The 67469-nt window shown below is 46.1% G+C and overlaps 2 protein-coding genes and 3 long non-coding RNA genes across 22 annotated transcripts in view; 3 read left to right on the forward strand and 2 right to left on the reverse strand.

The window, feature by feature from the left end:
• Positions 1-19178: 19178 nt before the first annotated feature.
• cenpq (centromere protein Q) lies at positions 19179-53842 on the forward strand. Its single transcript, XM_052514766.1, is given in 11 exon segments — positions 19179-19335; positions 19653-19774; positions 19871-20040; positions 24320-24388; positions 32054-32180; positions 32350-32396; positions 33225-33258; positions 33260-33310; positions 36960-36990; positions 36993-37030; positions 52714-53842. Coding segments are annotated over 11 exon segments (975 nt in total). The 5' UTR covers positions 19179-19217; the 3' UTR covers positions 52882-53842.
• Positions 30192-31523, forward strand: LOC127927979 (uncharacterized). Of its 2 annotated transcripts, XR_008129802.1 has the most exons (4): positions 30192-30329; positions 30434-30576; positions 31202-31305; positions 31420-31523. It is a non-coding gene; the product is annotated as an uncharacterized LOC127927979 (long non-coding RNA). The 2 variants fall into 2 exon arrangements; XR_008129803.1 differs by lacking the exons at positions 31202-31305; positions 31420-31523 and adding an exon at positions 30747-30884 and having other exon boundaries at positions 30434-30641.
• Positions 30236-31906, reverse strand: LOC127927980 (uncharacterized). Of its 2 annotated transcripts, none has more exons than XR_008129805.1 (3): positions 31892-31906; positions 30698-31009; positions 30236-30384 (listed from the first exon to the last, which is right to left on the reverse strand). It is a non-coding gene; the product is annotated as an uncharacterized LOC127927980 (long non-coding RNA). The 2 variants fall into 2 exon arrangements; XR_008129804.1 differs by having other exon boundaries at positions 30698-31113.
• A 4501-nt stretch (positions 53843-58343) lies between the features above and the next one.
• LOC127927974 (uncharacterized) lies at positions 58344-60970 on the forward strand. Of its 16 annotated transcripts, none has more exons than XR_008129792.1 (5): positions 58882-58930; positions 58963-59224; positions 59270-59355; positions 59401-59661; positions 59883-60970. It is a non-coding gene; the product is annotated as an uncharacterized LOC127927974 (long non-coding RNA). The 16 variants fall into 16 exon arrangements; XR_008129796.1 differs by lacking the exon at positions 59270-59355 and adding an exon at positions 59226-59268 and having other exon boundaries at positions 58963-59093; positions 59357-59661; XR_008129789.1 differs by having other exon boundaries at positions 59270-59312; positions 59357-59661; positions 59883-60969.
• Positions 60970-67469, reverse strand: part of LOC127927973 (C5a anaphylatoxin chemotactic receptor 1) — a 9091-nt gene continuing 2591 nt past the window's right edge. The window contains exons 2-3 of the mRNA XM_052514755.1: positions 64921-65114; positions 60970-62447 (exon numbers count right to left, since the gene is read on the reverse strand). Coding sequence (XP_052370715.1) covers positions 61533-62447; positions 64921-65067 — 1062 coding nt within the window. The 5' untranslated portion in view covers positions 65068-65114 and the 3' untranslated portion in view covers positions 60970-61532. The remainder of the gene's footprint in view (positions 62448-64920; positions 65115-67469) is intronic.

Genomic DNA, 67469 nt, shown 5'->3' on the forward strand with positions numbered 1-67469 from the left:
ATCTAACCAGTATATTATATAGCTAAACCCCATCTAACCAGTATATTATATAACCAGTATATTATATAGCTAAACCCCATCTAACCAGTATATTATATAGCTAAACCCCATCTAACCAGTATATTATATAGCTAAACCCCATCTAACCAGTATATTATATAGCTAAACCCCATCTAACCAGTATATTATATAGCTAAACCCCATCTAACCAGTATATTATATAGCTAAACCCCATCTAACCAGTATATTATATAGCTAAACCCCATCTAACCAGTATATTATATAGCTAAACCCCATCTAACCAGTATATTATATCTAACCCCATCTAACCAGTATATTATATAGCTAAACCCCATCTAACCAGTATATTATATAGCTAAACCCCATCTAACCAGTATATTATATAGCTAAACCCCATCTAACCAGTATATTATATAGCTAAACCCCATCTAACCAGTATATTATATAGCTAAACCCCATCTAACCAGTATATTATATAGCTAAACCCCATCTAACCAGTATATTATATAGCTAAACCCCATCTAACCAGTATATTATATAGCTAAACCCCATCTAACCAGTATATTATATAGCTAAACCCCATCTAACCAGTAAACCCCATCTAACCAGTTATTATATAGCTAAACCCCATCTAACCAGTATATTATATAGCTAAACCCCATCTAACCAGTATATTATATAGCTAAACCCCATCTAACCAGTATATTATATAGCTAAACCCCATCTAACCAGTATATTATATAGCTAAAATCTAACCATCTAACCCCAGTATATTATATTATATAGCTAAACCCCATCTAACCAGTATATTATATAGCTAAACCCCATCTAACCAGTATATTATATAGCTAAACCCCATCTAACCAGTATATTATATAGCTAAACCCCATCTAACCAGTATATTATATAGCTAAACCCCATCTAACCAGTATATTATATAGCTAAACCCCATCTAACCAGTATATTATATAGCTAAACCCCATCTAACCAGTATATTATATAGCTAAACCCCATCTAACCAGTATATTATATAGCTAAACCCCATCTAACCAGTATATTATATAGCTAAACCCCATCTAACCAGTATATTATATAGCTAAACCCCATCTAACCAGTATATTATATTAAACCCCATCTAACCAGTATATTATATAGCTAAACCCCATCTAACCAGTATATTATATAGCTAAACCCCATCTAACCAGTATATTATATAGCTAAACCCCATCTAACCAGTATATTATATTATATAGCTAAACCCCATCTAACCAGTATATTATATAGCTAAACCCCATCTAACCAGTATATTATATAGCTAAACCCCATCTAACCAGTATATTATATAGCTAAACCCCATCTAACCAGTATATTATATAGCTAAACCCCATCTAACCAGTATATTATATAGCTAAACCCCATCTAACCAGTATATTATATAGCTTAACCCCATCTAACTAGTATATTATATAGCTAAACCCCATCTAACCAGTATATTATATAGCTAAACCCCATCTAACCAGTATTTTATATAGCTTAACCCATCTAACCATTATATTATATAGCTAAACCCATTCTAACCAGTATATTATATAGCTAAACCCCATCTAACCAGTATATTATATAGCTAAACCCCATCTAACCAGTATATTATATAGCTAAACCCCATCTAACCAGTATATTATATAGCTAAACCCCATCTAACCAGTATATTATATAGCTAAACCCCATCTAACCAGTATATTATATAGCTAAACCCCATCTAACCAGTATATTATATAGCTAAACCCCATCTAACCAGTATATTATATAGCTAAACCCCATCTAACCAGTATATTATATAGCTAAACCCCATCTAACCAGTATATTATATAGCTAAACCCCATCTAACCAGTATATTATATAGCTAAACCCCATCTAACCAGTATATTATATAGCTAAACCCCATCTAACCAGTATATTATATAGCTAAACCCCATCTAACCAGTATATTATATAGCTAAACCCCATCTAACCAGTATATTATATAGCTAAACCCCATCTAACCAGTATATTATATAGCTAAACCCCATCTAACCAGTATATTATATAGCTAAACCCCATCTAACCAGTATATTATATAGCTAAACCCCATCTAACCAGTATATTATATAGCTAAACCCCATCTAACCAGTATATTATATAGCTAAACCCCATCTAACCAGTATATTATATAGCTAAACCCCATCTAACCAGTATATTATATAGCTAAACCCCATCTAACCAGTATATTATATAGCTAAACCCCATCTAACCAGTATATTATATAGCTAAACCCCATCTAACCAGTATATTATATAGCTAAACCCCATCTAACCAGTATATTATATAGCTAAACCCCATCTAACCAGTATATTATATAGCTAAACCCCATCTAACCAGTATATTATATAGCTAAACCCCATCTAACCAGTATATTATATAGCTAAACCCCATCTAACCAGTATATTATATAGCTAAACCCCATCTAACCAGTATATTATATAGCTAAACCCCATCTAACCAGTATATTATATAGCTAAACCCCATCTAACCAGTATATTATATAGCTAAACCCCATCTAACCAGTAAACCCCATCTATTATATAGCTAAACCCCATCTAACCAGTATATTATATAGCTAAACCCCATCTAACCAGTATATTATATAGCTAAACCCCATCTAACCAGTATATTATATAGCTAAACCCCATCTAACCAGTATATTATATAGCTAAACCCCATCTAACCAGTATATTATATAGCTAAACCCCATCTAACCAGTATATTATATAGCTAAACCCCATCTAACCAGTATATTATATAGCTAAACCCCATCTAACCAGTATATTATATAGCTAAACCCCATCTAACCAGTATATTATATAGCTAAACCCCATCTAACCAGTATATTATATAGCTAAACCCCATCTAACCAGTATATTATATAGCTAAACCCCATCTAACCAGTATATTATATAGCTAAACCCCATCTAACCAGTATATTATATAGCTAAACCCCATCTAACCAGTATATTATATAGCTAAACCCCATCTAACCAGTATATTATATAGCTAAACCCCATCTAACCAGTATATTATATAGCTAAACCCCATCTAACCAGTATATTATATAGCTAAACCCCATCTAACCAGTATATTATATAGCTAAACCCCATCTAACCAGTATATTATATAGCTAAACCCCATCTAACCAGTATTTTATATAGCTAAACCCCATCTAACCAGTATATTATATAGCTAAACCCCATCTAACCAGTATATTATATAGCTAAACCCCATCTAACCAGTATATTATATAGCTAAACCCCATCTAACCAGTATATTATATAGCTAAACCCCATCTAACCAGTATATTATATAGCTAAACCCCATCTAACCAGTATATTATATAGCTAAACCCCATCTAACCAGTATATTATATAGCTAAACCCCATCTAACCAGTATATTATATAGCTAAACCCCATCTAACCAGTATATTATATAGCTAAACCCCATCTAACCAGTATATTATATAGCTAAACCCCATCTAACCAGCTAAACCCCATCTAACCAGTATATTATATAGCTAAACCCCATCTAACCAGTATATTATATAGCTAAACCCCATCTAACCAGTATATTATATAGCTAAACCCCATCTAACCAGTATATTATATAGCTAAACCCCATCTAACCAGTATATTATATAGCTAAACCCCATCTAACCAGTATATTATATAGCTAAACCCCATCTAACCAGTATATTATATAGCTAAACCCCATCTAACCAGTATATTATATAGCTAAACCCCATCTAACCAGTATATTATATAGCTAAACCCCATCTAACCAGTATATTATATAGCTAAACCCATCTAACCATTATATTATATAGCTAAACCCCATCTAACCAGTATATTATATAGCTAAACCCCATCTAACCAGTATATTATATAGCTAAACCCCATCTAACCAGTATATTATATAGCTAAACCCCATCTAACCAGTATATTATATAGCTAAACCCCATCTAACCAGTATATTATATAGCTAAACCCCATCTAACCAGTATATTATATAGCTAAACCCCATCTAACCAGTATATTATCTAACCATAGCTAAACCCCATCTAACCAGTATATTATATAGCTAAACCCCATCTAACCAGTATATTATATAGCTAAACCCCATCTAACCAGTATCTAACCAGTATATTATATAGCTAAACCCCATCTAACCAGTATATTATATAGCTAAACCCCATCTAACCAGTATATTATATAGCTAAACCCCATCTAACCAGTATATCTAACCAGTATATTATATAGCTAAACCCCATCTAACCAGTATATTATATAGCTAAACCCCATCTAACCAGTATATTATATAGCTAAACCCCATCTAACCAGTATATTATATAGCTAAACCCCATCTAACCAGTATATTATATAGCTAAACCCCATCTAACCAGTATATTATATAGCTAAACCCCATCTAACCAGTATATTATATAGCTAAACCCCATCTAACCAGTATATTATATAGCTAAACCCCATCTAACCAGTATATTATATAGCTAAACCCCATCTAACCAGTATATTATATAGCTAAACCCCATCTAACCAGTATATTATATAGCTAAACCCATTTAACCATTATATTATATAGCTAAACCCCATCTAACCAGTATATTATATAGCTAAACCCCATCTAACCAGTATATTATATAGCTAAACCCCATCTAACCAGTATATTATATAGCTAAACCCCATCTAACCAGTATATTATATAGCTAAACCCCATCTAACCAGTATATTATATAGCTAAACCCCATCTAACCAGTATATTATATAGCTAAACCCCATCTAACCAGTATATTATATAGCTAAACCCCATCTAACCAGTATATTATATAGCTAAACCCCATCTAACCAGTATATTATATAGCTAAACCCCATCTAACCAGTATATTATATAGCTAAACCCCATCTAACCAGTATATTATATAGCTAAACCCCATCTAACCAGTATATTATATAGCTAAACCCCATCTAACCAGTATATTATATAGCTAAACCCCATCTAACCAGTATATTATATAGCTAAACCCCATCTAACCAGTATATTATATAGCTAAACCCCATCTAACCAGTATATTATATAGCTAAACCCCATCTAACCAGTATATTATCTAACCAGTATATTATATAGCTAAACCCCATCTAACCAGTATATTATATAGCTAAACCCCATCTAACCAGTATATTATATAGCTAAACCCCATCTAACCAGTATATTATATAGCTAAACCCCATCTAACCAGTATATTATATAGCTAAACCCCATCTAACCAGTATATTATATAGCTAAACCCCATCTAACCAGTATATTATATAGCTAAACCCCATCTAACCAGTATATTATATAGCTAAACCCCATCTAACCAGTATATTATATAGCTAAACCCCATCTAACCAGTATATTATATAGCTAAACCCCATCTAACCAGTATATTATATAGCTAAACCCCATCTAACCAGTATATTATATAGCTAAACCCCATCTAACCAGTATATTATATAGCTAAACCCCATCTAACCAGTATATTATATAGCTAAACCCCATCTAACCAGTATATTATATAGCTAAACCCCATCTAACCAGTATATTATATAGCTAAACCCCATCTAACCAGTATATTATATAGCTAAACCCCATCTAACCAGTATATTATATAGCTAAACCCCATCTAACCAGTATATTATATAGCTAAACCCCATCTAACCAGTATATTATATAGCTAAACCCCATCTAACCAGTATATTATATAGCTAAACCCCATCTAACCAGTATATTATATAGCTAAACCCCATCTAACCAGTATATTATATAGCTAAACCCCATCTAACCAGTATATTATATAGCTAAACCCCATCTAACCAGTATATTATATAGCTAAACCCCATCTAACCAGTATATTATATAGCTAAACCCCATCTAACCAGTATATTATATAGCTAAACCCCATCTAACCAGTATATTATATAGCTAAACCCCATCTAACCAGTATATTATATAGCTAAACCCCATCTAACCAGTATATTATATAGCTAAACCCCATCTAACCAGTATATTATATAGCTAAACCCCATCTAACCAGTATATTATATAGCTAAACCCCATCTAACCAGTATATTATATAGCTAAACCCCATCTAACCAGTATATTATATAGCTAAACCCCATCTAACCAGTATATTATATAGCTAAACCCCATCTAACCAGTATATTATATAGCTAAACCCCATCTAACCAGTATATTATATAGCTAAACCCCATCTAACCAGTATATTATATAGCTAAACCCCATCTAACCAGTATATTATATAGCTAAACCCCATCTAACCAGTATATTATATAGCTAAACCCCATCTAACCAGTATATTATATAGCTAAACCCCATCTAACCAGTATATTATATAGCTAAACCCCATCTAACCAGTATATTATATAGCTAAACCCCATCTAACCAGTATATTATATAGCTAAACCCCATCTAACCAGTATATTATATAGCTAACCCCATCTAACCAGTATATTATATAGCTAAACCCCATCTAACCAGTATATTATATAGCTAAACCCCATCTAACCAGTATATTATATAGCTAAACCCCATCTAACCAGTATATTATATAGCTAAACCCCATCTAACCAGTATATTATATAGCTAAACCCCATCTAACCAGTATATTATATAGCTAAACCCCATCTAACCAGTATATTATATAGCTAAATATCTAACCAGTATATTATATAGCTAAACCCCATCTAACCAGTATATTATATAGCTAAACCCCATCTAACCAGTATATTATATAGCTAAACCCCATCTAACCAGTATATTATATAGCTAAACCCCATCTAACCAGTATATTATATAGCTAAACCCCATCTAACCAGTATTATATTATATAGCTAAACCCCATCTAACCAGTATATTATATTATATAGCTAAACCCCATCTAACCAGTATATTATATAGCTAAACCCCATCTAACCAGTATATTATATAGCTAAACCCCATCTAACCAGTATATTATATAAACCCCATCTAACCAGTATATTATATAGCTAAACCCCATCTAACCAGTATATTATATAGCTAAACCCCATCTAACCAGTATATTATATAGCTAAACCCCATCTAACCAGTATATTATATAGCTAAACCCCATCTAACCAGTATATTATATAGCTAAACCCCATCTAACCAGTATATTATATAGCTAAACCCCATCTAACCAGTATATTATATAGCTAAACCCCATCTAACCAGTATATTATATAGCTAAACCCCATCTAACCAGTATATTATATAGCTAAACCCCATCTAACCAGTATATTATATAGCTAAACCCCATCTAACCAGTATATTATATAGCTAAACCCCATCTAACCAGTATATTATATAGCTAAACCCCATCTAACCAGTATATTATATAGCTAAACCCCATCTAACCAGTATATTATATAGCTAAACCCCATCTAACCAGTATATTATATAGCTAAACCCCATCTAACCAGTATATTATATAGCTAAACCCCATCTAACCAGTATATTATATAGCTAAACCCCATCTAACCAGTATATTATATAGCTAAACCCCATCTAACCAGTATATTATATAGCTAAACCCCATCTAACCAGTATATTATATAGCTAAACCCCATCTAACCAGTATATTATATAGCTAAACCCCATCTAACCAGTATATTATATAGCTAAACCCCATCTAACCAGTATATTATATAGCTAAACCCCATCTAACCAGTATATTATATAGCTAAACCCCATCTAACCAGTATTTTATATAGCTAAACCCCATCTAACCAGTATATTATATAGCTAAACCCCATCTAACCAGTATATTATATAGCTAAACCCCATCTAACCAGTATATTATATAGCTAAACCCCATCTAACCAGTATATTATATAGCTAAACCCCATCTAACCAGTATATTATATAGCTAAACCCCATCTAACCAGTATATTATATAGCTAAACCCCATCTAACCAGTATATTATATAGCTAAACCCCATCTAACCAGTATATTATATAGCAGTATATTATATAGCTAAACCCCATCTAACCAGTATATTATATAGCTAAACCCTATCTAACCTGTATATTATATAGCTAAACCCCATCTAACCAGTATATTATATAGCTAAACCCCATCTAACCAGTATATTATATAGCTAAACCCCATCTAACCAGTATATTATATAGCTAAACCCCATCTAACCAGTATATTATATAGCTAAACCCCATCTAACCAGTATATTATATAGCTAAACCCCATCTAACCAGTATATTATATAGCTAAACCCCATCTAACCAGTATATTATATAGCTAAACCCCATCTAACCAGTATATTATATAGCTAAACCCCATCTAACCCGGTATATTATATAGCTTAACCCCATCTAACCAGTATATTATATAGCTAAACCCCATCTAACCAGTATATTATATAGCTAAATTATATAGCTAAACCCCATCTAACCAGTATATTATATAGCTAAACCCTATCTAACCTGTATATTATATAGCTAAACCCCATCTAACCAGTATATTATATAGCTAAACCCCATCTAACCAGTATATTATATAGCTAAACCCCATCTAACCAGTATATTATATAGCTAAACCCCATCTAACCAGTATATTATATAGCTAAACCCCATCTAACCAGTATATTATATAGCTAAACCCCATCTAACCAGTATATTATATAGCTAAACCCCATCTAACCAGTATATTATATAGCTAAACCCCATCTAACCAGTATATTATATAGCTAAACCCCATCTAACCAGTATATTATATAGCTAAACCCCATCTAACCAGTATATTATATAGCTAAACCCCATCTAACCAGTATATTATATAGCTAAACCCCATCTAACCAGTATATTATATAGCTAAACCCCATCTAACCAGTATATTATATAGCTAAACCCCATCTAACCAGTATATTATATAGCTAAACCCCATCTAACCAGTATATTATATAGCTAAACCCCATCTAACCAGTATATTATATAGCTTAAACCCCATCTAACCAGTATATTATATAGCTAAACAGTATATTATATAGCTAAACCCCATCTAACCAGTATATTATATAGCTAAACCCCATCTAACCAGTATATTATATAGCTAAACCCCATCTAACCAGTATATTATATAGCTAAACCCCATCTAACCAGTATATTATATAGCTAAACCCCATCTAACCAGTATATTATATAGCTAAACCCCATCTAACCAGTATATTATATAGCTAAACCCCATCTAACCAGTATATTATATAGCTAAACCCCATCTAACCAGTATATTATATAGCTAAACCCCATCTAACCAGTATATTATATAGCTAAACCCCATCTAACCAGTATATTATATAGCTAAACCCCATCTACCCAGTATATTATATAGCTAAACCCCATCTAACCAGTATATTATATAGCTAAACCCCATCTAACCAGTATATTATATAGCTAAACCCCATCTAACCAGTATATTATATAGCTAAACCCCATCTAACCAGTATATTATATAGCTAAACCCCATCTAACCAGTATATTATATAGCTAAACCCCATCTAACCAGTATATATATTATATAGCTAAACCCCATCTAACCAGTATATTATATAGCTAAACCCCATCTAACCAGTATATTATATAGCTAAACCCCATCTAACCAGTATATTATATAGCTAAACCCCATCTAACCAGTATATTATATAGCTAAACCCCATCTAACCAGTATATTATATAGCTAAACCCCATCTAACCAGTATATTATATAGCTAACCCCATCTAACCAGTATATTATATAGCTAAACCCCATCTAACCAGTATATTATATAGCTAAACCCCATCTAACCAGTATTTTATATAGCTAAACCCCATCTAATAGTATATTATATAGCTAAACCCCATCTAACCAGTATATTATATAGCTAAACCCCATCTAACCAGTATATTATATAGCTAACCCCATCTAACCAGTATATTATATAGCTAAACCCCATCTAACCAGTATATTATATAGCTAAACCCCATCTAACCAGTATATTATATAGCTAAACCCCATCTAACCAGTATATTATATAGCTAAACCCCATCTAACCAGTATATTATATAGCTAAACCCCATCTAACCAGTATATTATATAGCTAAACCCCATCTAACCAGTATATTATATAGCTAAACCCCATCTAACCAGTATATTATATAGCTAAACCCCATCTAACCAGTATATTATATAGCTAAACCCCATCTAACCAGTATATTATATAGCTAAACCCCATCTAACCAGTATATTATATAGCTAAACCCCATCTAACCAGTATATTATATAGCTAAACCCCATCTAACCAGTATATTATATAGCTAAACCCCATCTAACCAGTATATTATATAGCTAAACCCCATCTAACCAGTATATTATATAGCTAAACCCCATCTAACCAGTATATTATATAGCTAAACCCCATCTAACCAGTATATTATATAGCTAAACCCCATCTAACCAGTATATTATATAGCTAAACCCCATCTAACCAGTATATTATATAGCTAAACCCCATCTAACCAGTATATTATATAGCTAAACCCCATCTAACCAGTATATTATATAGCTAAACCCCATCTAACCAGTATATTATATAGCTAAACCCCATCTAACCAGTATATTATATAGCTAAACCCCATCTAACCAGTATATTATATAGCTAAACCCCATCTAACCAGTATATTATATAGCTAAACCCCATCTAACCAGTATATTATATAGCTAAACCCCATCTAACCAGTATATTATATAGCTAAACCCCATCTAACCAGTATATTATATAGCTAAACCCCATCTAACCAGTATATTATATAGCTAAACCCCATCTAACCAGTATATTATATAGCTAAACCCCATCTAACCAGTATATTATATAGCTAAACCCCATCTAACCAGTATATTATATAGCTAAACCCCATCTAACCAGTATATTATATAGCTAAACCCCATCTAACCAGTATATTATATAGCTAAACCCCATCTAACCAGTATATTATATAGCTAAACCCCATCTAACCAGTATATTATATAGCTAAACCCCATCTAACCAGTATATTATATAGCTAAACCCCATCTAACCAGTATTTTATATAGCTAAACCCCATCTAACCAGTATATTATATAGCTAAACCCCATCTAACCAGTATATTATATAGCTAAACCCCATCTAACCAGTATATTATATAGCTAAACCCCATCTAACCAGTATATTATATAGCTAAACCCCATCTAACCAGTATATTATATAGCTAAACCCCATCTAACCAGTATATTATATAGCTAAACCCCATCTAACCAGTATATTATATAGCTAAACCCCATCTAACCAGTATATTATATAGCTAAACCCCATCTAACCAGTATATTATATAGCTAAACCCCATCTAACCAGTATATTATATAGCTAAACCCCATCTAACCAGTATATTATATAGCTAAACCCCATCTAACCAGTATATTATATAGCTAAACCCCATCTAACCAGTATATTATATAGCTAAACCCCATCTAACCAGTATTTTATATAGCTTAACCCATCTAACCATTATATTATATAGCTAAACCCCATCTAACCAGTATATTATATAGCTAAACCCCATCTAACCAGTATATTATATAGCTAAACCCCATCTAACCAGTATATTATATAGCTAAACCCATTTAACCAGTATATTATATAGCTAAACCCCATCTAACCAGTATATTATATAGCTAAACCCCATCTAACCAGTATATTATATAGCTAAACCCCATCTAACCAGTATATTATATAGCTAAACCCCATCTAACCAGTATATTATATAGCTAAACCCCCCATCTAACCAGTATATTATATAGCTAAACCCCATCTAACCAGTATATTATATAGCTAAACCCCATCTAACCAGTATATTATATAGCTAAACCCCATCTAACCAGTATATTATATAGCTAAACCCCATCTAACCAGTATATTATATAGCTAAACCCCATCTAACCAGTATATTATATAGCTAAACCCCATCTAACCAGTATATTATATAGCTAAACCCCATCTAACCAGTATATTATATAGCTAAACCCCATCTAACCAGTATATTATATAGCTAAACCCCATCTAACCAGTATATTATATAGCTAAACCCCATCTAACCAGTATATTATATAGCTAAACCCCATCTAACCAGTATATTATATAGCTAAACCCCATCTAACCAGTATATTATATAGCTAAACCCCATCTAACCAGTATTTTATATAGCTAAACCCCATCTAACCAGTATATTATATAGCTAAACCCCATCTAACCAGTATATTATATAGCTAAACCCCATCTAACCAGTATATTATATAGCTAAACCCCATCTAACCAGTATATTATATAGCTAAACCCCATCTAACCAGTATATTATATAGCTAAACCCCATCTAACCAGTATATTATATAGCTAAACCCCATCTAACCAGTATATTATATAGCTAAACCCCATCTAAACCAGTATATTATATAGCTAAACCCCATCTAACCAGTATATTATATAGCTAAACCCCATCTAACCAGTATATTATATAGCTAAACCCCATCTAACCAGTATATTATATAGCTAAACCCCATCTAACCAGTATATTATATAGCTAAACCCCATCTAACCAGTATATTATATAGCTAAACCCCATCTAACCAGTATATTATATAGCTAAACCCCATCTAACCAGTATATTTATATAGCTAAACCCCTAACCAGTATATTATATAGCTAAACCCCATCTAACCAGTATATTATATAGCTAAACCCCATCTAACCAGTATATTATATAGCTAAACCCCATCTAACCAGTATATTATATAGCTAAACCCCATCTAACCAGTATATTATATAGCTAAACCCCATCTAACCAGTATATTATATAGCTAAACCCCATCTAACCAGTATATTATATAGCTAAACCCCATCTAACCTGTATATTATATAGCTAAACCCCATCTAACCAGTATATTATATAGCTAAACCCCATCTAACCAGTATATTATATAGCTAAACCCCATCTAACCAGTATATTATATAGCTAAACCCTAACCAGTATATTATCTAATATATTATATAGCTAAACCCCATCTAACCAGTATATTATATAGCTAAACCCCATCTAACCAGTATATTATATAGCTAAACCCCATCTAACCAGTATATTATATAGCTAAACCCCATCTAACCAGTATATTATATAGCTAAACCCCATCTAACCAGTATATTATATAGCTAAACCCCATCTAACCAGTATTTTATATAGCTAAACCCCATCTAACTAGTATATTATAAGCTAAACCCCATCTAACCAGTATATTATATAGCTAAACCCCATCTAACCAGTATATTATATAGCTTAACCCCATCTAACCAGTATATTATATATATCTAAAACCCCATCTAACCAGTATATTATATAGCTAAACCCCATCTAACCAGTATATTATATAGCTAAACCCCATCTAACCAGTATATTATATAGCTAAACCCCATCTAACCAGTATATTATAGCTACCCCATCTAACCAGTATATTATATAGCTAAACCCCATCTAACCAGTATATTATATAGCTAACCCCATCTAACCAGTATATTATATAGCTAAACCCCATCTAACCAGTATATTATATAGCTAAACCCCATCTAACCAGTATATTATATAGCTAAACCCCATCTAACCAGTATATTATATAGCTAAACCCCATCTAACCAGTATATTATATAGCTAAACCCCATCTAACCAGTATATTATATAGCTAAACCCCATCTAACCAGTATATTATATAGCTAAACCCCATCTAACCAGTATATTATATAGCTAAACCCCATCTAACCAGTATATTATATAGCTAAACCCCATCTAACCAGTATATTATATAGCTAAACCCCATCTAACCAGTATATTATATAGCTAAACCCCATCTAACCAGTATATTATATAGCTAAACCCCATCTAACCAGTATATTATATAGCTAAACCCCATCTAACCAGTATTTTATATAGCTAAACCACATCTAACCAGTATATTATATAGCTAAACCCCATTTAACCAGTATATTATATAGCTAAACCCCATCTAACCAGTATATTATATAGCTAACCAGTATATTATAACCCATCTAACCAGTATATTATATAGCTAAACCCCATCTAACCAGTATATTATATAGCTAAACCCCATCTAACCAGTATATTATATAGCTAAACCCCATCTAACCAGTATATTATATAGCTAAACCCCATCTAACCAGTATATTATATAGCTAAACCCCATCTAACCAGTATATTATATAGCTAAACCCCATCTAACCAGTATATTATATAGCTAAACCCCATCTAACCAGTATATTATATAGCTAAACCCCATCTAACCAGTATATTATATAAACCCCATCTAACCAGTATATTATATAGCTAAACCCCATCTAACCAGTATATTATATAGCTAAACCCCATCTAACCAGTATATTATATTATATAGCTAAACCCCATTATATTATATATCTAACCCCATCTAACCAGTATATTATATAGCTAAACCCCATCTAACCAGTATATTATATAGCTAAACCCCATCTAACTAAACCCCATCTAACCAGTATATTATATTATATAGCTAAACCCCATCTAACCAGTATATTATATAGCTAAACCCCATCTAACCAGTATATTATATAGCTAAACCCCATCTAACCAGTATATTATATAGCTAAACCCCATCTAACCAGTATATTATATAGCTAAACCCCATCTAACCAGTATATTATATAGCTAAACCCTATCTAACCAGTATATTATATAGCTAAACCCCATCTAACCAGTATATTATATAGCTAAACCCCATCTAACCAGTATATTATATAGCTAAACCCCATCTAACCAGTATATTATATAGCTAAACCGCATCTAACCAGTATATTATATAGCTAAACCCCATCTAACCAGTATATTATATAGCTAAACCCATCTAACCATTATATTATATAGCTAAACCCCATCTAACCAGTATATTATATAGCTAACCCCATCTAACCAGTATATTATATAGCTAAACCCCATCTAACCAGTATATTATATAGCTAAACCCCATCTAACCAGTATATTATATAGCTAAAACCCCATCTAACCAGTATATTATATAGCTAAACCCCATCTAACCAGTATATTATATAGCTAAACCCCATCTAACCAGTATATTATATAGCTAAACCCCATCTAACCAGTATATTATATAGCTAAACCCCATCTAACCAGTATATTATATAGCTAAACCCATTTAACCATTATATTATATAGCTAAACCCCATCTAACCAGTATATTATATAGCTAAACCCCATCTAACCAGTATATTATATAGCTAAACCCCATCTAACCAGTATATTATATAGCTAAACCCCATCTAACCAGTATATTATATAGCTAAACCCCATCTAACCAGTATATTATATAGCTAAACCCCATCTAACCAGTATATTATATAGCTAAACCCATCTAACCATTATATTATATAGCTAAACCCCATCTAACCAGTATATTATATAGCTAAACCCCATCTAACCAGTATTTTATATAGCTAAACCCCATCTAACCATTATATTATATAGCTAAACCCATTTAACCATTATATTATATAGCTAAACCCCATCTAACCAGTATATTATATATATCTAACCAGTATAAACCCCATCTAACCAGTATATTATATAGCTAAACCCCATCTAACCAGTATATTATATAGCTAAACCCCATCTAACCAGTATATTATATAGCTAAAACTAACCCAGCTAAACCCTATCTAACCAGTATATTATATAGCTAAACCCCATCTAACCAGTATATTATATAGCTAAACCCCATCTAACCAGTATATTATATAGCTAAACCCCATCTAACCAGTATATTATATAGCTAAACCCCATCTAACCAGTATATTATATAGCTAAACCCCATCTAACCAGTATATTATATAGCTTAACCCATCTAACCATTATATTATATAGCTAAACCCCATCTAACCAGTATATTATATAGCTAAACCCCATCTAACCAGTATATTATATAGCTAAACCCCATCTAACCAGTATATTATATAGCTAAACCCCATCTAACCAGTATATTATATAGCTAAACCAGTATATTATATTAAACCCCATCTAACCAGTATATTATATAGCTAAACCCCATCTAACCATTATATTATATAGCTAAACCCCATCTAAACAGTATATTATATAGCTAAACCCCATTTAACCAGTATATTATATAGCTAAACCCCATTTAACCAGTATATTATATAGCTAAACCCCATCTAACCAGTATATTATATAGCTTAACCCCATCTAACCAGTATATTATATAGCTAAACCCCATCTAACCAGTATATTATATAGCTAAACCCCATCTAACCAGTATATTATATAGCTAAACCCCATCTAACCAGTATATTATATAGCTAAACCCCATCTAACCAGTATATTATATAGCTAAACCCCATCTAACCAGTATATTATATAGCTAAACCCCATCTAACCAGTATATTATATAGCTTAACCCCATCTAACCAGTATATTATATAGCTAAAATCTAACCAGTATATTATATAGCTAAAATCTAACCAGTATATTATATAGCTAAACCCCATCTAACCAGTATATTATATAGCTAAACCCCATCTAACCAGTATATTATATTATATAGCTAAACCCCATCTAACCAGTATATTATATAGCTAAACCCCATCTAACCAGTATATTATATAGCTAAACCCCATCTAACCAGTATATTATATAGCTAAACCCCATCCCATCTAACCAGTATATTATATAGCTAAACCCATCTAACCAGTATATTATATAGCTAAACCCCATCTAACCAGTATATTATATAGCTAAACCCTATCTAACCAGTATATTATATAGCTAAACCCCATCTAACCAGTATATTATATAGCTAAACCCCATCTAACCAGTATATTATATAGCTAAACCCCATCTAACCAGTATATTATATAGCTAAACCCCATCTAACCAGTATATTATATAGCTAAACCCCATCTAACCAGTATATTATATAGCTAAACCCCATCTAACCAGTATATTATATAGCTAAACTCATTTAACCATTATATTATATAGCTAAACCCCATCTAACCAGTATATTATATAGCTAAACCCAATCTAACCAGTATTTTATATAGCTAAACCACATCTAACCAGTATATTATATAGCTTAACCCCATCTAACCAGTATATTATATAGCTAAACCCCATCTAACCAGTATATTATATAGCTAAACCCCATCTAACCAGTATATTATATAGCTAAACCCCATCTAACCAGTATATTATATAGCTAAACCCCATCTAACCAGTAGATTATATAGCTAAACCCCATCTAACCAGTATATTATATATATTATAAACCCCATCTAACCAGTATATTATATAGCTAAACCCCATCTAACCAGTATATTATATAGCTAAACCCCATCTAACCCGGTATATTATATAGCTAAACCCCATCTAACCAGTATATTATAATAATAATATATAATATATGCCATTTAGCAGACCCATTTACCAGTATATTATATAGCTAAACCCCATCTAACCAGTATATTATATAGCTAAACCCTATCTAACCTGTATATTATATAGCTAAACCCCATCTAACCAGTATATTATATAGCTAAACCCCATCTAACCAGTATATTATATAGCTAAACCCCATCTAACTAGTATATTATATAGCTAAACCCCATCTAACCAGTATATTATATAGCTAAACCCATTTAACCATTATATTATATGGCTAAACCCCATCTAACCATTATATTATATAGCTAAACCCCATCTAACCATTATATTATATAGCTAAACCCCATCTAACCAGTATATTATATAGCTAAACCCCATTTAACCAGTATATTATATAGCTAAACCCCATCTAACCAGTATATTATATAGCTAAACCCCATCTAACCAGTATATTATATAGCTAAACCCCATCTAACCAGTATATTATATAGCTAAACCCCATCTAACCAGTATATTATATAGCTAAACCCCATCTAACCAGTATATTATCTAACCAGTATATTATATAGCTAAACCCCATCTAACCAGTATATTATATAGCTAAACCCCATCTAACCAGTATATTATATAGCTAAACCCCATCTAACCAGTATATTATATAGCTAAACCCCATCTAACCAGTATATTATATAGCTAAACCCCATCTAACCAGTATATTATATAGCTAAACCCCATCTAACCAGTATATTATATAGCTAAACCCCATCTAACCAGTATATTATATAGCTAAACCCCATCTAACCTGTATATTATATAGCTAAACCCCATCTAACCAGTATATTATATAGCTAAACCCCATCTAACCAGTATATTATATAGCTAAACCCCATCTAACCAGTATATTATATAGCTAAACCCCATCTAACCAGTATATTATATAGCTTAACCCCATCTAACCAGTATATTATATAGCTAAACCCCATCTAACCAGTATATTATATAGCTAAACCCCATCTAACCAGTATATTATATAGCTAAACCCTATCTAACCTGTATATTATATAGCTAAACCCCATCTAACCAGTATATTATATAGCTAAACCCCATCTAACCAGTATATTATATAGCTAAACCCCATCTAAACAGTATATTATATAGCTAAACCCCATCTAACCTGTATATTATATAGCTAAACACCTATCATACTACTATGACTAACCCTGTAAAACAACACCTATCATACTACTATGACTGACCCTGTAAAACAACACCTATCATACTACTATGACTGACCCTGTAAAACAACACCTATCACACTACTATGACTGACCCTGTAAAACAACACCTATCATACTACTTACTATGACTGACCCTGTAAAACATGGAGAGGCCAGAGAGAGCCATACTTGTAAATTGTGCTCAGGAGAAGAACGCTGCCTAATACGTCCTTTTTGGCCACTAGAGGCCCCTATCATCCTCTATGAGGAGTGCCCTCATTGCCCTTTCCATCATGGCCGCCTGGAGTGGCCTGCTTGTCGCTCATAACGCATGCGCAATGAGTACAAACAAACGTTTGCAAGAAATTTACCGCGAAACTGGTAAGTCAAGTTACAAACGTTTGAAGTGTTTTAACTATTGTTATTCTCCGATATTGGACCTTAACTGCAACGAGAAATTGCACCTCTAAACTGTTCTTCTAAATCGCCTTGTGTATAAAATGTTTTTTATTTGTATTTAAAAAGGTATTTCGCTAGCTGCTGTTGACAAAACAAACTACATCCGTGTTTCGTGTAGGAGGTGCTCATGTTAGTGAGCTTTCAGATTGTATATCATTATGTATTTAGCGGCTATGTTATTTTCCCCCCCACACTTTTCCCGTGTATGCCTTGATTAGCTGTCTGTCTCTTTTTCCTAGTTAAAATTATGAAGCCTGTCCGGGGATCGGAACGCGCCTCCTCCAAGGCACCGAAAGGCAAGAAGACAGGCGAGAAGCCAAATAAACCCGGTATAAAGACACGTCAACGGAGAGTATCTCAGGTGAGAAAGTTCTGATGATTTAAACCTCTGAGAGGATACGGTTCTCCTTTTTGATTTTCATCACCTCATTCTGTCTGCGTGTACCCTCCTCTTCAGGAGGAGCCCCAGCCAGGAACCAGCAGCCAGATCCCTCAGCCAAAACCACAGAAGAAGAAGAAAGGTGGCACAGTTGCAAGTTCCAGGAAGCTGAAAGGTCAGGAGAAGTGGAAACCGCTGACCAAGGCCTCCATTACGGCTCTAGACAACATACTGGGACTGTCTATACTGTGAGTAACATCCTCCATTACGGCTCTAGACAACATACTGGGACTGTCTATACTGTGAGTAACATCCTCCATTACGGCTCTAGACAACATACTGGGACTGTCTATACTGTGAGTAACATCCTCCATTACGGCTCTAGACAACATACTGGGACTGTATACTGTGAGTAACATCCTCCATTACGGCTCTAGACAACATACTGGGACTGTATACTGTGAGTAACATCCTTCATTATGGTTCTTGACTGGGTCGGTCTATACTGTAACGTCCTCCATCATGGTTCTTGACTGGGTCGGTCTATACTGTACCATCCTCCATCATGGTTCTTGACTGGGCCGGTCTATACTGTAACGTCCTCCATCATGGTTCTTGACTGGGCCGGTCTATACTGTAACGTCCTCCATCATGGTTCTTGACTGGGCCGGTCTATACTGTAACATCCTCCATCATGGTTCTTGACTGGGCCGGTCTATACTGTAACGTCCTCCATCATGGTTCTTGACTGGGCCGGTCTATACTGTAACGTCCTCCATCATGGTTCTTGACTGGGCCGGTCTATACTGTAACATCCTCCATCATGGTTCTTGACTGGGCCGGTCTATACTGTAACGTCCTCCATCATGGTTCTTGACTGGGCGGTCTATACTGTAACATCCTCCATCATGGTTCTTGACTGGTCTATACTGTAACATCCTCCATCATGGTTCTTGACTGGGCCGGTCTATACTGTAACATCCTCCATCATGGTTCTTGACTGGGTCGGTCTATACTGTAACATCCTCCATCATGGTTCTTGACTGGGCCGGTCTATACTGTAACATCCTCCATCATGGTTCTTGACTGGGTCGGTCTATACTGTAACGCCCTCCATCATGGTTCTTGACTGGGCCGGTCTATACTGTAACATCCTCCATGGTTCTTGATGGTAACATCCTCCATCATGGTTCTTGACTGGGCCGGTCTATACTGTAACATCCTCCATCATGGTTCTTGACTGGGCCGGTCTATACTGTAACATCCTCCATCATGGTTCTTGACTGGGCCGGTCTATACTGTAACATCCTCCATCATGGTTCTTGACTGGGTCGGTCTATACTGTACCGTCCTCCATCATGGTTCTTGACTGGGCCGGTCTATACTGTAACATCCTCCATGGTTCTTGACTGGTCGGTCTATACTGTAACGTCCTCCATCATGGTTCTTGACTGGGCCGGTCTATACTGTAACATCCTCCACCATGGTTCTTGACTGGGCCGGTCTATACTGTAACATCCTCCATCATGGTTCTTGACTGGGCCGGTCTATACTGTAACATCCTCCATCATGGTTCTTGACTGGGCCGGTCTATACTGTAACGTCCTCCATCATGGTTCTTGACTGGGCCGGTCTATACTGTAACATCCTCCATCATGGTTCTTGACTGGGCCGGTCTATACTGTAACGTCCTCCATCATGGTTCTTGACTGGGCCGGTCTATACTGTAACATCCTCCATCATGGTTCTTGACTGGGCCGGTCTATACTGTACCGTCCTCCATCATGGTTCTTGACTGGGCCGGTCTATACTGTAACATCCTCCATGGTTCTTGACTGGGCCGGTCTATACTGTAATATCCTCCATCATGGTTCTTGACTGGGCCGGTCTATACTGTACCGTCCTCCATCATGGTTCTTGACTGGGCCGGTCTATACTGTAACATCCTCCATGGTTCTTGACTGGGTCGGTCTATACTGTAACATCCTCCATCATGGTTCTTGACTGGGTCGGTCTATACTGTAACATCCTCCATGGTTCTTGACTGGGCCGGTCTATACTGTAACATCCTCCATCATGGTTCTTGACTGGGCCGGTCTATACTGTAACATCCTCCATCATGGTTCTTGACTGGGTCGGTCTATACTGTAACATCCTCCATGGTTTAGACTGGGCCGGTCTATACTGTAACGTCCTCCATTATGGTTCTTGACTGGGCCGGTCTATACTGTAACGTCCTCCATCATGGTTCTTGACTGGGCCGGTCTATACTGTAACGTCCTCCATCATGGTTCTTGACTGGGCCGGTCTATACTGTAACATCCTCCATGGTTTAGACTGGGCCGGTCTATACTGTAACATCCTCCATGGTTTAGACTGGGCCGGTCTATACTGTAACGTCCTCCATTATGGTTCTTGACTGGGCCAGTCTATACTGTAACGTCCTCCATCATGGTTCTTGACTGGGCCGGTCTATACTGTAACGTCCTCCATCATGGTTCTTGACTGGGCCGGTCTATACTGTAACATCCTCCATGGTTTAGACTGGGCCGGTCTATACTGTAACGTCCTCATTATGGTTCTTGACTGGGCCGGTCTATACTGTAACATCCTCCATGGTTCTTGACTGGGTCGGTCTATACTGTAACATCCTCTATCATGGTTCTTGACTGGGCCGGTCTATACTGTAACGTCCTCCATCCTGGTTCTTGACTGGGCCGGTCTATACTGTAACATCCTCCATCATGGAGAACGGTCTATACTGTAACATCCTCCATCCTGGTTCTTGACTGGGCCGGTCTATACTGTACCGTCCTCCATCATGGTTCTTGACTGGGCCGGTCTATACTGTAACATCCTCCATCATGGTTCTTGACTGGGTCGGTCTATACTGTACCGTCCTCCATCATGGTTCTTGACTGGGCCGGTCTATACTGTAACGTCCTCCATCATGGTTCTTGACTGGGTCGGTCTATACTGTAACATCCTCCATGGTTCTTGACTGGGCCGGTCTATACTGTAACATCCTCCATCATGGTTCTTGACTGGGCCGGTCTATACTGTAACGTCCTCCATCATGGTTCTTGACTGGGCCGGTCTATACTGTAACGTCCTCCATCATGGTTCTTGACTGGGCCGGTCTATACTGTAACGTCCTCCATCATGGTTCTTGACTGGGCCGGTCTATACTGTAACGTCCTCCATCATGGTTCTTGACTGTCTATACTCTATACTTCACAGGAAGTCGACTGTGAATCTCAGCCACTGTTCATCTGTCTAGGAGAACAGAGGCTCTGTAATGACCCATCTGTCTAGGAGAACAGAGGCCCTGTAATGACCCATCTGTCTAGGAGAACAGAGGCTCTGTAATGACCCATCTGTCTAGGAGAACAGAGGCCCTGTAATGGCCCATCTGTCTAGGAGAACAGAGGCCCTGTAATGACCCCTGTCCCATCTGTCTAGGAGAACAGAGGCCCTGTAATGACCCATCTGTCTAGGAGAACAGAGGCCCTGTAATGGCCCATCTGTCTAGGAGAACAGAGGCCCTGTAATGGCCCATCTGTCTAGGAGAACAGAGGCCCTGTAATGACCCATCTGTCTAGGAGAACAGAGGCCCTGTAATGGCCCATCTGTCTAGGAGAACAGAGGCCCTGTAATGGCCCATCTGTCTAGGAGAACAGAGGCCCTGTAATGGCCCATCTGTCTAGGAGAACAGAGGCCCTGTAATGACCCATCTGTCTAGGAGAACAGAGGCCCTGTAATGACCCATCTGTCTAGGAGAACAGAGGCCCTGTAATGGCCCATCTGTCTAGGAGAACAGAGGCCCTGTAATGACCCATCTGTCTAGGAGAACAGAGGCCCTGTAATGACCCATCTGTCTAGGAGAACAGAGGCCCTGTAATGACCCATCTGTCTAGGAGAACAGAGGCCCTGTAATGACCCATCTGTCTAGGAGAACAGAGGCCCTGTAATGACCCATCTGTCTAGGAGAACAGAGGCCCTGTAATGACCCATCTGTCTAGGAGAACAGAGGCCCTGTAATGACCCATCTGTCTAGGAGAACAGAGGCCCTGTAATGACCCATCTGTCTAGGAGAACAGAGGCCCTGTAATGACCCATCTGTCTAGGAGAACAGAGGCCCTGTAATGACCCATCTGTCTAGGAGAACAGAGGCCCTGTAATGACCCATCTGTCTAGGAGAACAGAGGCCCTGTAATGACCCATCTGTCTAGGAGAACAGAGGCCCTGTAATGGCCCATCTGTCTAGGAGAACAGAGGCCCTGTAATGACCCATCTGTCTAGGAGAACAGAGGCCCTGTAATGACCCCTGACCCATCTGTCTAGGAGAACAGAGGCCCTGTAATGACCCCTGACCCCCTGGTGAACTGACTCTTTAATATCCCTGGTTTAAGGGTTGTTGTTACTAACTGATTCATGTGTAACCCTCTCTCTGTTTCTCCCTCCGTCCTTCCTCTCTCCTTGTCTCCCTCCCTCCGTCCTTCCTCTCTCCTTTCCTCGCTCCCTCAGGTCTGTTCTGGCCGGAAGACGGACGAACAAAGAGGAATTGCAGAAACATCTGAACATTGTGAAAAACAGGTGAGAAGATCAGTACTCGGTGTAGGACTGGGGACAGTGGACCTGCTATGATCAGTGTCGCCGAGCCCTGTGCTGTGGGACAAGCCCCTCAATAGATGCACTTATGTCACCCAAAATACTGGATTATTTTCATATACAGGACCAGTCAAAAGTTTGGACACACCACCTTCCAGAGTTTCTTTATGTGTACTAGTTTATCTTTATTTTTACTATTTTCAACATTGTAGAATAATAGTGAAGACATCAACACTATGAAATAACACATATGGAGTCATGTAGTAACCAGAAAAGTATTAAACAAATCAAAATCGATTTTATATTTGAGATTCTTCCACGTAGCCACCCTTTGCCTTGATGACAGCTTTGCAACACTCTTGGCCTTCTCTCAACCAGCTTCACCTGGAATGCTTTTCCAACAGCCTTGAAGGAGTTCCCACATATGCTGAGCACTTGTTGGCTGCTTTTATTTCACTCTGAGGTCCAACTCATTCCAAACCATCTCAATTGGGTCGAGGTCAGGGGATTGTGGAAACCAGGTCATCTAATGCAGCACTCCATCACTCTACTTCTTGGTCAAATAGTCCTTTACACAGCCTGGAGGTGTTTTAGGTCATTGTCCTGTTGAGAAACGAATGGAAGTCCCACTAAGCGCAAACCAGATGGGATGGCGTATCGCTGCAGTATGCTGTGGTAGCCATGCTAGTTAAGTATGACTTGAATTCTAAATAAATCACAGACAGTGTCACCAGCAAAGCACCATCAAACCTCCTCCTCCATGCTTCACGGTGGGAACCACACATGTGGAGATCATCCGTTCACCCCCACACCATAACACCTCCTCCTCCGTGCTTCACGGTGGGAAACACACATGTGGAGATCATCCGTTCACCCCCACACCATAACACCTCCTCCTCCATGCTTCACGGTGGGAACCACACATGCGGAGATCATCTGTTCACCATCACACCTCCCCCTCCATGCTTCACGGTGGGAAACACACATGCGGAGATCATCCGTTCACCCCCCACAACATAACACCTCCTCCTCCATGCTTCACGGTGGGAAACACACATGCGGAGATCATCCGTTCACCTCCACACCATAACACCTCCTCCTCCATGCTTCACGGTGGGAAACACATGCAGAGATCATCCGTTCACCCCCACAACATAACACCTCCTCCTCCATGCTTCACGGTGGGAAACACACATGCGGAGATCATCCGTTCACCCCCACACCATAACACCTCCTCCTCCATGCTTCACGGTGGGAAACACACATGCGGAGATCATCCGTTCACCTCCACACCATAACACCTCCTCCTCCATGCTTCACGGTGGGAAACACACATGCGGAGATCATCCGTTCACCCCCACACCATAACACCTCCTCCTCCATGCTTCACGGTGGGAAACACACATGCGGAGATCATCCGTTCACCCCCTCACCATAACACCTCCTCCTCCATGCTTCACGGTGGGAAACACACATGCAGAGATCATCCGTTCACCTCCACACCATAACACCTCCTCCTCCATGCTTCACGGTGGGGAAACACATGTGGAGATCATCCGTTCACGCCCACAACATAACACCTCCTCCTCCATGCTTCACGGTGGGAAACACACATGCGGAGATCATCCGTTCACCCCCACACCATAACACCTCCTCCATGCTTCACGGTGGGAAACACACATGCTGAGATCATCCGTTCACCCCCACACCATAACACCTCCTCCTCCATGCTTCACGGTGGGAAACACACATGTGGAGTTCATCCGTTCACCCCCACACCATAACACCTCCTCCTCCATGCTTCACGGTGGGAAACACACATGCTGAGATCATCCGTTCACCCCCACACCATAACACCTCCATGCTTCACGGTGGGAACCACGCATGCGGAGATCATCCGTTCACCTACTCTGCGTCTCACAAAGACACGAACGGTTGGAACCAAAAATCTCTTAATTTGGACTCATCAGATCAAAGGACAGATTTTTCATCGGTCTTATATATGCCATTTAGCAGACGCTTTTATCCAAAGCGACTTACAGTCATGTGTACATACATTCTACGTATGGGTGGTCCCGGGAATCGAACCCACTACCCTGGCGTTACAAGCGCCATGCTCTACCAACTGAGCTACAGAAGGACCAATGGACCTTATGTCCATTGCTCGTGTTTCTTGGCCCAAGCAAGTCTCTTCTTATCGGTGTCCTTTAGTAGTGGTTTCTGTGCAGCAACAGTCTTCTCTGAACAAATAGTTTTATTTGTCACATGCGCTGAATACAACAGGTGTATGCACCAATTTGTAAGTCGCTCTGGATAAGAGCGTCTGCTAAATGACTTAAATGTAAATGTAATGTAAATGTGTAGTAGACCTCACAGTGAAATGTTTACTTACAAGCCGTTAACCAACAACAGTTCAAGAAGTAGTTAAGAAAATATTTACTAAATGAAAAAAGTAACACAAGAAAATTACAACAATTAACGAGGCTATATACAGGGAGTACCGGTACACGTTGGTCGGCGTGCTGGGGTACAGGCTGGTCGGCGTGCTGGGGTACAGGCTGGTCGGCGTGCTGGGGTACAGGCTGGTCGGTGTGCTGGGGTACAGGCTGGTCGGCGTGCTGGGGTACAGGCTGGTCGGCGTGCTGGGGTACGGGCTGGTCGGTGTGCTGGGGTACGGGCTGGTCGGCGTGCTGGGGTACACGGGCTGGTCGGTGTGCGGGGGGACAGGCTGGTCGGTGTGCTAGGTACAGGCTGGTCGGTGTGCTGGGGTACGGGCTGGTCGGCATGCTGGGGTACACAGGCTGGTCGGTGTGCTGGGGTACACAGGCTGGTCGGTGTGCTGGGGTACGGGCTGGTCGGTGTGCTGGGGTACACAGGCTGGTCGGTGTGCTGGGGTACACAGGCTGGTCGGTGTGCTGGGGTACGGGCTGGTCGGTGTGCGTGGGTACAGGCTTGTCGGTGTGCTGGGGTACAGGCTGGTCGGCGTGCTGGGGTACAGGCTGGTCGGCGTGCTGGGGTACAGGCTGGTCGGTGTGCTGGGGTACAGGCTGGTCGGTGTGCTGGGGTACAGGCTGGTCGGTGTGCTGGGGTACACGGGCTGGTCGGTGTGCTGGGGTACGGGCTGGTCTGTGTGCTGGGGTACACAGGCTGGTCGGTGTGCTGGGGTACACAGGCTGGTCGGCGTGCTGGGGTACACGGGCTGGTCGGTGTGCTGGGGTACAGGCTGGTCGGCGTGCTGGGGTACACAGGCTGGTCGACGTGCTGGGGTACACAGGCTGGTCGGCGTGCTGGGGTACACAGGCTGGTCGGCGTGCTGGGGTACACAGGCTGGTCGGCGTGCGGGGGTACGGGCTGGTCGGTGTGCTGGGGTACGGGCTGGTCGGTGTGCTGGGGTACGGGCTGGTCGGTGTGCTGGGGTACGGGCTGGTCGGTGTGCTGGGGTACGGGCTGGTCGGTGTGCTGGGGTACGGGCTGGTCGGTGTGCTGGGGTACACAGGCTGGTCGGTGTGCTGGGGTACACAGGCTGGTCGGTGTGCTGGGGTACACAGGCTGGTCGGTGTGCTGGGGTACGGGCTGGTCGGTGTGCTGGGGTACGGGCTGGTCGGTGTGCTGGGGTACGGGATGGTCGGTGTGCTGGGGTACACAGGCTGGTCGGCGTGCTGGGGTACAGGCTGGTGGCGTGCTGTAGCACGGGCTGGTCGGGCGTGCTGGGGTACACGGGCTGGTCGGCGTGCTGGGGTACACGGGCTGGTCGGCGTGCTGGGGTACACGGGCTGGTCGGCGTGCTGGGGTACACGGGCTGGTCGGGCGTGCTGGGGTACACGGGCTGGTCGGCGTGCTGGGGTACACGGGCTGGTCGGCGTGCTGGGGTACACGGGCTGGTCGGCGTGCTGGGGTACACGGGCTGGTCGGCGTGCTGGGGTACACGGGCTGGTCGGTGTGCTGGGGTACACGGGCTGGTCGGTGTGCTGGGGTACACGGGCTGGTCGGTGTGCTGGGGTACACGGGCTGGTCGGTGTGCTGGGGTACGGGCTGGTCTGTGTGCTGGGGTACACAGGCTGGTCGGTGTGCTGGGGTACACAGGCTGGTCGGCGTGCTGGGGTACACGGGCTGGTCGGTGTGCTGGGGTACAGGCTGGTCGGCGTGCTGGGGTACACAGGCTGGTTACGTGCTGGGGTACACAGGCTGGTCGGCGTGCTGGGGTACACAGGCTGGTCGGCGTGCTGGGGTACACAGGCTGGTCAGGCTGTGCGGGGGTACGGGCTGGTCGGCGTGTGGGGTACGGGCTGGTCGGTGTGCTGGGGTAACGGGCTGGTCGGTGTGCTGGGGTACGGGCTGGTCGGTGTGCTTAATGGGCTGGTCGGTGTGCTGGGGTACACCGGGCTGGTCGGTGTGCTGTTCACGGGCTGGTTGGTGTGCTGGGGCACCTGGGGTACACAGGCCGGGTGCTGGGGTGGGGGCTGGTCGGTGTGCTCGGGCTGGTCTGTTGACGGGATGGGGGCGTCTGGTACACAGGCTGGTCGGGCGTGCTACAGGCTGGTCGGCGTGCTGGGGTAACGGGCTGGGCGTGCTGTTGGGTACACAGGCTGGTCGGGCGTGCTGGGGTACACGGGCTGGTCGGCGTGCTGGGTTAACGGGGCTGGTCGGCGTGCTGGGGTACACGGGCTGGTCGGCGTGCTGGGGCACGGGCTGGTCGGGCGTGCTGGGGTACACGGGCTGGTCGGGCGTGCTGTACACGGGCTGGTCGGCGTGCTGGGGTCACGGGCTGGTCGGCGTGCTGGGGTACGGGCTGGTGTGCTGGGGCCACGGGCTGTCGGCGTGCTGGGGTAACCTGGTCGGCGTGCTGGGGTACACAGGCTGGTCGGCGTGCTGGGGTACACAGGCTGGTCGGTGTGCTGGGGTACACAGGCTCCTGGTGTGCTGGGGTCTGGGCTGGTCGGTGTGCTGGGGTACGGGCTGGTCGGTGTGCTGGGGTACGGGATGGTCGGTGTGCTGGGGTACACGGGCCCGTGCTGGGGTACACGGGCTGGTCGGCGCGTTAAGGGTACACGGGCTGGTCGGCGCGCTGGGGTACACGGGCTGGTCGGGCGCGCTGGGGTACACGGGCTGGTCGGTAATGGGGTACGGGCTGGTCGGTGCGCTGGGGTACATGGGTGCGCTGGGGTACACGGGCTGGTCGGTGCGCTGGGGTACACGGGCTGGTCGGTGCGCTGGGGTACACGGGCTGGTCGGTGCGCTGGGGTACACGGGCTGGTCGGTGCGCTGGGGTACACGGGCTGGTTAATGGGGGACAGGCTGGTCGGTGTGCTGGGGTACACGGGCTGGTCGGTGTGCTGGGGTACACGGGCTGGTCGGGTGTGCGGGGGACGGGCTGGTCGGTGTGCCGGGCTGGTCGGTGTGCTGGGGTACGGGCTGGTCGGTGTGCTGGGGTACGGGCTGGGCGGTGTGCTGGGGTACGGGCTGGTCGGTGCGCAGGGGCGACAGGCTGGTCCCTGCTGGGGTACAGGCTGGTCGGTGTGCTGGGGTACAGGCTGGTCGGTGTGCTGGGGTACAGGCTGGTCGGTGTGCTGGGGTACAGGCTGGTCGGTGTGCTGGGGTACAGGCCCTCTGTTCAGTCCTGTTGATGTTAATGGGGGCCTGTTCAGTCCTGTTGATGTTAATGCTGGCACCTCACGGCCAGGTCTGTGACCTCCTCCCTGTTGAGGATCTGCGTGGCAGGTAGCCTAGTGGTTAGAGGGTTGGGCCAGTAACCAAGAGGTTGTTGTCCTGGCACCTCACGGCCAGGTCTGTGACCTCCTCCCTGTTGAGGATCAGCGTGGCAGGTAGCCTAGTGGTTAGAGGGTTGGGCCAGTAACCAAGAGGTTGTTGTCCTGGCACCTCACGGCCAGGTCTGTGACCTCCTCCCTGTTGAGGATCAGCGTGGCAGGTAGCCTAGTGGTTAGAGGGTTGGGCCAGTAACCAAGAGGTTGTTGTCCTGGCACCTCACTGCCAGGTCTGTGACCTCCTCCCTGTTGAGGATCTGCGTGGCAGGTAGCCTAGTGGTTAGAGGGTTGGGCCAGTAACCAAGAGGTTGTTGTCCTGGCACCTCACGGCCAGGTCTGTGACCTCCTCCCTGTTGAGGATCAGCGTGGCAGGTAGCCTAGTGGTTAGAGGGTTGGGCCAGTAACCAAGAGGTTGTTGTCCTGGCACCTCACGGCCAGGTCTGTGACCTCCTCCCTGTTGACGATCAGCGTGGCAGGTAGCCTAGTGGTTAGAGGGTTGGGCCAGTAACCAAGAGGTTTGTTGTCCTGGCACCTCACGGCCAGGTCTGTGACCTCCTCCCTGTTGAGGATCAGCGTGGCAGGTAGCCTAGTGGTTAGAGGGTTGGGCCAGTAACCAAGAGGTTGTTGTCCTGGCACCTCACGGCCAGGTCTGTGACCTCCTCCCTGTTGAGGATCAGCGTGGCAGGTAGCCTAGTGGTTAGAGGGTTGGGCCAGTAACCAAGAGGTTGTTGTCCTGGCACCTCACGGCCAGGTCTGTGACCTCCTCCCTGTTGAGGATCAGCGTGGCAGGTAGCCTAGTGGTTAGAGGGTTGGGCCAGTAACCGAGAGGTTGTTGTCCTGGCACCTCACGGCCAGGTCTGTGACCTCCTCCCTGTTGAGGATCAGCGTGGCAGGTAGCCTAGTGGTTAGAGGGTTGGGCCAGTAACCGAGAGGTTGTTGTCCTGGCACCTCACGGCCAGGTCTGTGACCTCCTCCCTGTTGAGGATCTGCGTGGCAGGTAGCCTAGTGGATAGAGGGTTGGGCCAGTAACCAAGAGGTTGTTGTCCTGGCACCTCACGGCCAGGTCTGTGACCTCCTCCCTGTTGAGGATCAGCGTGGCAGGTAGCCTAGTGGTTAGAGGGTTGGGCCAGTAACCAAGAGGTTGTTGTCCTGGCACCTCACGGCTAGGTCTGTGACCTCCTCCCTGTTGAGGATCTGCGTGGCAGGTAGCCTGGAAGGAGTGTGTGGTTAGAGGGTTGGGCCAGTAACCAAGAGGTTGTTGTCCTGGCACCTCACGGCCAGGTCTGTGACCTCCTCCCTGTTGAGGATCAGCGTGGCAGGTAGCCTAGTGGTTAGAGGGTTGGGCCAGTAACCAAGAGTTGTTGTTGTCCTGGCAAACACGGCCAGGTCTGTGACCTCCTCCTGTTGAGGATCAGCGTGGCAGGTAGCCTAGTGGTTAGGGTGTGTGTGTGTGGTTATCTCGTCTGATGTTGCTCTTGTGTCAGGCTCAGCTGGGTGCTGTGGTGCTCTCTAGAACAGCTGACTCCCTGGAGCACCACTGTTTTAACCTCAGACAACTACTGTGTAAGCCAGACCTGGGTACAAATACTACTTCAAATATCTCATAGGTGTTCTGTATGGCTTTCCCACAGCTTGGTGTTGTGTATGGCCTTTCCCACAGCTGTGTGTTCTGTAGGAGATGGTTGGGCCAGTAAGAGAGGTTGTTGTCCTGATGTTGTCCTGGCACCTCACGGCCAGGTCTGTGACCTCCTCCCTGTTGAGGACCAGCGTGGCAGGTGGGGTACTTGGTCCTCTGAATACTTTCTGAATGCTCTGTGTATGTATATGTGTTGAGCCTACTGCAAGATGTCTTTCTTGGCTAACCACGCTGACTGTATTCTGGTTCCAGGTTCCTGTCTAAACTGGCTCAACTGTCAGTCCCAATTCAGAAACAGGAAATGAGTCATTCTTCCCGTCAACACCAGGAAGAGACTAGGAAGTCAGCCGTTGGCAAGAAGATCCTCAACAAGCTGGTGGTGAGACACTGGAAGGGGTGTGTGTGTGTGTGTGTGTGTGTGTGTGTGTGTGTGTGTGTGTGTGTGTGTTCTGTGTGCTGTGTGTGCTGTGTGTGTGGCTCTCTGGGTGTGAACAGCTAGAGGTGTGTGTGTGTGGTTATCTTGTCTGATGTTGCTCCTGTGTGTCCAGGCTCAGCTGGGTGCTGTGGTGGGCTCTCTAGAACAGCTAGAGAAGGAGTGTGTGTGTGGTTATCTCGTCTGATGTTGCTCCTGTGTGTCCAGGCGCAGCTGGGTGCTGTGGTGGGCTCTCTAGAACAGCTGGAGAAGGAGTGTGTGTGTGGTTATCTCGTCTGATGTTGCTCCTGTGTGTCCAGGCTCAGCTGGGTGCTGTGGTGGGCTCTCTAGAACAGCTAGAGAAGGAGTGTGTGTGTGGTTATCTCGTCTGATGTTGCTCCTGTGTGTCCAGGCTCAGCTGGGTGCTGTGGTGGGCTCTCTAGAACAGCTAGAGAAGGAGTGTGTGTGTGGTTATCTCGTCTGATGTTGCTCCTGTGTGTCCAGGCTCAGCTGGGTGCTGTGGTGGGCTCTCTAGAACAGCTAGAGAAGGAGTGTGTGTGTGTGGTTATCTCGTCTGATGTTGCTCCTGTGTGTCCAGGCTCAGCTGGGTGCTGTGGTGGGCTCTCTAGAACAGCTAGAGAAGGCACCAGTCCAGGCTTTCAGCTGGGTGCTGTGGCCTTTCCCACAACTTTCCCACAGCTGTGTGTGGTTATCTTGCCTGATGTTGCTCCCACAGCTGGGTCCTGTGTGTGGGCCTTTCCCACAGGCTCAGCTGGGTGCTGTGGTGGGCTCTCTAGAACAGCTGGGTCGTTCTGAGAAGGAGTAGGTGTGTGTGGTTATCTTTCGTCTGATGTTGCTCCTGTGTGTCCAGGCTCAGCTGGGTGCTGTGGTGGGCTCTCTAGAACAGCTAGAGAAGGAGCTGTGTGTGTGGTTATCTCGTCTGATGTTGCTGGCCTGTGTGTCCAGGCTCAGCTGGGTGCTGTGGTGGGCTCTCTAGAACAGCTGGAGAAGGAGAGAGACTTTCCTGGAGCACCACTGTTTTAACAGCTGGGTCTCAGACAACACAGCTGGAGCAGCAGGAGGAGAGTAACCAGCAGGTAAGCCAGACCTGGGTACAAATACTACTTCAAATATCTCATAGCTGGGTCGTTCTGTATGGCTTTCCCACAGCTTGGTCGTTCTGTAGGCCTTTCCCACAGCTGGGTCGTTCTGTAGGGCCTCTTCCCACAGCTGGGTCGTTCTGTAGGCCTTTCCCACAGCTGGGTCGTTCTGTAGGCCTTTCCCAGCTGGGTCGTTCTAGGCCTTTCCCACAGCTTTCCCACAGCTGGGTCGTTCTGTAGGCCTTTCCCACAGCTGGGTCGTTCTGTAGGCCTTTCCCACAGCTGGGTCGTTCTGTAGGCCTTTCCCACAGCTGGGCCTTTCCCACAGCTGGGTCGTTCTGCCTTTCCCACAGGCCTTTCCCACAGCTGGGTCGTTCTGTAGGCCTTTCCCACAGCTGGGTCGTTCTGTAGGCCTTTCCCACAGCTGGGTCGTTCTGTAGGCCTTTCCCACAGCTGGGTCGTTCTGTAGGCCTTTCCCACAGCTGGGTCGTTCTGTAGGCCTTTCCCACAGCTGGGCCTTTCCACAGCTGGGCCGTTCTGTAGGCCTTTCCCACAGCTGGGTCGTTCTGTAGGCCTTTCCCACAGCTGGGTCGTTCTGTGGCCTTTCCCACAGCTGGGTCGTTCTGTAGGCCTTTCCCACAGCTGGGTCGTTCTGTAGGCCTTTCCCACAGCTGGGTCGTTCTGTAGGCCTTTCCCACAGCTGGGTCGTTCTGTAGGCCTTTCCCACAGCTGGGTCGTTCTGTAGGCCTTTCCCACAGCTGGGTCGTTCTGTAGGCCTTTCCCACAGCAGTTCTGGCCTTTCCCACAGCTGGGCCGTTCTGTAGGCCTTTCCCACAGCTGGGTCGTTCTGCCTTTCCCACAGGCCTTTCCCACAGCTGGGTCGTTCTGTAGGCCTTTCCCACAGCTGGGTCGTTCTGTAGGCCTTTCCCACAGCCGTTTTCCCACAGCTGGGCCTTTCCCACAGCGTTCTGTATGGCCTTTCCCACAGCTGGGTCGTTCTGTAGGCCTTTCCCACCACAGCTGGGTCGTTCTGTAGGCCTTTCCCACAGCAGCTGGCCTTTCCCACAGCTGGGTCGTTCTAGGCCTTTCCCACAGGCCTTTCCCACAGCTGGGTCGTTCTGTATGGCCTTTCCACACAGCTGGGTCGTTCTGTAGGCCTTTCCCACAGCTGGGTCGTTCTGTAGGCCTTTCCCACAGCTGGGTCGTTCTGTAGGCCTTTCCACACAGCTTTGGGCCGTTCTGGCCTTTCCACAGCTGGGAACAGGTTCCTTTCCCACAGCTGGGTTCTGTCTGGCCTTTCTGGGCCGTTCTGTAGGCCTTTCCCCAGCAGCTGGGCCTTTCCCACAGCTGGGTCGTTCTGTAGGGAACAGGCCTTTCCCACAGCAGGCCTGGGTCGTTCTGTATGGCCTTTCCCACAGCAGGCCTTTCCACAGCTGGGTCGTTCTGTAGGCCTTTCCCACAGCTGGGCCGTTCTGTAGGCCTTTCCCACAGCTGGTCTCGTTCTGTAGGCCTTTCCCACAGCTGGGTCAGGTTCTGTAGGCCTTTCCCACAGCTGGGCCGTTCAGGCCCTTCCACAGGCCTTTCCCACAGCTGGGTCGTTCTGTAGGCCTTTCCCACAGCTGGGGGTAGGCCTTTCCCACAGCTGGGTCGTTCTGTAGGCCTTTCCCACAGCTGGGTCGTTCTGTAGCCTTTCCCACAGCCTTTGTAGGCCCCACAGCTGGGTCGTTCTGTAGGCCTTTCCCACAGCACGTAATCTGTAGGGCCTGGGTCCTCCTCCGCAGCTCTGGTAGGCCTTCAGCTATATAGGAACAGCCTGGTCTTCAGGCCTTTCCCACAGCTGGAACAGGCCCTGGTCTGAGCTCCCACAGCTCGTTCAGAACAGGTTCTGTTCCCACTGTATAGGAACAGGCTCCCTCCACATTCAGAAGGTTTTGTAATTGGTTTTGTAAGAAGGACTAGAAAATAGGAACAAGCCCATATTTGGGTCATAGCATTTGGGTATCTGGTCAAATAGCATAGGCCTGGTCTAATACACTATATAGGGTCATTGTTGGTTCTTTACACATTGAACAGGCCCTGTCAATATTTAGGGAACAGGGCCGGTCTAATACAGCTCTGGAACAGGCCCTGGTCTAATACACTATATAGGGAACAGGCCCTGGTCTAATACACTATATAGGGAACAGGCCCCGGTCTAATCTAATACAGGCCCTGGTCTAATACAGGGAACAGGCCCTGGTCTAATACACTATATAGGGAACAGGCCCTGGTCTAATACACTATATAGGGAACAGGCCCTGGTCTAATACACTATACTATATAGGGAACAGGCCCTGGTCTAATACACTATAGGGAACAGGTCCCTGGTCTAATACACTATATAGGGAACAGGCCCTGGTCTAATACACTATATAGGAACAGGTCTAATACACTATATAGGGAACCCTGGTCTAATACACTATATAGGGAACAGGCCCTGGTCTAATACACTATATAGGGAACAGGCCCTGGTCTAATACACTATATAGGGAACAGGCCCCGGTCTAATACACTATATAGGGAACAGGCCCCGGTCTAATACACTATATAGGGAACAGGCCCTGGTCTAATACACTATATAGGGAACAGGCCCCGGTCTAATACACTATATAGGGAACAGGCCCTGGTCTAATACACTATATAGGGAACAGGCCCTGGTCTAATACACTATATAGGGAACAGGCCCTGGTCTAATACACTATATAGGGAACAGGCCCCGGTCTAATACACTATATAGGGAACAGGCCCTGGTCTAATACACTATAGGGAACAGGCCCTGGTCTAATACACTATATAGGGAACAGGCCCTGGTCTAATACACTATAGGGAACAGGCCCTGGTCTAATACACTATATAGGGAACAGGCCCTGGTCTAATACACTATATAGGGAACAGGCCCTGGTCTAATACACTATATAGGGAACAGGCCCTGGTCTAATACACTATATAGGGAACAGGCCCTGGTCAAAGGTCATTTCAGTCTTCTGTTTGTGCTTCTGTTTATTTCTCCTTCTTCTGGTCCCTCATCTCCTCCCCCTACTCAGGCCCTCTCCTCCCCCTACACTCAGGCCCTCTCCTCCTAGGGAACAGGCCCTCCTCCCTCCTCTTCAGGCCCTCCAGTTAATCAGAACAACTCCCCTGTACCCTCCCCCGAGTTCTACAACACACACGGTCTACACTAGGGAACAGGCCCTCTACACACCCCCTAGGGAACACTGGTCACACTATATCACACACACCTAGGGAACAGGCCCCTAACACACAGGCCTGGTCTAATACACATATAGGGAACATCTACACATATAGGGAACAGGCCCTGGTCAAAGGTCATTTCAGTCTTCTGTTTGTGCTTCTGTTTATTTCTCCTTCTTCCCCTCATCTCCTCCCCCTACTCTCTCATCTCCTCCCCCTCCTCTTCTCCCTCTACTCTCTCTCCTCTCCTCCCCCTACTCTCTCACTACTCTCTCATCTCCTCCCCCCCTCCTCTTCTCCCTCTACTCTCACCCTCCTCCCCCCTACTCTCTCCTCCCCCTACCTCTCCTCCCCCTACTCTCCCCCTCCTCCCCCTCTTCTCTCTCCCCCCCTCCTCTTCTCCATGTTGTTTCAGATCCTCCAGTTGTCAGAACAAGGAGTCCTACGTCTCCCCCTGTACCTCAGCGCAAAGACGGACCCTTACAGGTCAGCGAGCAAGCACACAACACACACACACACACACACACACACACACCACACCCCCACACACACACCCACCCCCACACACACACCCACCCACACCACCACACACACCCACCCCCACACACACACACACACACACCCACACACACATACCCCCACACACACACACACATACACACACACACACACACACACACACACACACACACACACACACACACACACACACACACACACACACACACACACACACACACACACACACACAAGGTTTCCATGCATGTTGGTAACCATGAACAGTTCTAGTGAAGCTTCAGGTTTTCATAGCTGTGGTTTTATTGCAGCTGTGATCTGAGTTCTGTGGAAGAGGAAGTGGCCAGACACGACATTCTGCTGACTCTTTCAGGGAAGATTGTTTTCCATTTAAGAGCTCTCAGAATAACCTGGAGGTGTAACCTGGAGTGTAACCTCTCAGAATAACCTGGAGGTGTAACCTGGAGTGTAACCTCTCAGAATAACCTGGAGGTGTAACCTGGAGTGTAACCTCTCAGAATAACCTGGAGGTGTAACCTGGAGTGTAACCTCTCAGAATAACCTGGAGGTGTAACCTGGAGTGTAACCTCTCAGAATAACCTGGAGGTGTAACCTCTCAGAATAACCTGGAGGTGTAACCTGGAGGTGTAACCTCTCAGAATAACCTGGAGGTGTAACCTGGAGGTGTAACCTCTCAGAATAACCTGGAGGTGTAACCTGGAGGTGTAACCTGGAGGTGTAACCTCTCAGAATAACCTGGAGGTCTTTGACAGAAACACGACCGGTTAAGTTTGGGGTCACTTAAAAATGTCCTTGTTTTTGAAAGCAAAGCACTTTGCCCCTCCATTAAAATAACATCAAGTTGATCAGAAATACAGTGTAGACATTGTTAATGTTGTAAATGACTATTGTAGCTGGAAGCGGCTGATTTTTAATGGAATATCTACATAGGAGTATAGAGGCCCATTATCAGCAACCATCACTCCTGTGTTCCAATGGCACGTTGTGTTAGCTAATCCAAGTTGATCATTAGAAAACCCTTTTGCAATTATGTTAGCACAGCTGAAATCTCTTGTTCTGATAAAATAATCAATAAAACTGGCCTTCTTTAGACTAGTTGAGTATCTGGAGCATCAGCATTTGTGGGTTCGATTACAGGCTCAAAATGGCCAGAAACAAAGAACTTTCTTCTGAAACTCGTCAATCTATTCTTGTTCTGAGAAATGAAGACTTTTCCATGCGAGAAATTGCCAAGAAACTGAAGATCTCCGACAACGCTGTGTACTACTCCCTTCACAGAACAGCACAAACTGGCTCTAACCAGAATAGAAAGAGGAGTGGGAGGCCCCGGTGCACAGCTGAGCAAGAGGACAAGTACATAAGAGTGTCTAGTTTGAGAAACAGACACCTCACAAGTCCTCAACTGGCAGCTTCATTAAATAGTACCCGCAAAACACTAGTCACAACGTCAACAGTGAAGAGGCGACTCCTGGATGCTGTCCTTCTAGACAGAGTTCCTCTGTCCAGTCTCAACGTCAACAGTGAAGAGGAGACACTGGATGCTGGAACTCTGCCTAGGCAGAGTTCCTCTGTCCAGTCTCAACATCAACAGTGAAGAGGCGACTGGACCGGGATGCTGGCCTTCTAGGCAGAGTTCCTCTTCCAGTCTCAACGTTCAACAGTGAAGAGGCGACTCTGGGATGCTGGCCTTCTAGGCAGAGTTCCTCTTCCAGTTCAACGTTGAGACAGTGAAGAGGCGACTCGGGATGCTGGCCTTCTAGGCAGAGTTCCTCTGTCCAGTCTCAACGTCAGACAGTGAAGAGGCGACTCGGGATGCTGGCCTTCTAGGCCAGAGTTCCTCTGTCCAGTCTCAACGTCAACAGTGAAGACTGGACCGGGATGCTGGCCTTCTAGGCAGAGTTCCTCTGTCCAGTCTCAACGTGAACAGTGAAGAGGCTCTGCCGGGATGCTGGCCTTCTAGGCAGAGTTCCTCTTCAGTCTCAACGTCAACAGTGAAGAGGAGACTCCTGGATGCTGTCCTTCTAGAGTTGCAAAGAAAAGCCATTTCTCAGACTGGCCAATAAAAAGAAAAGATTAAGATGGGAAAATAACACAGACACTGGACAGAGGAACTCTGCCTAGAAGGACAGCATCCAGGAGTCTCCTCTTCACTGTTGACGTTGAGACTGGACAGAGGAACTCTGCCTAGAAGGCCAGCATCCCGGAGTCACCTCTTCACTGTTGATGTTGAGACTGGACAGAGGAACTCTGCCTAGAAGGCCAGCATCCAGGAGTCTCCTCTTCACTGTTGACGTTGAGACTGGACAGAGGAACTCTGCCTAGAAGGCCAGCATCCAGGAGTCTCCTCTTCACTGTTGACGTTGAGACTGGACAGAGGAACTCTGCCTAGAAGGCCAGCATCCAGGAGTCTCCTCTTCAGTGAGACTGGACAGAGGAACTCTTCACTGTCGCCTCTTCATGTTGAGACTGGACAGAGGAACTCTGCCTAGAAGGCCAGCATCCAGGAGTCTCTCTTCACTGTTGAGACTGGACACATCCAGGAGTCTCCTCTTCACTGTTGACGTTGAGACTGGACAGAGGAACTCTGCCTAGAAGGCCAGCATCCCGGAGTCACCTCTTCACTGTTGATGTTGAGACTGGACAGAGGAACTCTGCCTAGAAGGCCAGCATCCCTGGAGTCACCTCTTCACTGTTGATGTTGAGACTGGACAGAGGAACTCTGCCTGGAAGGCCAGCATCCCGGAGTCGCCTCTTCACTGTTGACGCTGAGACTGGACAGAGGAACTCTGCCTGGAAGGCCAGCATCCAGGAGTCTCCTCTTCACTGTTGACGTTGAGACTGGACAGAGGAACTCTGCCTAGAAGGCCAGCATCCCGGAGTCACCTCTTCACTGTTGATGTTGAGACTGGACAGAGGAACTCTGCCTGGAAGGCCAGCATCCAGGAGTCTCCTCTTCACTGTTGACGTTGAGACTGGACAGAGGAACTCTGCCTAGAAGGCCAGCATCCCGGAGTCACCTCTTCACTGTTGATGTTGAGACTGGACAGAGGAACTCTGCCTAGAAGGGCAGCATCCAGGGGTCTCCTCTTCACTGTTGATGTTGAGACTGGACAGAGGAACTCTGCCTGGAAGGCCAGCATCCAGGGGTCTCCTCTTCACTGTTGATGTTGAGACTGGACAGAGGAACTCTGCCTGGAAGGCCAGCATCCAGGAGTCTCCTCTTCACTGTTGACGTTGAGACTGGACAGAGGAACTCTGCCTAGAAGGCCAGCATCCAGGGGTCTCCTCTTCACTGTTGATGTTGAGACTGGACAGAGGAACTCTGCCTGGAAGGCCAGCATCCAGGAGTCTCCTCTTCACTGTTGACGTTGAGACTGGACAGAGGAACTCTGCCTAGAAGGCCAGCATCCCGGAGTCACCTCTTCACTGTTGATGTTGAGACTGGACAGAGGAACTCTGCCTAGAAGGCCAGCATCCAGGGTCTCCTCTTCACTGTTGATGTTGAGACTGGACAGAGGAACTCTGCCTGGAAGGCCAGCATCCAGGGTCTCCTCTTCACTGTTGATGTTGAGACTGGACAGAGGAACTCTGCCTGGAAGGCCAGCATCCAGGAGTCTCCTCTTCACTGTTGACGTTGAGACTGGACAGAGGAACTCTGCCTAGAAGGCCAGCATCCAGGAGTCTCCTCTTCACTGTTGACGTTGAGACTGGACAGAGGAACTCTGTCTAGAAGGCCAGCATCCCGGAGTCTCCTCTTCACTGTTGACGTTGAGACTGGACAGAGGAACTCTGCCTAGAAGGCCAGCATCCAGGAGTCGCCTCTTCACTGTTGACGTTGAGACTGGACAGAGGAACTCTGCCTGGAAGGCCAGCATCCAGGGGTCTCCTCTTCACTGTTGACGTTGAGACTGGACAGAGGAACTCTGCCTAGAAGGCCAGCATCCCGGAGTCGCCTCTTCACTGTTGACGTTGAGACTGGACAGAGGAACTCTGCCTAGAAGGACAGCATCCAGGAGTCTCCTCTTCACTGTTGACGTTGAGACTGGACAGAGGAACTCTGCCTAGAAGACCAGCATCCAGGAGTCTCCTCTTCACTGTTGACGTTGAGACTGGACAGAGGAACTCTGCCTAGAAGACCAGCATCCAGGAGTCTCCTCTTCACTGTTGACGTTGAGACTGGACAGAGGAACTCTGCCTAGAAGGCCAGCATCCCGGAGTCTCCTCTTCACTGTTGATGTTGAGACTGGACAGAGGAACTCTGCCTAGAAGGCCAGCATCCAGGGGTCTCCTCTTCACTGTTGATGTTGAGACTGGACAGAGGAACTCTGCCTGGAAGGCCAGCATCCAGGGTCTCCTCTTCACTGTTGATGTTGAGACTGGACAGAGGAACTCTGCCTGGAAGGCCAGCATCCAGGAGTCTCCTCTTCACTGTTGACGTTGAGACTGGACAGAGGAACTCTGCCTAGAAGGCCAGCATCCAGGGTCTCCTCTTCACTGTTGATGTTGAGACTGGACAGAGGAACTCTGCCTGGAAGGCCAGCATCCAGGAGTCTCCTCTTCACTGTTGACGTTGAGACTGGACAGAGGAACTCTGCCTAGAAGGCCAGCATCCCGGAGTCACCTCTTCACTGTTGATGTTGAGACTGGACAGAGGAACTCTGCCTAGAAGGCCAGCATCCAGGGGTCTCCTCTTCACTGTTGATGTTGAGACTGGACAGAGGAACTCTGCCTAGAAGGCCAGCATCCAGGGTCTCCTCTTCACTGTTGATGTTGAGACTGGACAGAGGAACTCTGCCTGGAAGGCCAGCATCCAGGAGTCTCCTCTTCACTGTTGACGTTGAGACTGGACAGAGGAACTCTGCCTAGAAGGCCAGCATCCAGGAGTCTCCTCTTCACTGTTGACGTTGAGACTGGACAGAGGAACTCTGTCTAGAAGGCCAGCATCCCGGAGTCTCCTCTTCACTGTTGACGTTGAGACTGGACAGAGGAACTCTGCCTAGAAGGCCAGCATCCAGGAGTCTCGCCTCTTCACTGTTGACGTTGAGACTGGACAGAGGAACTCTGCCTGGAAGGCCAGCATCCAGGGTCTCCTCTTCACTGTTGACGTTGAGACTGGACAGAGGAACTCTGCCTAGAAGGCCAGCATCCCGGAGTCGCCTCTTCACTGTTGACGTTGAGACTGGACAGAGGAACTCTGCCTAGAAGGACAGCATCCAGGAGTCTCCTCTTCACTGTTGACGTTGAGACTGGACAGAGGAACTCTGCCTAGAAGACCAGCATCCAGGAGTCTCCTCTTCACTGTTGACGTTGAGACTGGACAGAGGAACTCTGCCTAGAAGACCAGCATCCAGGAGTCTCCTCTTCACTGTTGACGTTGAGACTGGACAGAGGAACTCTGCCTAGAAGGCCAGCATCCAGGAGTCTCCTCTTCACTGTTGACGTTGAGACTGGACAGAGGAACTCTGCCTAGAAGACCAGCATCCAGGAGTCTCCTCTTCACTGTTGACGTTGAGACTGGACAGAGGAACTCTGCCTAGAAGACCAGCATCCAGGAGTCTCCTCTTCACTGTTGACGTTGAGACTGGACAGAGGAACTCTGCCTAGAAGGCCAGCATCCAGGGTCTCCTCTTCACTGTTGACGTTGAGACTGGACAGAGGAACTCTGCCTAGAAGGCCAGCATCCAGGAGTCTCCTCTTCACTGTTGACGTTGAGACTGGACAGAGGAACTCTGCCTGGAAGGCCAGCATCCAGGGTCTCCTCTTCACTGTTGACGTTGAGACTGGACAGAGGAACTCTGCCTGGAAGGCCAGCATCCAGGGTCTCCTCTTCACTGTTGACGTTGAGACTGGACAGAGGAACTCTGCCTAGAAGGCCAGCATCCCGGAGTCGCCTCTTCACTGTTGACGTTGAGACTGGACAGAGAAACTCTGTCTAGAAGGACAGCATCCCGGAGTCGCCTCTTCACTGTTGACTTTGAGACTGGACAGAGAAACTCTGTCTAGAAGGACAGCATCCAGGAGTCTCCTCTTCACTGTTGACGTTGAGACTGGACAGAGGAACTCTGCCTAGAAGGCCAGCATCCAGGAGTCTCCTCTTCACTGTTGACGTTGAGACTGGACAGAGGAACTCTGCCTAGAAGGCCAGCATCCAGGGGTCTCCTCTTCACTGTTGATGTTGAGACTGGACAGAGGAACTCTGCCTAGAAGACCAGCATCCAGGAGTCTCCTCTTCACTGTTGACGTTGAGACTGGACAGAGGAACTCTGCCTAGAAGGCCAGCATCCAGGAGTCTCCTCTTCACTGTTGACGTTGAGACTGGACAGAGGAACTCTGTCTAGAAGGCCAGCATCCCGGAGTCTCCTCTTCACTGTTGACGTTGAGACTGGACAGAGGAACTCTGCCTAGAAGGCCAGCATCCAGGAGTCGCCTCTTCACTGTTGACGTTGAGACTGGACAGAGGAACTCTGCCTGGAAGGCCAGCATCCAGGGGTCTCCTCTTCACTGTTGACGTTGAGACTGGACAGAGGAACTCTGCCTAGAAGGCCAGCATCCCGGAGTCGCCTCTTCACTGTTGACGTTGAGACTGGACAGAGGAACTCTGCCTAGAAGGACAGCATCCAGGAGTCTCCTCTTCACTGTTGACGTTGAGACTGGACAGAGGAACTCTGCCTAGAAGGCCAGCATCCAGGGGTCTCCTCTTCACTGTTGATGTTGAGACTGGACAGAGGAACTCTGCCTGGAAGGCCAGCATCCAGGAGTCTCCTCTTCACTGTTGACGTTGAGACTGGACAGAGGAACTCTGCCTAGAAGGCCAGCATCCAGGAGTCTCCTCTTCACTGTTGACGTTGAGACTGGACAGAGGAACTCTGCCTAGAAGGCCAGCATCCCGGAGTCTCCTCTTCACTGTTGACGTTGAGACTGGACAGAGGAACTCTGCCTAGAAGGCCAGCATCCAGGAGTCGCCTCTTCACTGTTGACGTTGAGACTGGACAGAGGAACTCTGCCTGGAAGGCCAGCATCCAGGGTCTCCTCTTCACTGTTGACGTTGAGACTGGACAGAGAGGAACTCTGCCTAGAAGGCCAGCATCCCGGAGTCGCCTCTTCACTGTTGACGTTGAGACTGGACAGAGGAACTCTGCCTAGAAGGACAGCATCCAGGAGTCTCCTCTTCACTGTTGACGTTGAGACTGGACAGAGGAACTCTGCCTAGAAGACCAGCATCCAGGAGTCTCCTCTTCACTGTTGACGTTGAGACTGGACAGAGGAACTCTGCCTAGAAGACCAGCATCCAGGAGTCTCCTCTTCACTGTTGACGTTGAGACTGGACAGAGGAACTCTGCCTAGAAGGCCAGCATCCAGGAGTCTCCTCTTCACTGTTGACGTTGAGACTGGACAGAGGAACTCTGCCTAGAAGACCAGCATCCAGGAGTCTCCTCTTCACTGTTGACGTTGAGACTGGACAGAGGAACTCTGCCTAGAAGACCAGCATCCAGGAGTCTCCTCTTCACTGTTGACGTTGAGACTGGACAGAGGAACTCTGCCTAGAAGGCCAGCATCCAGGGGTCTCCTCTTCACTGTTGACGTTGAGACTGGACAGAGGAACTCTGCCTAGAAGGCCAGCATCCAGGAGTCGCCTCTTCACTGTTGACGTTGAGACTGGACAGAGGAACTCTGCCTGGAAGGCCAGCATCCAGGGGTCTCCTCTTCACTGTTGACGTTGAGACTGGACAGAGGAACTCTGCCTGGAAGGCCAGCATCCAGGGGTCTCCTCTTCACTGTTGACGTTGAGACTGGACAGAGGAACTCTGCCTAGAAGGCCAGCATCCCGGAGTCGCCTCTTCACTGTTGACGTTGAGACTGGACAGAGAAACTCTGCCTAGAAGGACAGCATCCCGGAGTCTCCTTCTTCACTGTTGACTGTTGAGACTGGACAGAGAAACTCTGTCTAGAAGGACAGCATCCAGGAGTCTCCTCTTCACTGTTGACGTTGAGACTGGACTGAGGAACTCTGCCTAGAAGGCCAGCATCCAGGAGTCTCCTCTTCACTGTTGACGTTGAGACTGGACAGAGGAACTCTGCCTAGAAGGCCAGCATCCAGGGGTCTCCTCTTCACTGTTGATGTTGAGACTGGACAGAGGAACTCTGCCTGGAAGGCCAGCATCCAGGAGTCTCCTCTTCACTGTTGACGTTGAGACTGGACAGAGGAACTCTGCCTAGAAGGCCAGCATCCAGGAGTCTCCTCTTCACTGTTGACGTTGAGACTGGACAGAGGAACTCTGCCTAGAAGGCCAGCATCCAGGAGTCTCCTCTTCACTGTTGACGTTGAGACTGGACAGAGGAACTCTGCCTAGAAGGCCAGCATCCAGGAGTCGCCTCTTCACTGTTGACGTTGAGACTGGACAGAGGAACTCTGCCTGGAAGGCCAGCATCCAGGGGTCTCCTCTTCACTGTTGACGTTGAGACTGGACAGAGGAACTCTGCCTAGAAGGCCAGCATCCCGGAGTCGCCTCTTCACTGTTGACGTTGAGACTGGACAGAGGAACTCTGCCTAGAAGGACAGCATCCAGGAGTCTCCTCTTCACTGTTGACGTTGAGACTGGACAGAGGAACTCTGCCTAGAAGACCAGCATCCAGGAGTCTCCTCTTCACTGTTGACGTTGAGACTGGACAGAGGAACTCTGCCTAGAAGACCAGCATCCAGGAGTCTCCTCTTCACTGTTGACGTTGAGACTGGACAGAGGAACTCTGCCTAGAAGGCCAGCATCCAGGAGTCTCCTCTTCACTGTTGACGTTGAGACTGGACAGAGGAACTCTGCCTAGAAGACCAGCATCCAGGAGTCTCCTCTTCACTGTTGACGTTGAGACTGGACAGAGGAACTCTGCCTAGAAGGCCAGCATCCAGGAGTCTCCTCTTCACTGTTGACGTTGAGACTGGACAGAGGAACTCTGTCTAGAAGGCCAGCATCCCGGAGTCTCCTCTTCACTGTTGACGTTGAGACTGGACAGAGGAACTCTGCCTAGAAGGCCAGCATCCAGGAGTCGCCTCTTCACTGTTGACGTTGAGACTGGACAGAGGAACTCTGCCTGGAAGGCCAGCATCCAGGGGTCTCCTCTTCACTGTTGACGTTGAGACTGGACAGAGGAACTCTGCCTAGAAGGCCAGCATCCCGGAGTCGCCTCTTCACTGTTGACGTTGAGACTGGACAGAGGAACTCTGCCTAGAAGGACAGCATCCAGGAGTCTCCTCTTCACTGTTGACGTTGAGACTGGACAGAGGAACTCTGCCTAGAAGACCAGCATCCAGGAGTCTCCTCTTCACTGTTGACGTTGAGACTGGACAGAGGAACTCTGCCTAGAAGACCAGCATCCAGGAGTCTCCTCTTCACTGTTGACGTTGAGACTGGACAGAGGAACTCTGCCTAGAAGGCCAGCATCCAGGAGTCTCCTCTTCACTGTTGACGTTGAGACTGGACAGAGGAACTCTGCCTAGAAGACCAGCATCCAGGAGTCTCCTCTTCACTGTTGACGTTGAGACTGGACAGAGGAACTCTGCCTAGAAGACCAGCATCCAGGAGTCTCCTCTTCACTGTTGACGTTGAGACTGGACAGAGGAACTCTGCCTAGAAGGCCAGCATCCAGGGTCTCCTCTTCACTGTTGACGTTGAGACTGGACAGAGGAACTCTGCCTAGAAGGCCAGCATCCAGGAGTCGCCTCTTCACTGTTGACGTTGAGACTGGACAGAGGAACTCTGCCTGGAAGGCCAGCATCCAGGGGTCTCCTCTTCACTGTTGACGTTGAGACTGGACAGAGGAACTCTGCCTGGAAGGCCAGCATCCAGGGGTCTCCTCTTCACTGTTGACGTTGAGACTGGACAGAGGAACTCTGCCTAGAAGGCCAGCATCCCGGAGTCGCCTCTTCACTGTTGACGTTGAGACTGGACAGAGAAACTCTGTCTAGAAGGACAGCATCCCGGAGTCGCCTCTTCACTGTTGACGTTGAGACTGGACAGAGAAACTCTGTCTAGAAGGACAGCATCCAGGAGTCTCCTCTTCACTGTTGACGTTGAGACTGGACTGAGGAACTCTGCCTAGAAGGCCAGCATCCAGGAGTCTCCTCTTCACTGTTGACGTTGAGACTGGACAGAGGAACTCTGCCTAGAAGGCCAGCATCCAGGGGTCTCCTCTTCACTGTTGATGTTGAGACTGGACAGAGGAACTCTGCCTGGAAGGCCAGCATCCAGGAGTCTCCTCTTCACTGTTGACGTTGAGACTGGACAGAGGAACTCTGCCTAGAAGGCCAGCATCCAGGAGTCTCCTCTTCACTGTTGACGTTGAGACTGGACAGAGGAACTCTGTCTAGAAGGCCAGCATCCCGGAGTCTCCTCTTCACTGTTGACGTTGAGACTGGACAGAGGAACTCTGCCTAGAAGGCCAGCATCCAGGAGTCTCCTCTTCACTGTTGACGTTGAGACTGGACAGAGGAACTCTGCCTGGAAGGCCAGCATCCAGGGGTCTCCTCTTCACTGTTGACGTTGAGACTGGACAGAGGAACTCTGCCTAGAAGGCCAGCATCCCGGAGTCGCCTCTTCACTGTTGACGTTGAGACTGGACAGAGGAACTCTGCCTAGAAGGACAGCATCCAGGAGTCTCCTCTTCACTGTTGACGTTGAGACTGGACAGAGGAACTCTGCCTAGAAGACCAGCATCCAGGAGTCTCCTCTTCACTGTTGACGTTGAGACTGGACAGAGGAACTCTGCCTAGAAGACCAGCATCCAGGAGTCTCCTCTTCACTGTTGACGTTGAGACTGGACAGAGGAACTCTGCCTAGAAGGCCAGCATCCAGGAGTCTCCTCTTCACTGTTGACGTTGAGACTGGACAGAGGAACTCTGCCTAGAAGACCAGCATCCAGGAGTCTCCTCTTCACTGTTGACGTTGAGACTGGACAGAGGAACTCTGCCTAGAAGACCAGCATCCAGGAGTCTCCTCTTCACTGTTGACGTTGAGACTGGACAGAGGAACTCTGCCTAGAAGGCCAGCATCCAGGGGTCTCCTCTTCACTGTTGACGTTGAGACTGGACAGAGGAACTCTGCCTAGAAGGCCAGCATCCAGGAGTCGCCTCTTCACTGTTGACGTTGAGACTGGACAGAGGAACTCTGCCTGGAAGGCCAGCATCCAGGGGTCTCCTCTTCACTGTTGGCGTTGAGACTGGACAGAGGAACTCTGCCTGGAAGGCCAGCATCCAGGGTCTCCTCTTCACTGTTGACGTTGAGACTGGACAGAGGAACTCTGCCTAGAAGGCCAGCATCCCGGAGTCGCCTCTTCACTGTTGACGTTGAGACTGGACAGAGAAACTCTGTCTAGAAGGACAGCATCCCGGAGTCGCCTCTTCACTGTTGACGTTGAGACTGGACAGAGGAACTCTGCCTAGAAGGCCAGCATCCAGGAGTCTCCTCTTCACTGTTGACGTTGAGACTGGACAGAGGAACTCTGCCTAGAAGGCCAGCATCCCGGAGTCTCCTCTTCACTGTTGACGTTGAGACTGGACAGAGGAACTCTGCCTAGAAGGCCAGCATCCCGGAGTCTCCTCTTCACTGTTGACGTTGAGACTGGACAGAGGAACTCTGCCTAGAAGGCCAGCATCCAGGAGTCTCCTCTTCACTGTTGACGTTGAGACTGGACAGAGGAACTCTGCCTAGAAGGCCAGCATCCAGGAGTCTCCTCTTCACTGTTGACGTTGAGACTGGACAGAGGAACTCTGCCTGGAAGGCCAGCATCCAGGGGTCTCCTGTTCACTGTTGACGTTGAGACTGGACAGAGGAACTCTGCCTAGAAGGCCAGCATCCAGGAGTCTCCTCTTCACTGTTGACGTTGAGACTGGACAGAGGAACTCTGCCTAGAAGGCCAGCATCCCGGAGTCTCCTCTTCACTGTTGACGTTGAGACTGGACAGAGGAACTCTGCCTAGAAGGCCAGCATCCCGGAGTCGCCTCTTCACTGTTGACGTTGAGACTGGACAGAGGAACTCTGCCTAGAAGGCCAGCATCCAGGAGTCTCCTCTTCACTGTTGACGTTGAGACTGGACAGAGGAACTCTGCCTAGAAGGCCAGCATCCAGGAGTCGCCTCTTCACTGTTGACGTTGAGACTGGACAGAGGAACTCTGCCTAGAAGGCCAGCATCCCAGAGTTTCCTCTTCACTGTTGACGTTGAGACTGGACAGAGGAACTCTGCCTAGAAGACCAGCATCCAGGAGTCTCCTCTTCACTGTTGACGTTGAGACTGGACAGAGGAACTCTGCCTAGAAGACCAGCATCCAGGAGTCTCCTCTTCACTGTTGACGTTGAGACTGGACAGAGGAACTCTGCCTAGAAGACCAGCATCCAGGAGTCTCCTCTTCACTGTTGACGTTGAGACTGGACAGAGGAACTCTGCCTAGAAGGCCAGCATCCAGGGTCTCCTCTTCACTGTTGACGTTGAGACTGGACAGAGGAACTCTGCCTAGAAGGCCAGCATCCAGGAGTCGCCTCTTCACTGTTGACGTTGAGACTGGACAGAGGAACTCTGCCTGGAAGGCCAGCATCCAGGGTCTCCTCTTCACTGTTGACGTTGAGACTGGACAGAGGAACTCTGCCTAGAAGGCCAGCATCCAGGGGTCTCCTCTTCACTGTTGACGTTGAGACTGGACAGAGGAACTCTGCCTAGAAGGCCAGCATCCCGGAGTCTCCTCTTCACTGTTGACGTTGAGACTGGACAGAGAACTCTGCCTAGAAGGACAGCATCCCGGAGTCTCCTCTTCACTGTTGACGTTGAGACTGGACAGAGGAACTCTGCCTAGAAGGACAGCATCCAGGAGTCTCCTCTTCACTGTTGACGTTGAGACTGGACTGAGGAACTCTGCCTAGAAGGCCAGCATCCAGGAGTCTCCTCTTCACTGTTGACGTTGAGACTGGACTGAGGAACTCTGCCTAGAAGGCCAGCATCCAGGAGTCTCCTCTTCACTGTTGACGTTGAGACTGGACAGAGGAACTCTGCCTAGAAGGCCAGCATCCCGGAGTCTCCTCTTCACTGTTGACGTTGAGACTGGACAGAGGAACTCTGCCTAGAAGGCCAGCATCCAGGAGTCGCCTCTTCACTGTTGACGTTGAGACTGGACAGAGGAACTCTGCCTAGAAGGCCAGCATCCAGGAGTCTCCTCTTCACTGTTGACGTTGAGACTGGACAGAGGAACTCTGCCTAGAAGGCCAGCATCCCGGAGTCGCCTCTTCACTGTTGACGTTGAGACTGGACAGAGGAACTCTGCCTAGAAGGCCAGCATCCCGGAGTCTCCTCTTCACTGTTGACGTTGAGACTGGACAGAGGAACTCTGCCTAGAAGGCCAGCATCCCGGAGTCTCCTCTTCACTGTTGACGTTGAGACTGGACAGAGGAACTCTGCCTAGAAGGCCAGCATCCAGGAGTCGCCTCTTCACTGTTGACGTTGAGACTGGACAGAGGAACTCTGCCTAGAAGGCCAGCATCCCGGAGTCTCCTCTTCACTGTTGACGTTGAGACTGGACAGAGGAACTCTGCCTAGAAGGCCAGCATCCAGGAGTCTCCTCTTCACTGTTGACGTTGAGACTGGACAGAGGAACTCTGCCTAGAAGGCCAGCATCCAGGAGTCTCCTCTTCACTGTTGACGTTGAGACTGGACAGAGGAACTCTGCCTAGAAGGCCAGCATCCCGGAGTCTCCTCTTCACTGTTGACGTTGAGACTGGACAGAGGAACTCTGCCTAGAAGGCCAGCATCCCGGAGTCGCCTCTTCACTGTTGACGTTGAGACTGGACAGAGGAACTCTGCCTAGAAGGCCAGCATCCAGGAGTCACCTCTTCACTGTTGACGTTGAGACTGGACAGAGGAACTCTGCCTAGAAGGCCAGCATCCAGGAGTCTCCTCTTCACTGTTGACGTTGAGACTGGACAGAGGAACTCTGCCTAGAAGGCCAGCATCCAGGAGTCTCCTCTTCACTGTTGACGTTGAGACTGGACAGAGGAACTCTGCCTAGAAGGCCAGCATCCAGGAGTCTCCTCTTCACTGTTGACGTTGAGACTGGACAGAGGAACTCTGCCTAGAAGGCCAGCATCCCGGAGTCTCCTCTTCACTGTTGACGTTGAGACTGGACAGAGGAACTCTGCCTAGAAGGCCAGCATCCCGGAGTCTCCTCTTCACTGTTGACGTTGAGACTGGACAGAGGAACTCTGCCTAGAAGGCCAGCATCCCAGAGTCTCCTCTTCACTGTTGACGTTGAGACTGGACAGAGGAACTCTGCCTAGAAGGCCAGCATCCAGGAGTCTCCTCTTCACTGTTGACGTTGAGACTGGACAGAGGAACTCTGCCTAGAAGGCCAGCATCCCGGAGTCTCCTCTTCACTGTTGACGTTGAGACTGGACAGAGGAACTCTGCCTAGAAGGCCAGCATCCCGGAGTCTCCTCTTCACTGTTGACGTTGAGACTGGACAGAGGAACTCTGCCTAGAAGGCCAGCATCCCGGAGTCGCCTCTTCACTGTTGACGTTGAGACTGGACAGAGGAACTCTGCCTAGAAGGCCAGCATCTCTCTTCACTGTTCACTGTTGAGACTGGACAGAGGAACTCTGCCTAGAAGGCCAGCATCCAGGAGTCTCCTCTTCACTGTTGAGACTGGACAGAGGAACTCTGCCTAGGCCAGCATCCAGGAGTCTCCTCTTCCTCTTGAGAGCAGAGGAACTCTGCCTAGAAGGCCAGCATCCAGGAGTCGCCTCTTCACTGTTGAGACTGGACAGAGGAACTCTGCCTAGAAGGCCAGCATCCAGGAGTCTCCTCTTCACTGTTGAGACTGGACAGAGGAACTCTGCCTAGAAGGCCAGCATCCCGGAGTCTCCTCTTCACTGTTGACGTTGAGACTGGACAGAGGAACTCTGCCTGGTTGACATTGAGACTGTCTCCTCTTTTTTTGACGGGTACTATTTAATGAAGCTGCCAGTTTTAATTTAATATATTTTTTAGCTTGAATTATTATTATTTATTTTTTCAAAAACAAGGACTTTTCTAAGTGACCCCAAACTTTTGAACGGTAGTGCACGTAATTTAAAAAATACAAACTTGGCCTTCTGGGTAGCGCAGCATTGCAGTGCTAGAGGCGTCACTACAGCCCTGAGTTCGATCCCGGGCTGTGCCGCAGCCGGCCGTGACCGGGAGACAAACGAAACAGCTCACAATTGGCCCAGCGTCGTCCGGGTTAGGGGAGGGTTTGACCGGCCCGGGATGTCCTTGTCCCTTCGCGCTCTAGCGACTCCTTGTGGCGGGCCGGGCGCAGTGCAAGCTGACTCGTCTCACCAGTTGTTTCCTCCGGGCTGGCTTCCGGGTTAAGCGAGCAGTGTGTCAAGAAGCAGTGCGGCTTGGCAGGGTCGTGTTTCGGAGGACGCGTGGCTCTCGACCTTCGCCTCTCCCGAGTCCGTACGTTGCAGTGATGGGACGAGACTAACTACCAATTGGAATGAAATGGGGGAGGAAGAAGGGGTCCACAAAAAAGTAAAATCTTGAAGGAGAAACAGTTTGGCAATTTCTGAGCAACGTAAGATGAAATAGTGCTTTCTAACTGTCCCTCTCCCCTTTCTAGGAGCAGATGGTCTGTCTGGTTCGTAGCAGACACTCCGTCACCACGGCCCGTCGCCTAGCCAAGACCCTCCAGACACCAGGGCCGGTCCAGGATGCCCAGACCCTACTGGAACGAGCCTACAGACACGCTGACGGCCTGATCACTCCACCTACAGCTGTCAGCCAATAGCAGGACTCCATCCAGCCTGGTTGGACAATAGCAGGATTCCATCCAGCCTGGTTGGACAATAGCAGGACTCCATCCAGCCTGGTTGGACAATAGCAGGACTCCATCCAGGCTGGTTGGACAATAGCAGGACTCCATCCAGCCTGGTTGGACAATAGCAGGACTCCATCCAGCCTGGTTGGACAATAGCAGGACTCCATCCAGGCTGGTTGGACAATAGCAGGACTCCATCCAGGCTGGTTGGACAATAGCAGGACTCCATCCAGGCTGGTTGGACAATAGCAGGACTCCATCCAGGCTGGTTGGACAATAGCAGGACTCCATCCAGGCTGGTTGGACAATAGCAGGACTCCATCCAGGCTGGTTGGACAATAGCAGGACTCCATCCAGGCTGGTTGGACAATAGCAGGACTCCATCCAGGCTGGTTGGACAATAGCAGGACTCCATCCAGCCTGGTTGGACAATAGCAGGAATCCATCCAGCCTGGTTGGACAATAGCAGGACTCCATCCAGGCTGGTTGGACAATAGCAGGACTCCATCCAGGCTGGTTGGACAATAGCAGGACTCCATCCAGCCTGGTTGGACAATAGCAGGACTCCATCCAGCCTGGTTGGACAATAGCAGGACTCCATCCAGCCTGGTTGGACAATAGCAGGACTCCATCCAGCCTGGTTGGACAATAGCAGGACTCCATCCAGGCTGGTTGGACAATAGCAGGATTCCATCCAGCCTGGTTGGACAATAGCAGGACTGTATTAGCGATATATTTATGACTATGTATAAGGCATGTGTTATATGGCTCTGTCATGGGCTTTGCACGGACCACCTGACTTTAAAACTGCTACATAGTTAACATTGTATTCTGTATTGGGAGGAGCCCCATTTGTTCATATATGTATGTATTTAGTTCCTAAGTGTTTCTTCTTTTAGTTGTAGATGATGATTAAAAACCTGTAGAAGTGTTTTGGACTGTTTTGATGAGTTCCTATGATGAATATAGTTCTGATAATGCCTCTCGTCCAGACAGGCTGGGTGACTTCAACCCTAAGATAATGCCTCTAGTCCAGACAGGCTGGGTGACTTCAGCCCTAAAATAATGCCTCTAGTCCAGACAGGATTACTTCAGCCCTAAAATAATGCCTCTAGTCCAGACAGGCTGGGTGACTTCAGCCCTAAGATAATGCCTCTAGTCCAGACAGGCTGGGTGACTTCAGCCCTAAGATAATGCCTCTAGTCCAGACAGGCTGGGTGACTTCAGCCCTAAGATAATGCCTCTAGTCCAGACAGGCTGGGTGACTTCAGCCCTAAGATAATGCCTCTAGTCCAGACAGGCTGGGTGACTTCAGCCCTAAGATAATGCCTCTAGTCCAGACAGGCTGGGTGACTTCAGCCCTAAGATAATGCCTCTAGTCCAGACAGGCTGGGTGACTTCAGCCCTAAGATAATGCCTCTAGTCCAGACAGGATTATTTCAGCCCTAAAATAATGCCTCTAGTCCAGATAGGCTGGGTGACAGGATTACTTCAACCCTAAGATAATGCCTCTAGTCCAGACAGGTTTACTTCAACCCTAAGATAATGCCTCTAGTCCAGACAGGTTTACTTCAACCCTAAGATAATGCCTCTAGTCCAGACAGGTTTACTTCAACCCTAAGATAATGCCTCTAGTCCAGACAGGTTTACTTCAACCCTAAGATAATGCCTCTAGTCCAGACAGGTTTACTTCAACCCTAGATAATGCCTCTAGTCCAGACAGGTTTACTTCAGCCCTAAGATAATGCCTCTAGTCCAGACAGGCTGGGTGAAAGGATTACTTCAACCCTAAGATAATGCCTCTAGTCCAGACAGGCTGGGTGACAGGCTTACTTCAACCCTAAGATAATGCCTCTAGTCCAGGTGGGATTACTTAAACCCTAAAATAATGCCTCTAGTCCAGGTGGGATTACTTAAACCCTAAGATAATGCCTCTAGTCCAGACAGGCTGACTTCAACCCTAAAATAATGCATCTAGTCCAGGTGGGATTACTTAAACCCTAAGATAATGCCTTTAGTCCAGACAGGCTGACTTCAACCCTAAGATAATGCCTCTAGTCCAGACAGGCTGGGTGAAAGGATTACTTCAACCCTAAGATAATGCCTCTAGTCCAGACAGGCTGGGTGACAGGCTTACTTCAACCCTAAGATAATGCCTCTAGTCCAGGTGGGATTACTTAAACCCTAAAATAATGCCTCTAGTCCAGGTGGGATTACTTAAACCCTAAGATAATGCCTCTAGTCCAGACAGGCTGACTTCAACCCTAAGATAATGCCTCTAGTCCAGACAGGCTGACTTCAACCCTAAGATAATGCCTCTAGTCCAGACAGGCTGACTTCAGCCCTAAGATAATGCCTCTAGTCCAGACATGCTGGGTGATAGGTTTACTTCAGCCCTAAGATAATGCCTGTAGTCCAGACATGCTGGGTGATAGGTTTACTTCAGCCCTAAGATAATGCCTCTAGTCCAGACAGGCTGACTTCGGCCCTAAAATAATGCCTCTAGTCAAGACAGGCTGACTTCAACCCTAAGATAATGCCTCTAGTCCAGATGGGATTATTTCAACCCTAAGATAATGCCTCTAGTCCAGACAGGCTGACTTCAACCCTAAGATAATGCCTCTAGTCCAGATGGGATTATTTCAACCCTAAGATAATGCCTCCAGTCCAGACAGGCTGGGTGACAGGTTTACTTAAGCCCTAAAATAATGCATCTAGTCCAGGTGGGATTACTCCAACCCTAAGATAATGCCTCTAGTCCAGACATGCTGACTTCAACCCTAAGATAATGCCTCTAGTCCAGGTGGGATTACTTCAGCCCTAAATATAATGCATCTAGTCTAGACCGGGCTGAAGCAGGGACGTCGCTAGACAGAACATAATGGGGGCTCAGGCCTGAAGACCTGGGGCTGACTCCGGGGGATTTGATCCCTGCACACGCTAGCAGTGAACGTTTTGCAGAAATATGACACAAGGTTGCATATCTGTTAACTAATGGGGGCGGGGGCACATTACTGTTTAACTAATGGGGGCACATTACTGCTAACTTATTGGGGGGCAGATTACTGTTAACTGGGGGGCAGATTACTGTTAACTAATGGGGGCACATTACTGTTAACTAATGGGGGATTACTGGGGGCAGATTACTGTTAACTAATGGGGGGGGGGGGGCAGATTACTGTTAACTAATGGGGGGGGCACATTACTGTTAACTAATGGGGGGGGCACATTACTGTTAACTAATGGGGGCACATTACTGTTAACTAATGGGGGGCACATTACTGTTAACTAATGGGGGGGCACATTACTGTTAACTAATGGGGGTGGGGCACATTACCGTTAACTAATGGGGGAACATTATTGTTAACTAACTAATGGGGGGGGCACATTACTGTTAACTAATGGGGGGGCACATTACTGTTAACTAATGGGGGCAGATTACTGTTAACTAATGGGGGGGCTGTTAACACATTACTGTTAACTAATGGGGGCACATTACTGTTAACTGGGGGGGCACATTACTAAACTAATGGGGGCACATTACTGTTAACTAATGGGGGCACATTACTGCTAAACTAATATTACTGTTAACTAATGGGGGCACATTACTGCTAAACTAATGGGGGCACATTACTGTTAACTAATGTTAACTAAATGGGGGCACATTACTGTTAACTAATGGGGGGGCACATTACTGTTAACTAATGGAGGGGGCACATTACTGTTAACTAATGGAGGGGGGCACATTACTGTTAACTAATGGGGGGGCACATTACTGTTAACTAATGGGGGGCACATTACTGTTAACTAATGGAGGGGGCACATTACTGTTAACTAATGGCACATTACTGTTAACTAATGGGGGGCACATTACTGTTAACTAACGGGGGGCACATTACTGTTAACTAATGGAGAGGGGGGCACATTACTGTTAACTAATGGAGGGATAATATGTACAGACGCAGGCACCCAACACCCTTAAATCATGCTTTTATCATATTTGTGGTAATAAATCTGATTCCAAGGTCAATTAGCTACAGGACGTTATTTCTACCAAACTAGTTACACAGAAACAAATACTCCCTCCAACACCCTGTACATACCAGCATACCGTCCTTTCCCCCAACTAAATATTCACAATGTTTGTGAGTTATATTACACAATTCTAGGATGTTAGCCCATCCATAAAGATAAGACATATTAAACTGTAGGTGCAAACCTATGACTTCACTCTTTCCCATGAGCGTTAGTATCTTTAAGATAGATCGCTCACCGCTGTTTATACACACAGGATGTGGCAGTCGCGGCATATTTGTTTTGAGAAGTAATGTTTAGCAAGGACTACTTTCTGTCTTGGTGCCGCTGGGCTACATGTTGTCTTTGTGTGGGCCTCCCCTTCTCTCTATGTTCTCGCTCTGTTCTGCTTTCCTGTATCTCCTATAGTACAGAACACAGCAGCACTATGGAGTATTCTGAACAGACACACACACACAGAATATTAACTAAATCATGTTTAAATCTGAGATCATTTCTGTTCCTTAATGATATTAGCAGTTCACTCCCATCTTAAACCCGATTTAACGTTTAACTGTCTTATCCTTAATTTACCTCAATAACCGGTGTTCTCCAGCTGTCTCTTTAGTAACAAAATGCGCGCAACCAAAACAGATGTCTTAAGATTGTTAACGTGGAAACTATATTTCGTCTCCGATGTTTATTGGAAGGAAAAAAAGACAAACAACATTTGCACAATTGTAACAGAATAACTCTAAACCGTCCCCTCACCCGGGCGCGAACCAGGGACCTTCTGCACACATCAACAACAGTCACACACGAAGCATCGTTACCCATCGCTCCACAAAGGCCGCGGCCCTTGCAGAGAAAAGGGGGAACTACTACTTCAAGGTCTCAGAGCAAGTGACTTAAACCGATTGAAACGCTATTTAGCGCACACCGCTAACTAAGCGAGCGGTTTCACATCAGTTACACAATGACCACTTGTTGTTTCAAATACATCATTACAGTCGACGGTGAGCAAGTTATCACGTTTGTTTTTTAATAATACATTTTGCATTGACCATGAAATCAGTCCAAACACCTCAAAACACAACATGGTATCAATAACAAGATGAAACGTGCTGAAATAAGCCCTGTATGATTCCTCCCATATGACAGTGTCTCTCTTGCGAGCAGTCTGTCCATCCAGAACCACGCCAGGCTGAGGAGCGCACGTCGTTGGCAGCCAACCCATCTTACCATGTTATATTATATATATTATATATTATATTACCATGTAGATGGCGACATGATACATCATTGTAAACACAAACTATTCACTTCCTGCTGCAAATAAAAAACAACCGTGTTTGTTGAGCTGCATATTCAGTTCCGTATGTCCATCGTCTATATACATTGGGGGAAAAAAATGTTAACTCAAAGCTATCGAGTTTAGCTTTTTCAACAGAAAGCTGATTGAGATGAAGCTGCCAAAAGTGGCTAAGGTCATTTTTATCAGTAATGTATAACGGCAGTGCAGCCTAGTGGTTAGAGCGTTGGACTAGTAACCGGAAGGTTGCGAGTTCAAACCCCCGAGCTGACAATCTGTCGTTCTGCAGAACGAGAGATTGTCAGCCGGTCGGCCGTCATTGTAAATAAGAATTTGTTCTTAACTGACTTGCCTAGTTAAATAAAGATAAAATAAAAAAATATATATATATTTGGACAGTACCTGATTAGCTGTACTTTTGTCAGGTGGTGAACAGAGCAGTTGGATTGGATTCGAGTTGTCTGATGTCTGTGTAAGAGTCGTCACTACAGTCCTCGGCTCGATTCCAGGCTGTATCACATCCGGCCGTGATTGGGAGTCCTACAATTGGTCGTCGTTCACGTTAGTTAGTTTTAGCTAGACTGGGTACTCCCAGACGTTAGTTAGTTTTAACGTTATAGTTAGACTGGGTACTCCCTGACGTTAGTTAGTTTTAACGTTATAGTTAGACTGGGTACTCCCTGACGTTAGTTAGTTTTAACGTTTTAGACGTTGACGTTAGTTAGTTTTAACGTTATAGCTAGACTGGGTACTCCCTGACGTTAGTTAGTTTTAACGTTATAGTTAGACTGGGTACTCCCTGACGTTAGTTAGTTTTAACGTTATAGTTAGACTGGGTACTCCCTGACGTTAGTTAGTTTTAACATTATAGTTAGACTGGGTACTCCCTGACGTTAGTTAGTTTAACGTTATAGCTAGACTGGGTACTCCCTGACGTTAGTTAGTTTTAACGTTATAGCTAGACTGGGTACTCCCTGACGTTAGTTAGTTTTAACGTTATAGTTAGACTGGGTACTCCCTGACGTTAGTTAGTTTTAACGTTATAGCTAGACTGGGTACTCCCTGACGTTAGTTAGTTTAACGTTATAGTTAGACTGGGTACTCCCTGACGTTAGTTAGTTTTAACGTTATAGTTAGACTGGGTACTCCCTGACGTTAGTTAGTTTTAACGTTATAGTTAGACTGGGTACTCCCTGACGTTAGTTAGTTTTAACGTTATAGTTAGACTGGGTACTCCCTGACGTTAGTTAGTTTTAACGTTATAGTTAGACTGGGTACTCCCTGACGTTAGTTAGTTTAACGTTATAGCTAGACTGGGTACTCCCTGACGTTAGTTAGTTTAACGTTATAGTTAGACTGGGTACTCCCTGACGTTAGTTAGTTTTAACGTTATAGTTAGACTGGGTACTCCCTGGCGTTAGTTAGTTTAACGTTATAGTTAGACTGGGTACTCCCTGGCGTTAGTTAGTTTTAACGTTATAGTTAGACTGGGTACTCCCCGTTAGTTGGTTTAACGTTTAGTTAGTTTTAACGTTATAGTTAGACTGGGTACTCCCTGACGTTAGTTAGTTTAACGTTTAACGTTCCCTGGCGTTAGTTAGTTTTAACGTTATAGTTAGACTGGGTACTCCCTGGCGTTAGTTAGTTTTAACGTTATAGTTAGACTGGGTACTCCCTGACGTTAGTGAGTTTAACGTTATAGTTAGACTGGGTACTCCCTGACGTTAGTTAGTTTTAACGTTATAGTTAGACTGGGTACTCCCTGACGTTAGTTAGTTTTAACGTTATAGCAAGACTGGGTACTCCCTGACGTTAGTTAGTTTTAACGTTATAGCAAGACTGGGTACTCCCTGACGTTAGTTAGTTTAACGTTATAGTTAGACTGGGTACTCCCTGACGTTAGTTAGTTTTAACGTTATAGCAAGACTGGGTACTCCCTGACGTTAGTTAGTTTTAATGTTATAGCAAGACTGGGTACTCCCTGACGTTAGTTAGTTTAACGTTATAGCTAGACTGGGTACTCCCTGACGTTAGTTAGTTTTAACGTTATAGCTAGACTGGGTACTCCCTCACGTTGGTTAGTTTTAACGTTATCTGTCAGTGCAGCTTTTGAATCAACATGTTGAATTGTAAATGACTCGAATCTGGTTTACTGTGAGGTCAATAACTCTGAATAACATCATCACTGTGGCCTATATTAATAACACGCTGACAAAGTTGACCTCGCTCTTTGTCCTTTTTTTCGGCCACAGAACAATGAGATATTTCAATGAGATATTTCCGTGGGTTTTTAGAAGTGAAGCATCTGCTTTGGCGTTTCCATGTGGGACTGAGAGGAAGCCCACTGGAGGGCAAATGGGAGAAGGTGGAACGAGATGGATTTTGGCCAACATTTTCAAGAAAGTTTTATGTTCCCAAAACTAGAATATTTTATGAACAAAGTAGACTAAGGTTTGTAGACTTGAACATTTGCAAAACCTTTATTTTTAATTTTTAATCGCGTTGTTTTCGGAGTGTAAAGGCGAATTAATTTATTGCACATGCGCACTTCACAGAGGAGGCGTTCCCTAACAGAAATATGCAGATGAAATTGGAACGAGCCAATAGGATCTCGCTAAGTCGTACTTGGTTCTGCCCCACGTGGCTCATTTGTTCCATGCTTTTTTTGGGCGAATCAAAAATGACTTTGAGAAACCACTGTGACTCGGGCCTCCTAAAGTGCCGCCGTACACAGAACTGGTGGTTTTAGGCATCACTGAAGAGGCAGGCCAGGACAGGGCTCATGATTGGAGAGTTCGTTGCAGTGTGTAATGCGGTGTAGCCGAGCTTGTTTTACACCAAGACTCGGGGCTAAATCCCAGAAGGCCCAGGTCTGATGACGTCATTGGGCTGAAGCAAGCCTGTCACCCAGCCTAAGATAATGCAGTATAGTCCTAATAATGTAGTCCAGACAGCGCTGAAGCAAGACTGTCACCCAGTCTAAGATAATGCCTATAGCTATAATAATGCAGTCCATGTAGTCCACACAGGGCTGAAGTAAGCCTGTAACGTCTGAGTTCATGTTGGCCAGCAATCACAATGGATCTCTACAGTCTGCTAGTAAAACTGCAAGGTCCCTAACAGGACTGTGGAGCACTAGATCTGTGAATCTCCCATATGTACGGTCCCTAACAGGGCTTTTAGGGCACTAGTTCTGTGAATCCTCCCTCCTTAGGGTCCCTAACAGGGCGTTTTAGGGCACTAGATCTGTGAATCCTCCCTCCTTAGGGTCCGTCTACTCCTGGAGTCAGAATAGTCATAATTGAACACTCTCGATGGTGGAGGGGAGCGAGGCGCGGACGGTTCGCCCCAGGCCTCGTGCGGCGAACACATAGAGGACAGGGTTCAGGGAGCTCTTCAGGTACACCAGGAACAGAGAGACGTACGCCCCCGTGAACGACGCCCGGTACAGCCCCGCCCGGTCAGGCCGCCCTGCAGCCAGCGCCCGCAGGAAGCGGCAGGTAAAGTAGGGCACCCAGCAGGACAGGAAGAGGAGCATGGTGAGGAAGAGGACCCGGTACAGCCTGGCCATCTGTCTCGCAGTCGCCGAAAAGGAAGAAGAGGAGGATGGAGAGGTTGGTCCGGAGACTCCTGCCTGCCTGGCGGTCCACAGCACGGCTACGTTACTCACCAGGAACACTGTTAACGGCAGGAGGAACCCGGCCACCGTCTCAGTCACAAACAGCCCCGTGCTGTACCCCAGGCTCTCCAGACACTGGGTAGTACCGTTGATCTCCAGCAGGTCGGCAGTGTGGAGGTAAGGGGTAGCCAGGGCAGCAGCCAGACCCCAGAGGAGACCGCACACCAGGGGAACCGCCCAGCGAGGACGCTTCAGACTGGACCAGACCGGCCTGAGGAGACACAGACATCTCTCCACAGCCACGGCACACAGCAGGAAGGCTGCGGCGTATAGTCCCAGGCCTCTCAGGAATATCACCAGGCGACAGGCCAGTTTCCCCACGGGCCAGCTACAGCTGTGGGCCAGGTACGCCAGCATCAGAGGGGTGCGGAGGAGAAGGACCAGGTCAGCCAGCGCCAGGTTCACTACGTAGACACGGAAGCTGCTGGCGCCGCGCGTCTCCCCTTGGCCCAAGCTGCCACGCCTCGTCAAGCGGCCACGCCCACGCCAGGCCAACGCATACACCACTAGGCTGTTCAAGGACACGCCCACCTAGGGACAGAGAAGAGGAAGTGATGTCATAAATCAGAAGACACTGCAGGAACCTCAAGAACTGGGGCTATGCCAAGTGGGAATGGTTTTGTTCCAGCCCAACACTAACCCCCCTGATTCAACATGGTTTTGTTGCAGCCCAACACTAACCCCCCTGATTCAACATGGTTTTGTTGCAGCCCAACACTAACCCCCCTGATTCAACATGGTTTAGTTCCAGCCCAACACTAACCCCCCTGATTCAACATGGTTTTGTTCCAGCCCAACACTAACCCCCCCTGATTCAACATGGTTTTGTTCTAGCCCAACACTAACCCCTCTGAATCAACATGGTTTTGTTCCAGCCCAACACTAACCCCCCTGATTCAACATGGTTTTGTTCCAGCCCAACACTAACCCCCCTGATTCAACATGGCAGGGTTTTGTTACAGCCCAACACTAACCCCCCTGATTCAACATGGTTTTGTTCCAGCCCAACACTAACCCCCTGATTCAACATGGTTTTGTTCCAGCCAGCCCAACACTAACCCCCTGATTCAACATGGTTTTGTTCCAGCCCAACACTAACCCCCTGATTCAACATGGTTTAGTTCCAGCCCAACACTAACCCCCTGATTCAACATGGTTTTGTTCCAGCCCAACACTAACCCCTGATTCAACATGGTTTAGTTCCAGCCCAACACTAACCCCCTGATTCAACATGGTTTAGTTCCAGCCCAACACTAACCCCCTGATTCAACATGGTTTAGTTCCAGCCCAACACTAACCCCCTGATTCAACATGGTTTAGTTCCAGCCCAACACTAACCCCCTGATTCAACATGGTTTAGTTCCAGCCCAACACTAACCCCTGATTCAACATGGTTTTGTTCCAGCCCAACACTAACCCCTGATTCAACATGGTTTAGTTCCAGCCCAACACTAACCCCCTGATTCAACATGGTTTTGTTCCAGCCCAACACTAACCCCCCTGATTCAACATGGTTTTGTTCCAGCCCAACACTAACCCCCTGATTCAACATGGTTTTGTTCCAGCCCAACACTAACCCCCTGATTCAACATGGTTTTGTTCCAGCCCAACACTAACCCCCTGATTCAACATGGTTTAGTTCCAGCCCAACACTAACCCCCCTGATTCAACATGGTTTAGTTCCAGCCCAACACTAACCCCCCTGATTCAACATGGTTTAGTTCCAGCCCAACACTAACCCCCCTGATTCAACATGGTTTTGTTCCAGCCCAACACTAACCCCCTGATTCAACATGGTTTAGTTCCAGCCCAACACTAACCCCCTGATTCAACATGGTTTGTTCCAGCCCAACACTAACCCCCTGATTCAACATGGTTTTGTTCCAGCCCAACACTAACCCCCCTGATTCAACATGGTTTAGTTCCAGCCCAACACTAACCCCCCTGATTCAACATGGTTTTGTTCCAGCCCAACACTAACCCCCTGATTCAACATGGGTTCCAGCCCAATTCACATGGTTTAGTTAACCCCCTGATTCAACATGGTTTAGTTCAGCCCAACACTAACCCCCTGATTCAACATGGTTTTGTTCCAGCCCAACACTAACCCCCCTGATTCAACATGGTTTTGTTCCAGCCCAACACTAACCCCCCTGATTCAACATGGTTTTGTTCCAGCCCAACACTAACCCCCCTGATTCAACATGGTTTAGTTCCAGCCCAACACTAACCCCCTGATTCAACATGGTTTAGTTCCAGCCCAACACTAACCCCCCTGATTCAACATGGTTTTGTTCCAGCCCAACACTAACCCCCCTGATTCAACATGGTTTTGTTCCAGCCCAACACTAACCCCCCTGATTCAACATGGTTTAGTTCCAGCCCAACACTAACCCCCCTGATTCAACATGGTTTTGTTCCAGCCCAACACTAACCCCCCTGATTCAACATGGTTTTGTTCCAGCCCAACACTAACCCCCCTGATTCAACATGGCATGGTTTTGTTCCAGCCCAACACTAACCCCCTGATTCAACATGGTTTGTTCCAGCCCAACACTAACCCCCTGATTCAACATGGCATGGTTTTGTTCCAGCCCAACACTAACCCCCTGATTCAACATGGTTTTGTTCCAGCCCAACACTAACCCCCCTGATTCAACATGGCAGGGTTTTGTTCCAGCCCAACACTAACCCCCCTGTTTCAACATGGTTTAGTTCCAGCCCAACACTAACCCCCTGATTCAACATGGCAGGGTTTTGTTCCAGCCCAACACTAACCCCCCTGATTCAACATGGCATGGTTTTGTTCCAGCCCAACACTAACCCCCCTGATTCAACATGGCATGGTTTTGTTCCAGCCCAACACTAACCCCCCTGATTCAACATGGCATGGTCTCGATTAACGCCGATTGAATCAGGTGCGCTGAGACGAACAACCTGCACAGCAGTACCTGTATTGATGTAGACTGAACTATAATGATTTGTCTATAGACTGGAGACTCACCAGGAAGATGAGCACGGTGATGACCATCTGAGTGATGCGGCCTGTCTCCGCCTGCCAGGTGTTACTACAGCCCAGTCCTTTACTGGGTCCTGCTGGGCTGGGAGACGGCCGGGTCAGGAACCACTGGCTGCTGTTCACAACGTTCATCGTGGCTCAGATAGGAAGATATAGACCTGGAGCTGCAGTGAGGAGACCTGTGGAGACAGACAGTATGGAGATATATGTTAGTGTGGAGACAGACAGTATGGAGATATATGTTAGTGTGGAGACAGACAGTATGGAGATATATGTTAGTGTGGAGACAGACAGTATGGAGATATATGTTAGTGTGGAGACAGACAGTATGGAGATATATGTTAGTGTGGAGACAGACAGTATGGAGATATATGTTAGTGTTAGACAGACTAGCTAGACTACAGTGAGGAGACAGACTAGCTAGACTACAGTGAGGAGACAGACTAGCTAGACTACAGTGAGGAGACAGACTAGCTAGACTACAGTGAGGAGACAGACTAGCTAGACTACAGTGAGGAGACAGACTAGCTAGACTACAGTGAGGAGACAGACTAGCTAGACTACAGTGAGGAGACAGAGCTAGCTGAGGAGACAGACTAGCTAGTGAGGAGACAGACTAGCTAGACTACAGTGAGGAGACAGACTAGCTAGACTACAGTGAGGAGACAGACTAGCTAGACTACAGTGAGACAGACTAGCAAGACTACGTTGAGGAGACAGACTAGCTAGACTACAGTGAGGAGACAGACTAGCTAGACTACAGTGAGGAGACAGACTAGCTAGACTACATTGTGAGACAGACTAGCTAGAACAGACAGTGAGGAGACAGCTAGACTACAGTGAGGAGACAGACTAGCTAGACTACAGTGAGGAGACAGACTAGCTAGACTACAGTGAGGAGACAGACTAGCTAGACTACAGTGAGGAGACAGACTACAGTGAGGAGACAGACTAGACTACATTGAGGAGACAGACTAGCTAGACTACAGTGAGGAGACAGACTAGCTAGACTACATTGAGGAGACAGACTAGCTAGACTACATTGAGGAGACAGACTAGCTAGACTACAGTGAGGAGACAGACTAGCTAGACTACAGTGAGGAGACAGACTAGCTAGACTACAGTGAGGAGACAGACTAGCTAGACTACAGTGAGGAGACAGACTAGCTAGACTACAGTGAGGAGACAGACTAGCTAGACTACAGTGAGGAGACAGACTAGCTAGACTACAGTGAGGAGACAGACTAGCTAGACTACATTGAGGAGACAGAGCTAGACTACTGTGAAGACAGACTAGCTAGACTACAGTGAGGAGACAGACTAGCTAGACTACAGTGAGGAAACAGACTAGCAGACTACATTGAGGAGACAGACTAGCTAGCTGAGGAGACAGACTAGCAAGACTACAGTGAGGAGACAGACTAGCTAGACTACAGTAGCTAGACTACAGTGGAGACAGACTAGCTAGACTACAGTGAGGAGACAGAGCTAGACTACAGTGAGCAGACAGACTAGCTAGACTACATTGAGGAGACAGACTAGCTAGACTGAGGAGACAGACAGCTGATTGAGAGACAGACTAGCTAGACTACTACATTGAGAGACAGACTAGACAGTGAGGAGACAGCTAGAGGAGACAGACTTGCTAGACTACATTGAGAGACAGACTAGCTGACTACATTGAGAGACAGACTAGCTAGACTACATTGAGGAGACAGACTAGCTAGACTACAGTGAGGAGACAGACTAGCTAGACGACATTGAGGAGACAGACTAGCTAGACTACTATTTGTCTCACCCTGTCACTGTTGTGGGACTGGTTTTACTGCCTCGTCCAACGGGTCCATCTGGGTCTGGGTAACCTATCCTTCTGTGTTGAAACGTACAGGTGCTGATACATTTAATATACGTTTGATGGTTGAAAAATATGACTCGGGGGGCCGGATTCCCAAATCCAGATTAAGCCTTGTCATGGACAAACAATGACTCTGAATGGTGATTTGACATTGAAAGGGTGTTTAGTCCAGAGAGGCTTTAATCTGGGTCTGAGAAACCTGTCCAGAGAGGCTTTAATCTGGGTCTGAGAAACCTGTCCAGAGAGGCTTTAATCTGGGTCTGAGAAACCTGTCCAGAGAGGCTTTAATCTGGGTCTGAGAAACCAGTCCAGAGAGGCTTTAATCTGGGTCTGAGAAACCTGTCCAGAGAGGCTTTAATCTGGGTCTGAGAAACCTGTCCAGAGAGGCTTTAATCTGGGTCTGAGAAACCTGTCCAGAGAGGCTTTAATCTGGGTCTGAGAAACCTGTCCAGAGAGGCTTTAATCTGGGTCTGAGAAACCTGTCCAGAGAGGCTTTAATCTGGGTCTGAGAAACCAGTCCAGAGAGGCTTTAATCTGGGTCTGAGAAACCTGTCCAGAGAGGCTTTAATCTGGGTCTGAGAAACCTGTCCAGAGAGGCTTTTATTCTGGGTCTGAGAAACCTGTCCAGAGAGGCTTTAATCTGGGTCTGAGAAACCTGTCCAGAGAGGCTTTAATCTGT

Source organism: Oncorhynchus keta, unplaced genomic scaffold, assembly GCF_023373465.1.
Source record: "Oncorhynchus keta strain PuntledgeMale-10-30-2019 unplaced genomic scaffold, Oket_V2 Un_scaffold_20017_pilon_pilon, whole genome shotgun sequence".
In the NCBI taxonomy this organism is placed as follows: domain Eukaryota; kingdom Metazoa; phylum Chordata; class Actinopteri; order Salmoniformes; family Salmonidae; genus Oncorhynchus; species Oncorhynchus keta.